Genomic DNA, 71,038 nt, shown 5'->3' with positions numbered 1-71,038 from the left:
ATGTATTTAATTATTTATTTAATAATAACTCAAGGAATTATTGCTAACTTGTCCACTAGGTACATAGGAATTTGAGAATTGAGGATTGATGAACACAAGCAAGTTTATTCCCTATGTTGCTTCAATGCTCTATTTGTTTAGGTGTGAGAAAAAAGATAGGAAAGGTTAAAAACTAGGGTTTTAGAAATTGAATGAAGGAGAGGGCAAAATGGTTACAAGGGTGTTTTGGAGATTTTGAAATGTTTAAATACGCATATGGCATCGTGTTTAAATCTTTTCATCACTTATCTGGTGGAATGCTAAGGTTGAACTTGAGTTTTGAATCTGAAAGTACAAGCAAAGGTTCAAAATTTTGGAGTGTATCGTATTGCATTTTTTAGTCTCTAATACATATTTAAAAGTATTTTTAAGAAATTATCTTCTTTTTAACGATTAAAACACAAACTGACAAATACATAAAAATAGGCTTAACCTTGATTTTTTAAATACAAAACTAAAAAGATAAAAAATGTAAAGTTCAAAGTATCAATACACCCCTTCCACCATATCATGGTGTGTTGACATTTTGAACCTTTAATACTGTATAACTCTATCACAAGTAAAGGATAGTTCCATGTAATTTTCTCTTATTCAAAAAATTAAGACAAGTATTTTAACAGGTCAGAAAATAAGGAGGTTTAATATTTAAGTAATTTCCTTCTTTAGGCTCAATTTGCATTTGTACTCTTTCCAAACTGAGTCTTATTAAATTCTCAAGGATCAATATTAAATTTATTGGGAGATGTTCCAAATGCAAAATGCATAACTGTGTGGAATTTGTTTGTTTTTTTTTTTGGGTCAGTAACAAATAGCCCCCATTACTTTTATATTGCAACAAAACCCCTAACCGTTAAATCAGTTGATGAAAGTTGTTAAATTATCAAAATGCCCTCTTCAAAATTCAAGTGTGAAATGAAATTTTCAAAGTAGCAAAAAAGAGAAAAGGTGTTCCTTCTTTTCGTTTATTTTTCATCCATTTTCTGATTTTCTCTTAAACCCTAACCTATACAAACATATATCGTGAGAGAACCATTTGACGAGAACCCTACACCATTCTTCATTAAAAGTTATTGCCACTATCTTGTTGACAAAGAGATGTTCAATTCATTGTCGCCAATACAGAAGAATCTCTGGTGATACCAAAAAAAACCATTTGCATCTTTTACACCGTTGCTAAACAAAAGGGTGGTAGAACCAATAATTTTAGGAATTTTTGAGTTATCAAAATGATGCTACCAAAGATAGAAGGGTAGCTTCGTAATTTCCATTGTGATGAGGCCGAAGCTGTCAAAAGCTGTGGTCCTAGGTGTGAAGTGTAAGGAATGCAAGAGGCCGAACAAATAATGAAATTTAGTTTTGGATTTAAAACGCTTTAAACAGCAAACTGATCATGTTTTGCGCAACGGATGGGATACTAACTTCAATGGGATAACGTGCAGGGGTTATCATGGACTGGACCGGAATGGGCTTTGCACAAGGGCTATAGCCTAGGCCCCAGCCCAGGGTTCTGAAACATAAGCCCGAGCCCAGGTCTATACATGGGCTCGAGCCTAGGTCTACACATGGGCTCGAGCCTGATTCGGGCCTATGTCTTTTATATATAAAGCATTACATATAATATAATATTTATATTAAATAACATGTAACAAGTATATAAACTTATCTTATGCATTATATAATATAAAATATTATATATAATATTATCAACACAAATTTCATGCTAAATTTGGAGTATAAAAAATAATGAAGACAAATTCAAAGAATATTTTTTTTTCTGAGAAATGTAAGTAGGATACAAATTCATTTTTGTGAAGAATACCCTTTGATTCCCATTTCACGGACACGACTGAACTTGCATTTGTAGCTTGTCATGGACACGATTTATAAAACATGACCACTCTAATTGTAGGAGGTCCCTCATAATGATTCAATGAAGATCTTCTTGATTATAATAATTTGATTGAAGATTTCTTATTTGTAGTAATTTGATGGGAGACCAATTCTTCGATTCGTGTGACATGGGACTGCAGTAGTTTTGAAACTACAATAGTTGGGAAGACGAATTTCTGGTTCTTCATTCCTGCAACAAGAAAAGTTGAAACAAAACTCAAGACTTGCTGGAGAGAACCGAAGAGGAAAGAATGATTTCAGTTGAACATATCTCAACATGCACGTGGCTAACAGCATTGAATTTGAAACTTCAACATCAACATATAAGCTAGATTTCTTCCAAAATCTTCTTTCTTCTCCCTTCATTCTCTTATTATTTTTTTCATATTCTTTTTTCTGTAGACGAACCAACTCTCTTCATCCTCGCGGTGAGAGACTCTCCTTGCTACCCTCTCCATTTTATAATGAATGGCTACGTTTGAATTCAAACCCGCCGCAAAGATTTGAATTCAAATACGATGAACCAGCCATGGTTTTCTTCTTCATTTTACAATAATTTTGATTCTAATATTCTATTATAGGTAATGATTGCCATTTAAATGAAGGGCCCCACAAGATTGATTCGAAATACATCCAACTTGATGGGATTCTCTTAATTAAAATTTGTATTAATTTGAAATTGGTTGGTTTGAGAATATTAGGCGTGTTCAAAAATCCGATTTTGAATTTGATATTCAATATAATCAAATTGAATTTGGACAATTCGAATATTTAATCAGTCAAATTCGGATATCTTATTCATATCGAATAGTTAATTGGATTTGAATTCAGATATGACTTGATTCGATTCGATAAATATTCGAATTCTATCGATTATTTAATTCTTATATATAATATATAAAATATTTTATATAATTTATATATAATAATTAATTTATATAAATATTTATATATTTATATACTTTATATCAATAAAATATTTATTAATTATCTAAAATAATTAATTAATCAAATTGAATATTTGAATATTTAATCAGATTCGAATTCGGATATTAATTTTCAATATCTGTCGAATATCAAATCGAATTCGGATATCAGATTTTTTAATCAGATTCAAATTTGGATATTATCTGATCCGATTCAAATTCGACCTATTTGCACCCCTATTTGAGATCTCCAGTCAACACATCGGTGATCTTTGTATAAATAAGGTTGATTGGAAGAGGTTTGTAAAGGTGCCACTTGACAAGAAATTAGGGCCACATAAGTAAAGAAATCCATTAATTGAATTAAGCTAATTCTAAAATCAGTTAACCAAATTTTGCTTTTAACCAAATTGTTAATTAGGCATGGTTGCCAATCAATTGAGCCGCTGAGAAAACCTCTCTAATTGATTTGAGAGAAAAAAAAAATTCTGAAAATCCTGATTGCCATGAATGGCGGCCTATTTCAATGTGGCAAATGCTCATTGCCTTTACTCAGTTTGGTTTGGATTTAATGGTACCTCCCCACGAATACATTAGAAAGCCCATTTTCTAGTTAAATTTCACATTGGGTCTCATCCAACACCTTTATCAGGCCCAATTTTTTTGTTATAATTTTAGTAAACTCAATAGTTCTTTTTTATTCAATTTTATATTGGGTTTTTGGGTCCAAAATTTATATATCAATAAATATAAATTATACATGTCATATTATAATATTTATAAGATATATAATATAATATAATAATATATATATATATATATATATATATATATATATATTTATATATATGTGGACCGAAATGAGCTTAAAATACTAGACCTAAACTCAGCCCTAAAATTTACAAACTTGATGCGAGCCTAGAGCGGAAGGGTCTAAACACAAAACCCAGGCTCAAACCCAGAATTTCTAGGCCGGGCTGAAATTATCACCCCCTAATAACGTGTCATGCGCAAGAAACATCTAAGACCCAAACATTGCCTTTTGCTGATTAAAGCCTCGAATCCCTGGCAAACCAAGACTTGATACTTGATATTAGACCCCTGAACTTTGTTGGTTCTCTGTTATTGTTATTTTTTTAGTAATACAGTTGCTTCCTTTCACTCAGAAAAAAGAAAAAAAAAAAAAAAGAAAAGGTCAATCTTTTCTCGGTCTACCCGTCTAACCGCCGTTGTATAGCTCATAGCTGCATGAAACAAGAGAAGATATTTTTGAAAAATTCTGAAACCTCCCTGGAATTGAAAACCAAAATTTCTAAAACCTCCCCCCAAATTCAATTACAGTTACAGGGGGGAAATGTTAGAAACTTGCAAGCGAGGCTGAGTATTTATCCTCCTTTAATTAATCATTCTGTTGGTCTGTAGTCTGTACTCGCTAGTCGCTACTCGGTAGTGGAGAAGTATCCTCAGCCTTCCGTTGAAGATGACGACGACCGCTTTCGATCCTTCGTTGCTATTCTCCGTCGGTTCTTTCTCTTCCTCCTACGAATTCAAGGTTCGCTCCGGCGTTCGAGGAAGAAATCTATCTCCCATTAAATCTGGCGGCAGAGCCAACAAAGCCTCCTCTCTAACCACCACCATCACCACCACCAACAACAGCAACGATGATTCCAGTAAGTTATCTTCCTTTCCTAGTCTAGGTCCTTCTCATGTCTTTTCCCTAAAGTTCAATCTTTTCCAATTCAAGAGTTTAGGATTGTTGACCAGTGGAATCTTTTCTGTTCTGGTTTGCTTGGAGTTCCTACATTGGTAAACGGTTAAACATCAAAGATGAACTACAAGGAAGCATAGAAAACCCCTTTTGCTCCTCTGTCTGTTTATTCATTGTACTAGTTCGAATTTCAGGTGAAAGTGACTTTGGTGCTTTCGGTAGAAGAGGACTTATTCTTACAGCTACGCTGCCATTTATTCTTCGACTTCATAGCTCAACAAATGGGTTTGAAGCCCATGCCGCAGAGTAAGTTTAGTTGCACCCTTAAAAGTTGCCTCAAGAAGGTGTTTGTTGAACTTAGATGGATTTTATTTTGGAATTGGATTGAATGGTTTATTTCTGCTTAATGCTGATTAGTGTATCCTTGGCTATCAAGCTGGGTCTTTCATCCAATTAATAATTATAATCTTAGATATATGTGTTGGATGCGCTGTGTAAAAATTATGATCAGTAAAATAGTATTTTCAATTCCCAAGCTGGGCCCTCTGAAAGATGCATCAAATGACTCTCCAACTAATGTTTCTGTTTTAATGAGCCAGTTTTGCATGATTTTGCATGTTGAACTCTGTGTGTCTTGGATTTTAGATGTTTCTGCACAAACTGAAATGTCCCGTTTCTTAATGGACGTTGATGAGTGGTTGCCAGTGAATTTGCACTTATACGAGAAGAGGTGAGGAAGGTAGTGTCAACAGAAAGGGCTGCTGGTGTACTTAGACTGGCTTTTCATGATGCAGGAACCTTTGATATGGAAGAGAACTCAGGTATTTCCTTAGAGAATAGTCTATCGGAGAGGCTCTCTCTCTCTTTTCCCTGTTGTGTGTTCAGCGCCTATCAGATGTGCTACTTCCTAGGAGAACTGGATGCCTTCCCCCCCCCCCCCCCCCCCAACATGTGTGTGTGCTGTAGTTCAGCAAACCAAAATGCTATATACTAGCTTGATTAGGGGTTTCAATTATTCCGCTCAGGTATTTGATAAACAAGAAGCTACAAGTATGAGTCAAAGGTAAAGGCAAAGACATTTCTTTCCTGTTCTTATCATAATACTAAGTATCCAAGGAGTTAGGCTGCTAGCGTATTAATATTGATACATAAATTTGTCAGTTATGTTTTTATTCATCCCACTGTAGTTCTCTTACCAAAGCATTCTCAAATCTCAACCATTAAATCTAAGGCTCTAGTTCGATTATGAAAGATTAACAACAGCTGAGCTTGCTGAAACTAAAATTGGCCTGGTATTATTATCTCCCCCGTTAATATATCATGTAGTAAAACTATTCTTTTATGCTGATGAGACCTGAGCTTATTAAAAATAAGTGGACCATCTGGTTAATTCGTCTGCTCCTTTTTAATATAATCACAGTTCAGAAATATTCTTCTTGCAGGTGGCATGAATGGTTCCATAATTTATGAACTTGACAGATTTGAAAATGCTGGTCTTAAAAAATCCTTGAAGGCATGCTCTCTCTCTCTCTCTCTCTAAGCCATCCAAGAGTACTTTAGGCTTGATGCTTTTCATTTCAGAAATTCCATAGATTTGGATTTGCTTAAGGCCTCGTTCATTTTCCAGAGAGTAGGGGTGGGCAAGTTGGTAGGCCCTACGGAAAAGAAATAAACCCACATCCTTTTTCTGGTATTAGTGCCTCCCACAGAAAATAACGATTACCAAATGGCTCATTTACCTGGGGAAGTAATACCTCCCTCAAACTTGGGTAAATTACTTACCCATGCATGCCAAAAATCGCTAATGTGTGATGGGACAACATTATCCCTTCAATAATGTCACTTTTTTGGATACATTGGTCATTGCACACCTTTACCTAGGGAATAAAAGAACACTGGTAAGTGCTCTTATCCAGAAAAGTGTTTCCCAAGAAACACTTGCCTGGATAAGTGCATTTACCAAGACATGAACGATGCCTAAATGGTAGTCAACAACTTACCCCACCCACCCCCGCCCCCCCCTTTCAACCACTTGTGTTTGCTTGCATCAGTCTGTGGTAAGCAGGTCACTACTTTGCTTATGGTTAACCATAAAGTTGACTAATTATAAATTTACTCCTACTTACATCCAGATTGATCAATATTTATATGATATCCAATCAGCTAACCTCTCAGTGGATGCATGTTGTTTAGATTGTAGAGAAGGCTAAGAGTGAATTGGACAAAATAAAACCAGGTTATTATGATCTAAACTGATAATTTACACGATTTATAACTTGCTAATAATTTAATTGATTTATACATGTAATGCATGCTAATATGGCTTGCTAACACAATAGTTGAATTTTCCCTTATTAGTATCTTGGGCGGACATGATTGCTGTTAGTGGTGCTGAAGCAGTTTCAGTATGTGGAGGTCCCATCATTCCAGTTCAGCTAGGAAGGATGGATTCAATGTATGGAGCAGGTTTTGTATCTTATATCACAGTATTGACTTCACTTTAGGATTTAAACTGGAGACCTGACTTCATCTACTCAATTTGTTTTAGGATGGTTAGACAAGTAGCTCGTATGTATCCCAAAAGTTTATACAAATCAAATTGAGTAGCAAGAGAAACTTGACCTAAACTTTCAAGTTAAAGTTTCCCAGCACAGTTATTGTTTATTCAATCTTTTAGGCATTTGAAAAGAATTGTTTGAATTGATAGGGTGCCTGATCCAGAAGGGAAGCTTCCTCTTGAAACTCTAGATGCTCCTGGTCTGAAACAATGTTTTCTAAGAAAAGGCTTCTGGTGAGTTCATTATTTTGGTGGTATCTGTCATATTTTCTCTTTTGCATAAATACTTTATGAGATTCAATTACCAGTCTTTACAGTTGTCTTTTTCATTATTGTGGCACAAAACAAGTTTGGCAAGTTATTTTGCTTTATCCTTCTAATATAACCTTGACTGGACTTCACCTTTTAATTTCTCAGAGTAGACTTCTATGGCATAATATCTGAAGTATAAAAATGATGAGATGATCCTATAGTATTGGAGGATCATGCATATTTCACCAAATGGGATTGCTCGGCTCCTCTTAGCAAAGACAAAACTAGTAGAAAAACCCTATTCGTTCTTTAGATATTGAAAAAATTTCACCTCTCCTGTGAGAAAACATAATACTCATATTATGAGTTGATCCACTGTGTAACATTAACACAATAGTTAGAAGTGGAAATTTGGCAACAACGGGATGGTTACAGAAAATATCTGTTACACTACATAGTCCGGGAAAAGATAATATAAACCTGGAAACCGAAATGGATGAATCAAGTATGTCATACTAAGTAATTAGTTGTTGACCAGGCAAAGATCAACTCATCTTCCTGATTTGTAAGCTGTATTTGGATGCACATAAAACAAGAAAAAAATGAATGTTTTCCTTTGAAAATGATATTCAATAGGAAAATGAATCATTTTCCTGGTACTTAGTTTAAATTAATAAACAAGCTGAGAAATGTATCAACGTGACTTTTGAATCAACTTTCCTGAGGACCAACATTTTGTTTGGAAAATGTCTTATTGGAAAACTAAAAGGAATGCGATTTTCCTATATCTGCTTTTCACATTTTGGAGAATGCTTATTTTCCATGGACAATTTACATGCAACCAGACACTGAAATGGCAAGTTTTAGGAAAGCATCCATCCATACATGCAACCAAATGGAGCTGCGATAAGCAATGCTTATTATCTCTTGCCTAGATAGTTATCAAAACATGTTTACTGCAACCCAAGTTTACAGTTTACACTGTCAAAAACTTGAAATTTTTTTTGGGAAACTTGAAGCAGAATGTAAGTCTATATTTAGAAACAGTTGGAAATCATTTTAGAAGCAAAATATGGACCTTTCCTAGAGGCTGGAACCAGATGATGGATAGAAGTTGTGTAAAACATATTATGGTTGCAGGAAAAATGTTTCTAGTGTAGAAGTGCATTTCTCAAGGATGCATTTTAAACAGAATAACAAGTTTGGCGAAACAGTTCAGGTAAAGACTTGGAAATGATGAAGAAATATAATTTTTCCTTGGAAGAAATTCCAAAAACCTTCTGGAAATGATGTCAAAGGGTCAAGTAAAACAGAACTGGAGCATGTTTGTGTAGATACATGCTTCCTTTCTTGAGATTCTCATATGTATTCTTTCATATAAGTGTGTACCATCATCTGATTCTTTCTTGGTAGCAACAAGAACTTGTTGCACTGTTTTTGTGTATATATTTATTTCCTCTCTCGAGTTCTCATGAATGTTTTCTTTAATAGTGTATGTAATCTTCTTATTCTTTCTTGGCAGCACACAAGAACTTGTTGCCTTGTCTGGGGCACATACTCTTGGAGGTAAAGGTTTTGGAAGTCCATCTGTTTTTGACAATTCATACTACAAAATACTTCTGGAGAAGCCATGGCTGTCTTCAGGTGAGAATGCGATATTTTTTTATCCAAACACTTGTCCTTGGTACTTGAAAAGTTTTCAGATTCAAATAAACTATATAATTATCTAAATCATAAAGTTTCTTATTGTTCATTGATATTCCAACTAAATTTTGAAGCTAAACAAATAAGGCATTTCATGCATGCTAGGTCTCTGTTGTGCTTTATTTGATTGGTGAGGTGTTGCAAAGAGACCAAGATGATTGGGTGATCTTGATTACACTATCTTACTGTCTATCACATTATTTTTTTATCACTAGAAAACCATTAGTACGACCATGAAAACGTGGTTCATTGATCCAATGAGTAGAACATCTCAAGGAAATTTCAGGTTTTTACCTTTAGAAAGGTAGGTTCTTAAATCTCTTTTGCTTTTGTGTACAACAAAGTCATGGATGAGAAAATCTCTTCACTAGTCCCTTGCTAATGCATAAGATTTTAAGAAATTCAGTTGTGGAGACTAGGTCCTGTTCTTGAAATTTAAAATCTTTCTTTTCTTGTATTTCTTTCCTTTTTCATTTTTTGGTTACCAACATAATTTTTTGTACTCAAGCAATTTTTACAACTTGTGGTTTATTTGTTTAACCGTTTATATCTCATATTTATCCATTCTCCATGTGCAGCTGGCATGTCAAGTATGATTGGGCTACCATCAGATCATGCACTAGCTGAGGATGATGAATGCTTAAGGTTTATATCTCGTATTTAAGTCATGCCTTACCATGTGGATTATGAGTTACTATTATGGACAACCCCTCCTGTGTGCTGGAAATAACCTCAATGCCAACTTGAAAAGGATGGCAGATGACCCAGACTAACCAGGGAAAATATGTTTGGTGCTAAAAAGGGGCAGCTCAGTGCATGAGGCTCCCACCAATGCAGGGTCTGGGGAGGGACAGATGTATGTAGCCTTACCCCTGCACATACAGAGAAAAATTCACTATGACTTTCTCCTTTTTCATCAGCTTAACTTGGGACATGTTACGTTCTCTCCTTTCATGTAGATAACACACGTGCACTCCTTGCATGCACAGGTGGATCACCATATATGCAAATGATCAGAAAAGGTTCTTTGAGGATTTCAAGAATGCCTATGTTAAACTAGTGAATTCTGGAGCAAGATGGAAAAGTGTTTAAGAATTTGTTACAAGTAGTAAAGGTAATCATTATTTTTTCTTGGTCAGATTTCCTAGCTGTAAAATTAATGCACTTGGTCATGGTTTCAATTGACCATTGGTATGAGGGCCAAAAAGGTGGTCCATTTTATTACATGGGTAAGAACATTACCATGAGTTTTATGTTTGTATAATGGTACGTTCTTACAAGCCCTTGCAATTTTGTGTCTGGCAAAAGGCAGGGAGAATAGTTTCTTCATTAATTCCTCATTTATGCACATTATTTTTGTGTGACACCAACTCAAAGACTCGTTGAGATTAGTCATATTTTGATTCTGGTCGATGCATTCCTTTTTAGTTTGCAACATAGTCTTTAGTTCCTCAGCAATTTATCGAAGTCAAAGTTTCTTTGTTTCTTTTGTTTTGTCTATTATGTCCTCATGATCATCTGCAATTCACAGCAGCTGGAATGTCAAGATTGAGCAACCAATAGATCATGCACTGGCTGAGGCTGTTGAAGTTAAGGTTCTTTGTTCTCTCTTTCCTGTATTCTAACCAGATATGATGTCTCAATATGTGGATTACGAATTATGACCATGGTCTATCACGCCTGGGTACTGCCAGTAAGCTTTATGGAAAACCTGAAAATGGATGGCACATGACCTACACTTAATAGGCAGATAATCTTCATAGGCAGTTAGGCTGATTTTATAGTTTCCCATGAATATTCTCCTATTCATCAGCAGAACTTTGGGCCTGATAAATCTCTCCTTTGGTGTGTGCTTAAGATGGATATACTCCTTGTGTGCAGGTGGTTTGCAACATATGCAAAGGATTGAAAAAAAGAAGGATCCTTTGAAGATTTCAAGAACCACTATACTAAACTGGTGATCTTTGGTGCAAGATGGAAAAAATGTTTAAGAATTTGCTACAAGTGCAGTATAGAAGTAAGCGTTCTTTCTTCTTGATCAGATTTACCATTTGAATGTAAAGAATAGGAAAATCTAGAAATGCTTTTATTGGCATACTTTTTATTTACTACACTAGTCGGTATCCTAACTGTCAAACCAATGGAATTGATTGTGGTTTTACTGAACCACTGCCACTGAATTATGAGTATTCCTGTGAATTATTGATGGAGATCATTCACTTGATGCAAGTTTCTGGCCAGGACTGATCAAGTTAATGGCCCATAATTTGGACCATTTGATATGATAGGTATGGTTAGATTGGACAAGTTGAGTTGATGGGTGTGGTCCGTGTGGACTGCAATATTTTAGCAATTATCTGCCTAATCTTATTCTCATATTAGGAGAAAAAATGCATAAAATCAGTATGTCCAGTTTGGACTGTAGCTTTGCAAATCTGGATTAATCGATTTGCATCTTGACTCTGTCATAATCCTTGTGGTCCGGAGATGGGCAAGGTTGGGAGCTTTCCCACGTGAGAATCTGTCTGACACATGCAAGGAAGAGCAGAGAGTATGTATTACTGCCAATAGATAATTTTGTTTCTTTCCAGCATCACTAGACAGTCAAAGAGGGTCCTTGTCGGTATCTTCTTCTGTGAAACAAGGAGTCGAGGACTGGGAAGGTTTGTGTCGTTCATCTATCCCTTGCACACAGAATGAAGAACGTGCAATCTCTTTTCACCGTGTTTGGTAAGGCCCATTTAGAATGTGTTGCCAAGCGATTCTCTCTTCTTTGTTTTGTTCTGAAGGTCTGTCCCTTGACTCAAACCAGTGTCGCTAGCATTTCTGAGAGAGAGAGAGAGAGAGAGAGAGAGAGAGAGAGAGAGCTTGAAGATTGACAAAGGAACAGGGTTCCATTATTCAATGGATTCCACCTTGAAGATTATCCGGGCCAAAAAGCAGCTTGAATTTATATACAAATTGTTTATTTTTAACTGAAATAGGTGGATGGTGGTGAAAAATTCTGATTGTACTCTCTGAAAGATATGAAAATGAAGCGTGAATCAGACAATCTAAAGACATTTGATTATGCTTTTTTTTTTTAATGTAATTCCCCTATTGGAAGGGACCCATCAATTATGAGTCCTCTTCTCGGTACCTACCAAATGGTAAGTTAAGATACTTTTCGGAAAAAAAGAGTTACGAGGACTCCAGATTGCATCTAGCAGCGATCGCTCTATGTCTACAGCCTGGAACCAATCCCAAGGCTGGGCTTTTGAATTTTTATAAATAAACACGCAGAAGGTGGAAAGAGTTGGGAACAAGCAAGCATTTTTAAAGTAATTTACGTGAGGAAGAACAACCTTTAGCTCATCCGTCAACAGAATAAATAAATAGAGAGAGATGAGAATGATCCTTAAAATCTCTATATATATAATGAGAATTTTTCAAATTAAAGGGCCACAGGTTGCTGGTTCGACCATCTGGGTTGGATGGATCAAACTGTGGCACATCAACAATTCAGCATGTAATTATATGTATGTACGATAGATATTTTTATTTCTTTTTAATTTTTATTTATAAAAATGCTAAAAATTGAGATTTAAGACAAGTTTTTTTTTTTTTTTGGCAAAAATAGCATGTTAAGACATCTTGGGAATGCATGGGTCTCCAAAAGTTATCCACAATCAATATAAAGATAATCCAATCTGACTTTCAAAGTTATGATATCCAAAAGTTTATATATACTTGATAATCAGGTGAAACATGTCAACGATTCAACTGCTCAAGTCAGATGTATTTTGACCAAGGTCAATAATTTTTGGTCAAATCCTAGATTTAAAAGAGAAAAAAAAAAAAAAAACAGATATCGAATTATGATCGGGTGACGTTTTGATCGATTTGACCAACCGGATCAACCACAGGTTAGAAAACACCGGTTAAGGCTAACAAGTAATAAAGCTGTTTATGCAGAAAGAATGCTGACTTGGGCGCTCCCAGGAAAGAAACAAAAGTTTTTGGAACCCTGTTTAAAGTTTGCTAGGCTACTGGCCGAGGAGGCCCAGGCGAGAAGACTGTCAATTGGTATATTATCTATGTTTAACTAATCAAATTGTTATATATTTTTATGAAGTATAAAAATATGCATTTATTAAAAAAAAATCTATATATTTTTTATTGAAAAGATCATTTGATTGGAACGATTGACCAAGAGGAAACCCCCTCTGCCAAGATCACTTCACACTTCTGAGTTCTGGTCCAGGACTGTGTGTTGATCGGGTGGAACCGAATATCATTGAAATCCAAAGTTGATCCATTAAAACATTCCGATCACAATCATATAATATAATGTATCAACTCAATCACATTTCTCTGAGGCCAAACATAAACAATAAAATAATAAACATCCTTTTGATTCATTCAATATAAGAGTTGATTGCTGTATAAACTCTCCCTCTATTATGTACACCAAGCATTTTCACTCAGACGAACCGCAATCAGGTACAACCATTTTTCAAATAACAGTAAGAAATCAAGAAGCAAATTAACACCGTAACATGGGACATTGGGATGTGAACCACAGCCAATCCAAAGCACCTGCCAGACGGATATCCTCACCATTAGCTAACTCTCAATCTATTAAGGCTGAAGTCAAGAAAAATCTAGATGATGGCTGAGGAATATTGTCTGGTAACTTACCAAATAGGTGCCCGTGGGATCGACAGTTCAAGAAAAGGATTACGACTTACCAACAGCCTTGTATGTAATGCATGGACCCCATTAACTGTGAAAAAGTCACCAACATTAGGTAAAGCATAGTACAAGAAAGAAAGATGAGATAGCTAAAAACTGTCAAATTCAGAAAAAGAAAATAAAGCAAGAACCACCAATGCAGATATAATTTCCACAAGCAGGGCAAAGAAAAGACGGGAGGAAAGAGGATCTTTCCAAGCTTGTGTTTCATGAGAGTCATGGTACAAAATTGGGATTTTCTAAAATAAAGCCCATATTCATATATACTGTAAGGTGTTACCAATCCAACCATTGTACCTGGGAGTCCAAGATTATGTAGCAGTTTGTTTAGATCCCAAGTTCTCTTATTGACTTGAAAGAAATACAAATTGAGAAGGATGCCTTTGTTTAACCAAAACACAACCAAACTCGATTGAAAAGAGAAAAATAAAAGCAAGAGGAGAGAGAAAAATCATATGGTTGAAGCTAGTTAGTTGACTAGTTTACCCCAATGAGCAATCAATTTCCTTTATAAAAAATGATCCTTCATTAAGAATTGTTTATTTATGAATGTTCAATAATAAATAATATAGTAAATTAAATGTAGAATATGTTGTAAATGCTTAAGACCTCTTTTAATTTCTGCCGAAATGGCATACATATTTGTATTCGAAAGGGTGGAAAAACAGATGATCAATCTATATTGGTTTATATATGCTATAATGTACAACAGAAAAAAATAGAAAAGAAAAAACACATAGTTCAGTGTAAATACTAACAGTGTTTCTTAAAATAGTTGAAAGGAGAAGAATCTCACCAGGTTTAGGCCAAAATGCTGGATTGACAAGAATGGGAGTATGACAAACCAAAATACAATATCTGTAAGAATCACAGGACCTGCGCAGGTCTGTTCAAAAAGATGATTTTATTGGTCAAGTAGGGAGCTTCCCCATGTTCTGTGACATGGAGGGGATCCTACAACTGATCAAGATCATCCATTGGATAAGAGAACTTCATGATTAGCTCTGTTTTAATCCCCTTGTCCATGCATATCCAACATGTTGAATTGATAATAGCCCTTAAATTTAATCTTTTAAGCTAAAAGTTTGCAATAAAAAATGACTTATTCTGGGAAAAAAAAAACAGCTAGATCTTTTGGGTTACCTAGACCACCACCAATGTTCAAGAATTGAATATCAAAGACTTCAGCTTGGATTTGGTAAATGAAGTTCACTTCACTGTGAGGACGGTAAAATACTTTAATATGTTAACCTGAAAACAAAATGAAATAGCAGAGAGGTTACTATTGCAATGAGCAAAAGAAATTAAAAAAAAAAAAAAAAGGTCTACACATGTAGCATTCATAGGAGTGCAACTTGGGTTGGCCTGGATTTAGCATAGGATCCAGTTAAAACTCTTTAGATATGTATGGTACTTAAATCTGCATCAAAACTAGATTTGTCATATTAAAGCAAATGCATTCACCAATTAAGCAACTGTACCTCTTTTTGCATTGTTCATTTGTTCGTAACTGTCACTGAGCAGTTTTCCCTATCAAATTTGTTGTTTAAGATAGGGGAAGTGTTTCAACATCTTTTATACATCCATGGTTTAGAAATAAACAGTTAATTAAGAATTTTTTTTTTATTAATGGTTTCTAGTTGAATTAGGCTCGTTGAAGATCTCAATAGTTCAACCTAATTCAGGTTGGATGAGGAACTTATGTGCTGAATGCCAATCCTAAGTAATAGAACTTGGGGGCCCAAATCCAATTTTCCTACCCTAACCCCAAACCTGAATTTAAAACATTAAAAAAAAAACTAAACTAAATACTTAGAAAGATTTAAAAAAAAAAAGAACCTAAACTAATGATTGTAGCAACAGGATTCTTAAAGTCAAAATTCAAAAAAAAAAACATTTTTTAAACCGGACCAGAATAGAATGTAGCTGGATTCAATCCAAATCCAACCCAATTACAGCCCTAAGAGTAAGATGCAACCCAATTACAGCCCTAGGAGTAAGATGCAATCCAATTACAGCCCTAGGGAGAAGTACAAGAACATGAACTCGCATGCAACACAAAGCATAAAAAGGTAAAAGCATCAACCTAAGAGTAAGATGGAACCCAAGAACCAGAAAAGGAACAACCAAGTCAAACAGGTTCAGAGCTTATACTTGCTGCAATGCTTAAGCTTCTTCCGCTTGCTGCTGCTTTCATCTACCCGGGTCTCCGAAACTGTATAATCTCGTAAAGGGTGATACTTCAATAATTGCAGCTGTTCCTTTGCTGCATCAAGTCTCTGATTCTCAACTCTATAAGCCTTATCATACACCTTGATCTGTTGCCTACATAGTTTTACTTCCATTTCTAGAGCAGTGATACGAGAATCAACAGGCACAGAAGTTTGCCCAACTATCTGTTTTTGCCAACCACGGATGATATGTGGCTGCCACACATTCAAGGCTACTGCAGCTTGCCTTGCCTTCTCCAGATTTTTCAATTCTTCCAGTGTTGCTTTCATCTTTTCATTCTCTTGTAAAGATCGATTCCGGATATCTCGAAGATTTGCGGAACAAACAGCAATTTGGCTTTCTACTCTAAGAACCGCACGGCGATGGGCTGCCAGCATACGTGCTTTGTCTCTCTCAAACCTGGTCCTGTAAAGCTCTTTAAGAGAAGATGTGGGAGGTTCAAGTGATGAAGGATCATTATAATTTCTGGAGCGAAAATCTAGGGTTAGCAAAGTGGACCATAAGGAGTCTTCATTGGCTAATCTGTTGAGGCGTCTGCAAGTGATTGAGATGCAGCAGAGGTCCCTGTAACCGAAATACGACTTAGTCATGCCCATCTCCAAGATTCTTCTCCACATCTCGTCTGGCAAAACCGACATGGTTTCTCGCCAAAAAAATGGGATGTCAACCGAATTGTGAAAGGAAGAAATATTATAAAACCCTAAAATCGAATACCAGTATTAGAATTTGAGACCCAGATCTGGGTGAAACTTCGAGACGGAGTGGATGTCGGTTTCTTCGATTATCCAACGCTAAAGCCAAACTTCAGCCAACCGTTTGGGAGAGCTGAAGCTCAGCGGCATCTCGCTTTACGACACGTTATGTTTGGTGAAAATACGAGAGTTCATTTCATATATGAGACCATATCTGCTCCTCGCACACCAAGATACGAGAGTTCATTTCATATATGAAACCAGATCTGCTCCTCACACCTGGCGCTTCATAGGCTCTCCACATCTGGCGCTTTAGGCGCCTAAGACGCACATCCTATCATGCATCGGATACATTTCCCATATTTATTTGTTATCATTGTTCCCAATGCACGGTGTGTGAGGCGTCCAATTGTTAGGAACAGATCCAGTCACTTCGGGATTATGTGCTTTAGGGTTTTAAAAGCAAAACCTAAACATTTGTTCAAATGCAAGATTTTATGATGCCAAGAAAGATATGGTATAACTTTGTTGAATTAAAATTCATTCATAAATTTTGATAAATAATACGTTGTTTTTTGGCTTTCTATCATATAGGGGCAACCTTTGTGGTTTAATATCAATAAAAACAATATAATTAAAAAAGATTCAAAAATAGATTAATTTTTAAAAAATAATATTAATAAAGGGCAAAAATATTGTTCATCTTCTTTTTCTTGTCCTTTGTTCATCAGAGTCACCGCCCGTCGCTTCTACCTTTGCTTCTGATAACATTGTCGGAGGTGGCAGTGACGGCGACAACAACGATGCTAATGGTTTGTTTGTCCAACGCCGCTACTTCTGGCCACCTCTGACAATGTTGTTGGAGGCCGAGGTGGTGATGTTGGACAAAGAAACCACCAACGTCGCCATTGCCACCTCTGCCTCTGGCCACCTCCGACAATATTGTTGGAGGCCGAGGTGGTGACGTTGGATAGAGAAACCATCAGTGCCGCCGCTGCCACCTCTGCCTCCGGCCACCTACGACAACGTTGCTAGAGGTGGAGGCGGCGATGGGCGACAGCGGATGGCGGTGGTGGGTGGTGGCGAACGGCGGCTCTGATGAACAAATGGCAAGAAGAAGAAGATGAACATTGTTTTTGCCCTTTATTGATATTATTTTTAAAAAGTTAACCTATTTTTGAATTTTTTTAAATACATTACTTTTATTAATTTTATTGATATTAAACCCCAAAAATTACTTTAAATTCGTCCATTCTTCTGAAAGACTGTCAAGTTTTTGTCGGGAACTGTTCCAATTCGGCACATTCTCTATATTTATTGGAAATAATGCATAAGGATAAGTTGGAGAGAGACAGAGAAATAAAGTTTAGGAAGAGCCTAAGCAATCAGATCGAGGAGACGTAGCTTGAGTGAAGAGATTAGTTTATTTGGTACAACGAATTGAAGAAGCATTTGAATATAATTGGTCCAAAATGATTTCACCCCTCTAAATCAATAATGCTAATGACATCTTCAAATCAATCAAAAACATATTAACAGGGCGTTTTATATTTTGAGGGAGGGAGCCGAATTGCAGTGGAGTACTACAAAATCACATGGTGGTGATACTGATTGCAGCAACAGCCGTATCGTGCCTTCCTATCTCACCATTGCTCCTTTCTTCTCTGCCAATGCCCTTATCACGATCTTCTCGTACCCGCCATTGCCACCGCCACCACCTCTAGCTGCCACATACACCACCAGCGCCGCCTGAACTGGCCCCAGGCTTGGGTCATACGCTATCGATTCCACATACAACCCTTTGTAAACCTTCCATTTGGTGTCCATTAGAGCATACTTCAGTTTCTTGTTATAATCCAATACAACTCTGTCTTTGCTATAGCATCGATTGGCCTCACCATTAATCTTAATGACACCGTTGTTGTGGTCGTCATCGCTGAAGGTCAGGCCGTTGTGATGGGGCTCCAGAAGTAATGGCACATCTTTGTCAAGTAGATCGTCGGGACCGAATTGCTAGGGCAGGAAATGTAACCGAATCTCTGGGGCAACGTCTCTTATCAAACGGGATAATGGGGGGGAGGGAGAGCGGGGGGACAATGGATTTTTTCTGTTGCCGGTGGCTTATGCGTTTACGATGCCAGTGTGCAGTGAGTCTACGGTGGATGCTTGGGTTTAGTGGAGGAGAGTCAAAAATGGGAAGGAGAGTAAAAAATGGCCAGTTCAACCAGCTGAATGACTAGTAATGGAGAAAGTTTCTGTTAATTTGCATTTAAGATGGATGAGATAACCTGTTCATCTCTCATTCGAGGATGCACCCGTTCAGTGCACCCATGGGTGCACAGAACCCGGACTCCTTTTCCCCGTAAAACATTATATCTTAATAAGTTCTCTGGTATTCTAAGATTATTATTTATTCTCCAACATCTAGTTAATAAAAGGGCTTAACTACCGTTTTGGTTTAGCAAATAGACAAAAATTTATCCTATAATCACTTACTTATTTGGTTTGAAGGAAAAGGTAGGGAAACCTATACAAAATTTGCTCTGACTTTTAATTTCTAACAATTCTGCTCCGTCTCTATGTTAAATCTTCTCCCAACTACAATTCTAACGTTGGTTTCTGGTCTCACTCGAGGAAACCACCCACCACTCTTCAATGATAAAAAGAAAAGAGAAACCCAGTACTATCCACCATAACTCTCCATTGTTCAATTAAATACAGTTTAATTGCTGTAACAGTTAATAGTTCAGGTAGGATTCATTGCCTAACAGTTTTATCATTTAAGTTATTCTCCATTCTATCATATTTCCCTAGAAAATGGCATAATCTCCTCTGGTTGTGCTTGTTAGCTTTGAAACAAAACAAATAAAATAAGAAAAACACTTTGTTAGTGCTGTGAATGGTGGACCAAAGGGTCCACCGAATGAAGTGCGAAGATCTCGAAAGGATGAATCAGCCTCAAGGGAATAGGGCGGGAGGAGGAATGTTTACAGCAGCTGGCTTCTTGTCTGAAGAGTAATTACTCGACCAATTCCCAAAATGAAACATATTAGATCATCGAACCAGCAATTAGGAATTGGAAAATAATTTCTTTTTTTTTTCCTGAAAATCAACTCTCAATCATAAAATCAACCCATTGTTTCAACAACCCAAGCTGGTGGTTCCAATTCTATTCTTGCAACCCTAGCAGCTCAAGAGGCTGATGATTCAAACCCGATTTTTTAGATCGAGACCCTGAAATCTTCTCAGTCCTTTCTGTTCTCCAGTCTAATTGGCTTCCTTCAACTGCTCGTTAATTCTCCAAACAAGGTACTTGTGGGAAGTTGCTAAAATGAGTTGAGGTCGAGCCATAGATTTGTCGGCAGGAGCAAAAGCCTATTATCGTAATCTGTAATACTGCACTTCGACAAATTTAAATGGCACAATGTCAGTTTTCTTCACAATGTTACATTTTAAAAATTTGAAGAAAAATTAAGGGTAAAGTAGTTTTTAACTATTATCCATTATCAGAAATTATAGGGATACTTTAAGTGATTATAAAAACAGTAGTTTAAGTTATTGTCTTTTTGTTAAATCGCAGGGATAGTTCAAGTATTTAACCCTTAATAAAATAGAACCATCCATTTGCCTATGGTGGAAAGAGAAGATAAAAAGGATATTGGGGAGACTCAAACAAGAGCAACCAGCATGCCAACAAGTCTCTAATCAAACCAGTATGTCAAGACCAAGAAGTTCTGTATTTTATTAGTAAAGCTTGGAACATGCAATGCCCAGAAAAATTTGAAGTATTTTTGTGGCTTCTAATGTTAGATAAACTTCCAAACAAAATGAACCTCACCAAAAGAGGTATGCAAACCCCCATCAGATTGCCCTTTCTATGGAGAACCTGAGGATGAGATCACCACTATGGTAAAACAAGTGTGGAATTTGAGTGAACCCAACTTAGCTCTCACCACCATGGATCTGAAATGGGATTTCAAAAACTGGTGGAAAGCATAATGGAGTTTAAAAAGGATTCTATGGATTCTTTGGGTTTGGAGAGGATTAGTTTCACTCTATGGCTAGAAATTTTCAAAATAAGAGCTCACCAAGAGCAAAAGAAAGTTTGAAGGAATTTATTGAAGCCAGTAGCCATCTGATCTTCCAAAAGCTCAGAAAGCTTTAGCCTGGATAAAATGGGATCCTCCTCCAAATAGATGCTATCAAAATGAATTTTGACACTCCTCGTGTGGAGGAGGGTACCTCTGCTTTTGGTTGTATGGTAAGAGACATTACAGGTAAAATTCTATTAGCAAAAATGGGGCACATTGGACAGATTTCAATCATAGTAGTTGAAGTATTGGCTGCGTTGGAAGTCCATAAACTCGCACAACGATTCTATCATGCCCACATTATCATCAAAGGTGACTCTCTGGTTGTAGTTAAAGCTCTTCAACAAAAGTTCAGTTCGTCATGGAGGTGCATACTTCTAGCTTGAGGACTGCCGAGCCATTGCTGAAAGCATCCCCCTTGGAGTCAAGTATGTTCACTCTTACAGAAAAGGAAATGGTGTAGCTGACTGAAATTTGGATTAGCTGAACGCAATGGCTGTTCAGGAGGCTGTGGAACCAATAATGAGGTTCCATGCTTTGTGGGCCTCACTATAAAAAGTGCAGTCCCCATGTATTTAAATACTGGCGTGGAACCTTATCATTGGTTTCACAGCCTGCTGAACAGCCATGTTCAGCCAAACCTTGCACATCTGACTGGTTAGTTAGGCAAGGGCAGCAAAAACATGAAGTTCTCATGCCCCCTAGGAGCTACGCTATATATATCTCTCTTCTCGATTTGGCTGGTAGATCTCTCCCGTGTCTTGTTTGGCTGCCCGGGTTTAGCCAAACACTTTAGCTATTCAGCGGACTGTGAAACCAATGATGAAGTTCCATATCAGTATTTAAATACATGGGACCTGCATCTTTACAGTAGGGCCTATGAATTTATCACTAGCGTGGAACCTCGTCATTGGTTCCACAGCAGCTAATGCATTCAACTAATCCAAATTTGGCCTGCCCCCGTGTAAATGGAGTGGGTTTTCCTGATATTAAATGGGTAAAAGGAGGGGATGGAGAATCGGGGATAGATTGGCATATAAACTTGCCTTGAACTTGATAAATCATTAAAATATTCTTAAGTATATTATTAATTTTAAAATACCCTTGAATTTCCCCCAAATTCTAAAAAAAAAACCTAGGGTCCCATAATCAAATTTTTAAAATGCCCCCAAATTCTCATAATCTTATATCTAAAATATATACCTTTGATATATTTTAGGTAATTTATTTGGGGTGGGAAAAATCGGAGATTCCTCATCCCCAAATAGGAAAAGGTGCCCCATTCCGAACTGGCAATTTCCATTTGTCAACAAATTTCAATTTTAATATGAGAATTAAACAAGGATAAGCTACTTTTTTCTTGAAAAGATAAATGCATAATGTTGATAACCCATTAGTTGAGTTGGTTAATCACATCATATCCCTAAAATATGGAGGCATGGGATCAAACCTGCTTAACTGCAAATTCTTAATGATAAATTCAGTGGACCTCACATACACCTTGCTGTCCACCCGTTAAGCCCCCTTAAATGTTTAATTTGTAATACCAAAAAGTAAATAAATGCATAATAAATCATTATCATCATAGCCTCATAGCAATTATATCAGTTGGCTGCTTGATTCCTATTTGTCATTTTGTTCTGTTTAATGCATACCTATTGTTAAATTATGAGCATTTGAGTCAAAATGAATGACTAATAAATATTCACATTAATATTTTGTTACATACAAAAAATCAAGCCAGCTACGAGGGATTCTTAGCCAATTATGCAAAAAAATCTAAGTTTGGGTTAACCTTCGCAGGTAAAAGTTATGCTAGACCTAGTATATCCTTTAAGCTGTGTTTGGTTGTAAAGAAAACATAGGAAAAGGTAGAGAAACCTTTCAAACCAAACATAGCCTTAGTGCAAAGGGTTTCCACCCTGTTGAAGGTATGGCAGCAGGGCCAATCAAAAACATCCATCCAACAGGAGACCCATGGTTCTCTGCTATAGTCACAATTCAGGTCTAAAGATGTTTTAGACATTTCCATGTGATTGTTAGCTTAGCCTTATTAATTTCCATTTTTCTTTTCTGAAATTTATTGATAGAATTCATGCAAGTTAAGCTGATAAGCTTCTCTTTTTGCCTAATAATAGAGATCCCTTCAGCTGAAAGTTGGCATGTGGGGAGGAGTGAGGTGGTGGGATATGTGGACCCTTTTGAGACCCGGCCCATTAGTCATTATCTTATGGGATCTGGCTTTTGTCCTTACAAATTTGATTCTCACACCATCCTCACAACCCTTTCAGCTGTGCATAGGGAACATCTTTCCTGAACAAAAATATACAGAGTACAAAGATGTTTTCAATGCATGGTTGCAAGTATAGGAGAATGGTGTGAGGACCAATTTTGTGAGAACAAAATCCAAACTCTACCTTATGATGTCTCATATGAAAACCATGTAGGACATGATTAGTACCATTCTGTCTAGATGTGTGACCCGGCTTTAATTTTTGAGCCTGGATCCTCTATGACAATTTGACAGAGTAAATACGAAGATTTAGTTGCAGAACGAGACCACATATCCAACAACTTGGGCACAGTAGCATTACATATGGTTTCTCAAAATTGCTAAGCTGCCTTTCTACAAAGGCAAATAGATCATTGTATTCAGAGTTCTGATCTCTACGATTAGGGACACAAATTGGATTGCGTTGGTTTGACAGTTTGTCAAATCTTCAACGGGCCCTAACCATAACCTAAGCTCGATGTAGTTGAAGTTCTTCAAATCGGGCAGTCCGACTTGAGGCCCTGTCAACAATCAGCACACTGGTATTGGGTAGGGTACTTGTAACTTACAACCTCTCTATTCAAGTGTACATGAGTTATCCCACATTGAAACACTGAGGATTGCAGTCGTGGTTAGGGGTGTCAATGGACCAGTTTTGGGTTGGACCTAATCCAAATCAAAATCAATTTAAAGAGTTTGAACAAACCAATAAGATATTGAATTGGACCAATCCAGATTTAATTAATGGTCCAAAGTTTTTATAGTATCGAATTGAACCCGGTCCATCTATAATAGATTTATATTGGATTGGGTCAAATTGAACCAATATCTGATCCATTGATAGAAGATAAGAATATAAGTGTCAATGAACCAGGTTTAGATTGGAACAAATTTAAATTAAAACCAAATTGGATAGATTGGACGGTCCAGACATGAGCTTGGACTGGTCCAAAATATTCATCGAAATGGATTGCACCTGATTCATTTATAATAAACTTATATTAGGCCAGATCAAATTGGATCAAATCGGGCGGTCCAATTGACACCCCTAGGACTCGTGGTCGTGGTTTGAAGAGTTCACTTGATATGAGAGACTAAATCAGGTTTGATTTGTGATTAGACTTGTTCATGAGCCGGGCTTTCACTTGTCACTAATGAAAATATACTAGGCCTGAGCCCGAGCACAGCCCGACCAATGGGCCTATAATTTGGGCCCGAACCCAGCCTTAGTAAAAAGCTTGAAACTCGAGCCCGAGCCCGAAGCCCGACCTAATTGAAAAAAAAAAACAATTTTCCCTATTCAAATTAGAATTAAAAATTCATATAGTATTTTTTTTTCTATTATATTTTAAAACACAATTTTACATTCTTAAACCAAAAAGTTTATTCAAATGGACATAACCACATAAATAATTTTAAGTTTAATATTAGGTCGGGCCAGGCTATTTTGACAAAACCCAAGCCCGACTCAAATTTATTGTGGGTCAGGTTTTTTGGCCCAACTTTTAGCCCGTAAACCTATAAACATATTCAAGCCCATCCAGGGATCAGGCCGGCCCGGCCCATGAATAGGTCTATTTGTGATTAAACCCCCCATTTTGTTTGGAAGAATGAGATCAATGGCAATATGTGATAAAACTTTGAAAGCATTTGAATTAAAAAGTTTAGTTAAATTTTTATTTGATAGCAAAGGATATGATATGAGTTGGCGTTTTAATTTGGGTAAATTATAAAGACCCCGTGTATTTTGTTTTGTGACAAAGACCTCTGTAGGTAGACAAAATCCCCTTTCCGTTAGCTTTTCGTTAAAATCTGCCCGTGTAATATTTTTTAATTCCCATACTATACAAGACAATTGGAACAAAAGACACTGTTCATCTTCCCCGACCTCACGATACGCGAACAGCAGTGCTTAATCCACATTTTTCTCTCTCTCTCTCCCCCGATCTCTCTTCTTCCTCTGTAGGGAGTGCTCCAAAACCCAAATGCAGCAGATTCTACAGAGTCCTGTTCTCTCTCTTTCCCCAAGTTTTAACAGTTATTCCTTCAAATCCCTCCCCGGAGGCTTCTTATTGTGCAAATCGAGATCCTTCGTTTTTTTTGTCGGGCTCAATTCTCCAGAAATTTTGATCCATTCGTAACATACCTCGTTATCAATTATCTCGATCGATTCATCTCCAGACAAAGAATGCCGGTAAGTAAAAGATAAGTTCGCCAAGTTTCTAGTGTATCTTATCTTTCTCCTTGTTCTGTTATTTATGTTGTGGTCACTCCTAAAGCATTTTCACTCGTCATCGGTTTGATTCTCTGAAGACCTAAGCGATCTTGTTGTTGCAGCAAAAATGAAGAAAAGAGAGTTCTCTGTGACTGATTTCCAGGTAAAAGAATACACTTTTTTTTTCCTTATTTCTTTCTATCTTTGTCATTATTCGTCGCTCTATTCCGTTCGTTAATCGAACCAAACTCTATACATTTACTAAATGCTACCACTATTAAAAGAAGTCACCAATTTGTTGAAACAGAGGGAAGAAGGAATCATTTTCAATACGCAAACAATACAGCGAATGGATCTCCTGATACTCGGACCTCTCAAGTGGAGAATGCGCTCGATAACGCCCTTCTCCTTCATTTGTTACTTCCTTTCTCTATTCAAAATCAAAGAACCGCCTCTGATACATGATCTAAAAACTAGAGCAACAGAGATTATCTTTAAAGCTCAAAACGGTAAATCGAAATAACGTTATTGCATGTAGAAATATTTCTTTTGTAATTGTACGTCAGAGTAATTCTCGATTGGATCATTACAATCTCTCCTGTTGCTTATACAGAGATCAAACTGTTAGACTTCAAGCCATCGATAGTTGCACCAGCGGCAATTAGTTCTTTCACTTGCAATTCCCTTGCTTTAAAAAAGAGATTTCCTCTTGTGTATATGTAAATAAAGTAAGCGCTTTCCCTATTCTTTATAACCCCTCTTAAAATCCATTTTGTTATTTTCTCTTGGTTATAGGAGAACCTGTTCGATGCAAGATATAGTGATTGATGGCTACGAGTCGGTATTTGATATGGTTTCGAGCTCGGACACACCAGTCAACGTACTTGACCAGTACGAATCGAGCTCGGAAAGCGAGAAGACCAGTTCCTCCATCTCCATCGCCACTCCAACTATAAAAACAGCGAAGAGAGACATCAAGGGGCGAAAGTTGAGCGATTTCTGCAACGATAATGTGTTCCAGCTTTCACTGATACAGCAGTGCTGAATTCCTGATAAGTAATCTGATACAACAGCATAACTCATCCAGGGAACGACATCAGCAGCACCATGGATTGAAAAGAAAAGAAAACAGTCTATGAGAGTGTGTGATAAAAGAAAACAGTCTATGAGAGTGTGTGATACTCTCCCCAAAACCAAATCACTGCTGCCCCATCACGTACACGACAGTCTACCTCCCAAATCCACGAAAAGTAAAAGAAAAACAAAATGAAGTAAGGGAAAAAAAAAAGAACAAATGAAAGGAAGAACAGGACTCTATAAAATCTGATATATTTGGGTTTTGAAACATTCCTTATAAAGAAAGAAGAGAGATCGGGAGAGAGAGAAATGTGGATTACCGCGTTACCGTTCGTGTATCCTGAGGTGAGGTCGGAGAAAGATGAACAGTGTTTTCTTCCAATTATCTACGATGGTAGTATAGAGATTAAAAAATATTGCAATTATAGATTTCAACAAAAAACTAACAGAGGGGGGGGGTTGTTTACCCCATAATACAAGGAGTGTCTCTATAATTTACCCTTTTAATTTGAATAAAGAATAAAACAACATTAAAATTAAAAGTTAGTGTGGAATCCATGCCACAGTAGATGTATTTTTATATTTAGTCTCTTTCTTAATGGGAGGCATAGCCACGTGTTTGAAGGAGAATTCCTTCTGTCTGAGGGCTGTGCTTCTAGCAGATTGTTTGGATAAGTTTTTGCTTTTGGTTTTGGGCTGTGAGAAATAAAATTGAGTTAAAAAAAGTACTTTCACCGTTTGATAAAACGTTGTTTTTATAAAGAGAACAATCTAAAACCAAAACACTTTTAAGTTGCCAAGCACAAAGCCTAAAGTTGGGGGTTTAAAAGTATAAATACTGAAACTTATCCAAACATCCAGTTCAATTCATGGCCTAAGGCCTCTACCTAATTTGATGGGAGCAAACAAACATGTTATATACCCAAGAGCCAAGAGTTGCATTAGATTATTAATGAGCTAAGGACACGCCTCGTGTTGGGGGATATTGTTGACCCAGCGTCGTGAGTGTGTCGCCCAAATGAATCCATGGCAGACACGTGCTATGTTGAAAGACTGTCCAATAGATTGCACCCGCACACAACAATACCGACATCCACTGATCAACTAATTCAACATAAGCTCTGAGTTCTGAACTTGCTACTGTTCTGTTGTACTGAGAAAACTGACCCACATAAAATGGACCCAGAGGGAGGCACTATTTGCCTGCTCGTCGGATTGTGTTAGGACCCGTTTGGTTCATGGAAATAAAGGTTTAGAATTAGAAGTCATTATCTTATTTTTACTTCTGGTGGATTGAGGGAATAGTCATTGCCTCTCCGACTCTTCCTCTTTTGATAATAAAATCTCATTCCAACTGATTCTAATTCTTATTTGAATCAAACAGGCTATCATTCTAATTCTAACTCTATCTAGGCATTGATGGATAATTACAACCCATCCATATCATGTGAGATTATTGCCCGTTTACCACTTGCTGGCGCTGCATGGATCAACTCACCCATCATATTACGCCACCCTAAGATGACACGTGCTGCTTAAAATTTCAAACCATCCTAACATGCCACTTGGCAATTTTAATCACCCGTGGTTAAATGCCAGGCTGGCTTTTGGATAAATTGGACCGGACCTCACAGTTTAATTTCTTACCAGTTGAGACCAAACAGAGCGAAACAATGATAGTTATAGAGCTTCAAGCCTTCAATCAGCATGGTGCGACCACACGGCTTTGCAGTTTGCACTCTTCAGTCTTTCTCTTCTCCACAACGATCTCGGGGGGCCCACTCTTTGTGTGGGCCTGATTGGGCGATCCAAGCGAAGCCACTGGTCAGGCCATGCCTCTCTACCAATCTGGTGAGTGGTGATAGCCGGGGCAGCCGCAGGCCACCACACGTACACCACAAGGGCCTGCCCAGAGCAGGATTGTTTTGGAAACTGCTATCAGCGGGTCCCCAGTCGCCCAGACCCAACCTTCTGTGTTACCGACCGGACCGCGTAAGACTCGGGTTCCTGGCTCCCATTCGTCTCATCAACTCAGTTTTCCCGTCCCACGTCGTTAAACTATACCTTTCAATAGTCATTTTAGTTGTTTTAGTGGTGGTAGTTGGGCGGTTAAGGTAGTTCACTAGTTTGTTTAGTTATTAATTTTAAGATAATTAGTGAAAATAACGTATTTTATTTCCATATACGCCTAACTATAATATGTAATAGGGCTATATCCCTTCCCTTCCATGGTCCGATTCCATCAACATTGATGAACAATAGATAGACAGATAGAAAGGGTCCACTTGATGAATTGGGTCATTTATAGTTTCGGTCACGTCTATGATCTAAATAGAACGGATCGAATTTAAATTAGGGTATATCCGATTCAACATTGTTAATTGTAGATCCAATCCGATCGGATTTGATAAATATAAATCTGAATTCGAATCTGATGAGGAGGTTGGATTTTTGGATCTGATCCGATCCGAAATGTTTTTTTAATTAATAAATTATTAAAAAAATAAATATAATAATTTAAATAAATAAAAACTACAAGTATTTTTTCAATTATTTTCATTATATATACATGTTTTTTTTTTATAAAAAATAATTAATATAACAAATTTATAAAAATACAATATAAACAATATATTTATAAATAAATAAATAAATAATATATATATATCGGTCGGAAAGATCTTTTCGAATTAGATAGGGAATGATCTGAATTCAATCCAATTTCTGATCAGATCCTATTATCCAATATGATCTGATCCAAAAATCTAAAATGGAGTTATCCGAATCCAAGAATATCTAATCAGATTTCAAATTGGATCAGATCTGATCCATTTGCACATCTCACATGGCAAACCCGGTTGCCATTGCCTCTATGCCTTGCACAGTTGAACTCATGAGTAGAAGCTATGCTTGCTTGAGTTGCTTCTCCATCGAGAGATAAGTGGTATTGATGTATACTCATGTTAAGTAATATTTAAAATGAAGACTTGTGTTAAGTACAAATAAAAGCCATGTCCCGTGTGTGGTTTGCCTGTATAAATAAACAAAAAACACAGCACGATGATCAAAAAAATGAAAATTCCAACAAAAAAAAAGTCTCTACTTCCTAGAAAGGATCAATATATAGATATGATACATATGATATATCAATATAGAATTTGGGGGTTTTAAAACTTCTGGGGCTTTAACATCATCCCTTTAATACCTACAAAATAAAAAAAGAAAAAGAAATATCACCATATTAATACATATTATACCCACTTCAGGTTATTGGATATATTGATATTTTGATCCTTACTCTCTACTGGGTGTCAATCAGTGTGAGTTGAGTCCATTACAATTGGACCATATCCAATCTGATGTAATCGTTTTCGGCCACGTACCAATGTTTTGTGATGTAAATTTTTTTGGCAAAGTACCTCGTTATTCGACCCGGTGGCGGCGTACCTTAGTGACAAGCTACTTGGTGGTGAACTGCCTGGTGGCGAACTCCCTGGTGGCGAACTACCTGGGGGCGAACTGCCTTGGTGGCGAACTGCCTGGAGGTGAACTGCCTTGGTGGCGAACTGCCTGGGGGCGAACTGCCCGATGGCGAACTCCCTGGTGGCGAACTGCCTGTGGGCGAACTCCCTGGTGGCGAACTGCCTGGGGGCGAACTCCTGGTGGCGAACTGCCTGGGGGCGAACTACTTGGGGGCGAACTCCCTGGTGGAAAATTGCCTTGGGGGCGAACTCCCTGGTGGCGAACTGCCTGGGGGCGAACTCCCTGGTGGCGAACTGCCTGGGGGCGAACTCCCTGGTGGCGAACTGCCTGGGGGCGAACTGCCTCGGGGCGAACTGCCCGGTGGCGAACTCCCTGGTGGCGAACTCCCTGGGGGCGAAATGCCTTGATGGCGAACTGCCTGGGGGTGAACTGCCTGGTGGCGAACTCCCTGGTGGCGAACTGCCTGGGGGCGAACTCCTTGGTGGAAAACTGCCTGGGGGCGAACTGCCTGGGGGCGAACTCCCTAAGGGCGAACTCCCTGGTGGAAAACTGCCTGGGGGCGAACTGCCTACTAGGCGGTCGATGCCTTAGAGAATGTTGGAGCTCCCTGGTGCGGCGCAATCCGACTGCCCTCAGCATGAGGCGGTCTTCTTTCCTTTGTAGGCTGCGGGAGATGAGGGACCTGCGAGAACTTCATCTTTTCCTCCTCTTTGTAGGTGGCGGGAGCTGAGAGACCTACGAGAACTCCATCTTTTCCTCCTCTTTGTAGGTGGCGGGAGCTAAGGGACCTCCGAGAACTCCATCTCTTCCTCCTTGTAGGTGGGGGGAGCTGAGGGACTTCCGAGAACTGCATCTTTTCCACCTCTTCGTAGGCGGTGGGAGCTGAAAGACCTGCGAGAACTGAATCAGAGGTCCCAGGGGTACTTTCCCGGTGGGGGCTCTCCGATGCTTAAGTTAGCACTCTTATTGTAGAGAGCTTTGAAGATAATATGAGAGAGCTAGAGAGTAGGGTTACTTCCCTTTCCTTTCCCCCCCTTCCCCTTTGGGGGGTGAAGTCTTTATATACCGGAGTCTTCGCGGGTTAGGTGGGTGAAAAGCCTCCAAACGGTAAGACTCGTCGCATCCGGTCAGAACTGGGGTACGGTGGTGAACTCCTCGAGGTCGTCAGGCTGGCGCTTGTGTCAGGCGGCCAAGTCGGCGTCTGGGCCGGGTTGTCAGAGGGGTGCTTGCGTCAGTCGGCGGGTCAGTGTTTAGGCCAGGTCGTCAGGTCGGCACCTGTGTCAGTCGGCGGGACAGTGCCTAGATCAGGTCGTCAAGCTGGCGCCTGTGTCAGTCGGCGGGACAGTGCCTAGATCAAGTCGTCAAGCTGGCGCCTGTGTCAGTCGGCGGGTCAGTGTCTAGATCATGTCGTCAAGCTAGAGCCTTGGCCGGATCATGCGCTAGGCTGGTCCAGGTCGGCCAGGTTGCGCAGGCCGTGCACAGTTCGCGCAGGCCGCGCGCAGTTTGCGCAGGCACGTGTTAGGCCGCGCAGGCACGTATCAGGCCGCGTGCAGGTCGCGCCAGGCCGGCTAGACAGGTGCCCAGGTGGGTCACCAACTTCGTAAGTTTGTTGGCTGGGTGTTTTCCTAGTTGTCACGAGGTGCCACGTCACAATTTTACTGGAGGGCCAAATCTGCCCTCATCACAATCCAATCCGATGATATTTTGGACCAATCCAATTTAATATTTGGACTATCTAATCTGTTCAAATTTGTTTTAATTTAGATTGGTCCTAATTCAAATCTTATTCATTAACACCTATATTCTTATCTTCTATCAATAGACCAGATATTGGCTCAATCCAACCCAATCCAATATAAATTTATTATGAATGAACAAGATCAAATCTAATCCAATAAACACTTTGGACCATTCAATCTGGACTAATCCAATTCAATATTCTTTGTTGTCCATCTAATCTATCGAAATTGATTTTGATTTGGATGGGTCCAATCCAAACCCGGTCAATTAACACCCTTCCTCTCTAGCATTGATTTCAATCATTTTGACATTGCAGTTGGTTACCCCTCCCACCTGAGCTTGGCCGCCTGGTCTATAGCCCTTTTCCACCTCAACTCCAACCATTTCTGTGGCTCCTTAACTTGCTCTACGAGAAGAGATTTGATGCCCTCCAGTCTCCGCTGGTTTTCATATGAAGGAACCTGAAAACACACTATGGAGGCTATAGCAGAACACAATGGATCCAGATCGAGCATATCCTTGGTGAAAAAGACAAAGAAATAAGGGTTTATTATGACAAAAAATGTTAGAATTGTTTGTAATGTAATAAAAGATTAGACTCCTTCCTTTATTTATTTGGGTAGGTCATTAAAAGGGCTCAAATCGACAAATCCTGTGTTACTTAATTAGTAGGAACGATTCATTCCAACCACGGAAACTCTGACAAGTGACCTAGAACACGTGAGTCCCATGTGACTCAGTAAATATTAATAGTATGATAAACCTCTTTGTTTTTTTTTTTATCTTTTTAAGCCGAAAAATCTCTTTGTTTGAACTAGAAAGAAGGGAGATAAAAAAAATCATCTAAACCCATGGTTTTTAAAACCGACCCGGTCAGGGGTCTGGTTATCGGGTCGAATAATTTGACCGTTTGATTGAAAGGTCGGCAAAAATTAAAAAAAATTAAAAATTTTGAAAAACGGTCAAAACCGTTCGAACGATTAACCGGCCGGTCAGCAGTTTGTTAATCAAAATCAACGATTTAAAAAAAAAAAACAGAATCAATTAAATGATCGATTCTCGATTTTTCCGGTCTAACCTTCCAATCCGGTCCAATTTTGAAAATCATGTCTAAACCAGAATAGTCCAAAAATATCTCCATCTCTTTCTCAATCCTGTAGAAGGAGAAGGAAGCTAAGATATACTTTTCTTTGCTTCTGACCATCTTCTACTTGTATCTTTCTCTTTGTCGCAGATTTAGAATTCAGGTTTCGCTTTTTGCAGGACAACTATGAAGCATGTTCATGGTTTCTTGGAAAGAACACCCCCTCCCTCTCCACAACTCTTGCAGGTAGCCTGTAATGAAGAAGAAAATGTAGTAAGAAGTCTATTTATTTATTTTTGAATATGTTCTTGAAGAGAGAGGTGGGGTGGGATACATGATACCTGAAAAGGCTGTAACCAATCAAATCTGGTCCAGTATGAGTTAGGGCCTTTTTAGTAGGTTTAATCACTAATACCGTAAGGGTGTCAATTGGACTGGATTTGGTCCAATCCAATCTGGTTCAGAATGAGTCCATTACAAATGGACTAGATCCAATCCAATCAGATGAATGTTCTAAATCATTTTGGACTGGTTCAATTCAATTTCTGGACTGTCTAATATGTTCAAATTGTCTTTAATTTAGATCGGTTCCAATTCAAACCTGTTCCATTGATACCTGTGTTCTATCTTATGTTCTGTCAATAGAGTGGATATTGGTTCAATCCTACCCAATCCAATATGTGAATTGACTAGGTCCAATCCAATTCAATAAATACCTTGGACCAGTAAATCTGGACTAATCCAAATCAAAGTGTTTTATTGGTCCCTTAATCCATCCAGATTGATTTTGATTTAGATGGGTTGAATCCAAAATTGGTCAATTCACACCCTTATTAAAGAGTAAAGATCCATCCAAATATATCCATTTATGAATTAAGAGTGCAATTTAGGTTGGCCCGAGTTAATATTTTACATGCTTCTAGTTTGGACTTTGAGTCAGGTCTGGTAAAAATTTGACAAAAACCCAACCCAAGGCCATCCAAGTTATTATCAAACTGTAAAAATTAAATAAAAAGGAGTATTAATTATCAAAAACTCTGAATATACGAATTCTGCATTTATATATATTGATTTTTTTGTATAAATTTCCAAACTTTACTCTAAATGGAAGGATGACCACCTTCAAATCTGTTTACATTAGGTTGAGTACTTGAGTTAAACTTAAATATTGATCTGTTAGAGTTGATTGGGATTGGGTAGGTGGCCAACTAGACCCAACAAACATGAGTTGCACCACTAGCCATTCGATACGTGGCAATTTCAAGTCATGAAGGGATCCGTGTATTTCCTGTTTTATGGACTGACGTGAGACAATATTTTTAGCTCAATAGCTCCCCAGTGTGGGTCAGTAACACCCTCTTGGGCAAATTTCTGTAGCCATGACAAAGATGGTTCAGCCAAGTATTTCAAATAAGACAATGTAGATGGTTGAAATGTTGAATCCTAATCCTCTGTAGCAATGACAAGAGAAGCAAATCTTTCCTAGTTAGTTATTTATAAATTAATATATAAAGAGGATAGTGGTCATTGAACATGAAGCCAGCTTAGAAGTTGTCCATCTTTGGGTTGACACTTAACAGCCTAATATCGACGGAGTTTACGTTGGCGTTCCACAGAGCGCGACCCATATGTATATCTCAGCTATCTGAGAAACATTAATTTTGTGTATTAATTGGCTCCAAATATATATATATATATATGTTTAAAACGTTTCAAGTAAAACACAAATTTGTATCGATCAATTCAAAATACGACGACAATGCAAGACAATTGTATTGTACCAAACAAAAGGCATTTGGCGTGAATAGGTGTTGCAATTCTGTATGGGGCACATGCCGCACATCAGCTCCATATCTGCCTTTCAGGTAAAACATTTGATTGAACCATTTGAGATTACAATGGTCATGCCTCGCGACGAACCAACTGCTCAAATCTATTACATTTCAAATGCTGTAGCGTTTACTTGGCTTACCATGTGGCAGGCCTAGAAGGTGTTTGACAGCATGAATGATTTTTCTTTTTGAAAACAAAAAACTGCCACGTCAACAAAAAATATATATAATTCTATTGAGGTGGCAGTTATTTTTTATTTCAAAGTGAAAATCAACCAAGTTGTCAAACACCTCTAACAGCGTTCAAATCGGGATTTGCTTTTCATATAGGGCACCTCATACATGGGGATCGTGGTCGGATTATAGTTGATAAAGATAACTTTTGGGCCTTAATATTAATAAAAATAAAATTTTTAATAGAATTTTTAAAATAAGATAATTTTTTAAAAAATATGTAAAAGAGAGAAAAAGAAGATGAACACCTCCGGCAACGCCAATCCGCCACCCACTTCCGCCCATCTCCGACAACGCCAATCCGCCGCTCACCCTCTCCCCTGCCTCCGCCCATAAACACTATTTTGTTTTACAAATATCAATGAGAGCACTGAGAAGAAGATCGGAGACCATACAAGTAAATATCGACGGCGAAGGAGATCAGAGATCGGGAGAGGGAAACAACTAGAGATGCCAAAACTCTAGAGCGAAAACATGGAGAGAGCATGGAGGCTTTCTTCATCAGGTTGGACGGTGCGTGTTGCAGTCGCCCTCCGATAGAACAGTCGAAGCGCTCGCTCCCATCTCCGACCAGTGCCTGTACATGATCTTCTCCGAAAACTATGAGCCACAATCGGAAGAAGAAGAAGGTGTAAGTGGTGACTAGATCGGTATAGCCTCTGCCCATTGTATCTACTGAAAGGCAGCTTGAGAATGAAGGGCCAAAGCAGCTGAGCAGTGACCATAGTAGTGCCAGTGCCATGGGCTCCGACGAGAAGGTTGAGCTTGGCTAGAGCCACCATGTGCATCATCTGCTTCTTTGATGAATTCAAGAGAATTTAACGGTGGTTATGAGGAGGGAGAAAATGAACAATGTTTTTGCGATTTCTTGATATATTTTTTAAAATATTATTCTATTTTAAAAATTATATTAAAAATTTTATTTTTATTGATATAAGGATCCAAAAATTACACTTATCGGCTATAATACCTTGTTATATTTCATCCTCAATCTTATCACCATTCACCACCAACACTTCCTAAGTGAATCCAGGGGTTAACATATGCTATTGGATTCATCTTATCATTTGCCCTCGTGGAAGGGTGTCAGGAAATTATAAAAGAAAAAAAAAAATTACTTATTAGAACCCGCACGTATTTTTTACCTATTTAACTGTCCAACCGTATTTCTCTCACTGTCGTCTGGATCGAATGAAACGCGTTGGCAAAGGAACTTTGAGCTTCTGAGAGAGGTCCCTCTTGTTCAAAAGTAGAAGAAGAAGGAGAGAGAGAGAGAGAGAGAGAGAGAAGAAAAGGAATTTATATTTATAAAAAACAAATCTGCTTTTCGGTTCGAATCTGTACATTCATGGCGCTGCTGATCGGACTTAAAGCATCGTCTCCTTCTTTCCGCTAGTACTCACTTTAGCAGAGTAGCGAATTTCTCAGATCTTTCCGTTCCATCCCTAGCCTCTCTGATTCGACTTTTGGAGATTTCCTTCTTCCCAATCCAAGCGAGCCTTAATGGCGTTTCGTTGTTGGAATGTTGTACGTAGGTGAGGAAAATGAGATCGAAATCTCTGTGTTTTTCTTATAATCTGCTACATTTCCTTTCCTGAAATGGATGATATCTCGGAGATCGACACTCTCGTTTTGATCTTGGTTGATGTTTTGTTTCTCAATTTGGTTTGGAGATTTTCTTGTATTTGCTCATTTCCTTTGTCTTCTAAGAAGCAAGAAAAGGAACTTTTTTTTTCTGAGGCGAGGATCAAGTTCAGTAGATTTCTCTTAATTTCTTTAATTGCACGCACACCAACACATTTTGCTGACTGGATTCTTTTCTTCAACATGGGAGATCTTAACGCTTCAGATGTGCCTGATACCTTGAAGGGCATTTTTTGCTCGTTACTGTTTAACCAGATTACAAATGGTTTAAGTGTTCCCATCTAATCATTTTAAATCTCTCTTTTTTCCTTTTTTAAATTATCCCGTAAATTTCATACTGAAAATGATCTCTCTCTTAAGATTCTAGAAATGATGGTGGAACGATCTATGCACATATTGGGTGGTCTGTAAAGCGTAAGCAAATGAGAAATGCATTTTCGAGTTTACGATTCTAAATGGAGACTTTTATTTCGTCCTTTTAGGCTGATTTTGTGGTGTTGGATAGACTAGTACTTTAAAAAGCTAATAGGTGACCTTTAAAACTGATCAGTACGGCGAGAAGCTCTTCTAATAGTGATAGACAGAAAAAAATCCTTTTTCTTTTTCTGTCTGGCACCGAAATAATGAGTCAGTTAGCAGTTTAAGCTTATGCTTCTATGTGCCATCTGCAATATTATTCTCTAATGCAAACGCACTCCCCACCTTTTGAAAGATGAATGATATCTAGATTTATAGGTTGACTAGGGCTCGTATCCTTGGTTTCTGCTTGTGGTTCTTCCACTTTGTTGTAGCTATCAGAAATTTTCATATGCGCATGCAGGCATGCTAACTAATGCACAGGTAGGAGAAACAATTCCTAAAAGGACACTTTTCCACACAAGCGTTGGTAATTTAGGTCTACTTTCCAAACTGCATAGGTTCTAATTTCCAGAAATGCCCTATCTGGACATGTTTAGAACAGGGAAGGCATGCAGGTTTATTTCTTACTTGTTCAGGTAGACTAGCTGCTACATTTCTTTTTCATATAGGCAGATACATGGGGTGGGGGGTGATAGCCTTTTTCTGATAATTATTATCTACGTTACATGCATATGTTCTCTAGACATATGATTGGGAGACCAGAACTAAATAAATTAACATAGTTTCACTTCTGATTTTTTTTTCTGCATTTTCAGTGAGAAATAGATGCTGATAATATTATAATCAGTGGTGGGAGCAATATGAGCCATGAAAATGGTGTTCTTGAGCAGCTTCCTTGCCAAGTTAACGGGACAATCAATTGTGATGTAAAGACTGCATCTCCAGGTGAAAGTTCAGAAATTGTGCCCCAGTTAGAAGAGAGCTTGGCTTTAAGTTCTGCTACAGAGGATGTTCAAGACAGATCAATAGATACTGCATCTTCAGATGAAAGTTCAGAAATTGTGCCCCAGTTAGAAGAGAGCTTGGCTTTAGGTTCTGCTACAGAGGATGTTCAAGACAGATCAATAGATACTGCATCTCCAGATGAAAGTTCAGAAATTGCGCCCCAGTTAGAAGAAAGCTTGTCATTAAGTTCCACTACAGAGGATGTTCAAGACAGATCAGTAATCCATGTGGACAGCAACGGTTTGGTCATAGATAAGGTCTGCTGCATTAGTATCTATTTGATTGGGTAAATATGCCTTTATTTGTTTGATTTTAGATCAACATCAGTCCCTGTTGCTTTCTAGGAATTGAGTGGAGAAGACAAAGAGCAGACAGACCATCACAAACCACAGAAAGGTCAAAGGAAGAGCAAGAATGAGAAGCCCTCTAGCACTAAAGTTGGTGTGGCAACCTCGGTGCAAAAGACCAAAGATGGAAAACATGTGGAGGCAACATCTTCTGCTCTAAATGGTTCAGTTACCTCAACTGTGAGATCAAAGCAATCTGTTGCACCTGCAACCAACTGGAAGTCAATTAATGATAGGCAATCTGTTGAAGGCAATGCAAGTTCCGAATCAAGCAGGCCAACAAAATCTTCTGCAACAAGTACTGCCCAGAAATCCCAGGTAAATTCTTATAGTCTTTATCCCTATATCTATAGCCCAAGTACATACTCTCTTCAAAGTTAGATTCATTTGTTCTTGTCCAGTAAGTGCCATTGTTGCCATTAATGATCATGATCATCACTTTTCTTTTGCTTTCAACAGCAACATGGAAAATCTGTTTCAGCTCCCAACATGAATGTTTCACAGTCTGAAGGCCCGAAGTAAGATTTTAGCTTTGACTTGCTGCCTGGAATAGCAGGCCTTGTTTTCCTATTTTTATCTAACTTGGTTCAACATTAATCCTTTTTGAGAGAGGATGTTGGATGACCCAGTGAAACTCCACATAGTCTCTCTTCAATGTATGCAAAATGCTAAGATATGCTCTCTTGTTACAGGGAGCATGGAAAGCATCTGAAAACACTGAAGGAAGGAGTATCCACTAAAGTTGAAGAGAACGCAATTTCCACTTCTCTGTATCCTTTTTAATTGTATTCTTCTTCACTTTTCAAGATCCAAGTATTCCCTGGCATTGTTTCTATTTAATGCTGTTTTTTTTTTCTTAATTAAATTACTAAATTGTAGAAGCCCCAAAGCAGGAGGTCCAAAAACCCGAAGAATGGGAAGTTTACCTTCCTATGGTTTTAGTTTTAGGTGTGATGAACGAGCTGAGAAAAGAAAAAAGGTTAGTTTTTTTTTTTTTTTTTTTTTTTTTTTTTACCTTAAAGCTTTGGTGAAAAAATGTGCTCATTCCAGCAGAAGCTGTACTTCATTAACTAATATTGATTTTAATTTTCTATCATTTCTTGGGTAGTTCTTCTCAAAGCTTGAGGAAAAGATCCATGCAAAGGAAGTAGAGAGATCAACATTACAGGCCAAATCCAAGGTGACATGAGCCTATGAATTGAGTCTGTTACTGACTTACAGTTAAAATCTTTTCTTTTTAATGAAATTACAGCCACATCTTCTATAGGAAACTCAAGAAGCAGAGATTAAGTTGCTCAGGAAGAGCTTGACCTTTAAAGCAACACCAATGCCAAGTTTCTACGAGGAACCTGCACCTCCCAAGGTGGAGTTGAAGAAGGTAGCCTTTTCTCCCCATTACCAAGAATACTGTCAAGTAGAACCAGATTGGAATCTAATAACAATATCTGTTTGCCTACAATTTAAAAAAAAAATGTTAATGTGTTGGTAAAAGGGCCATTACCCTTTTTTAATTAATGGGCAATTACTCAATGTTGGTCCCAGCTATCTGGTTCTTGGGAGGGGTGGACTGGACATGGACCTAATCCTCAGTATTTACTGGTTTAAAATTTTATTCTCTTGATTGTTTTAGACTTTCAATGGTCCAAAATTCTTGAATGTTTTATTAAGTTTCAATTAAATTGATCAATGACTTTTTTCAACCACTTTATGAAAAAATTGTTAGTGCCGTTACTGTAACCAGTTTGATCCTAATCTTCATTCTGCTAACCCATTCTTCTCTTGTTTACCTTTCGTGTACTATCCGTTTGTCAATACATGGAAAGCAAGCTTTTCTGAGATGCTTTTCACACAAGAAGTAAGTTGTCATTGAGAGGGATTTGCTACATATTTTCTTATCTTTGATAAGAAAAGTACTGTATATTGTATTAATATTCTAAAGGGAAAATTCTCTAATAAAAGTTTATAAGTATAGCTGTTCAACAATGAGAACCAGTTTTGTAAAGAAATCTACGCATCAAAAGTCCCATCATTATCCAACTCCTATAAAACAAAGCTTTAGTACTATAATCCTCAGAAATCATTTAAGTTTAGGTGACCAAAAGTAATGTTCTGAAAATATGAAAATATGTCCCCTCCTCCATCAGTTTCTTCTTTCCGTACTGTCCAACATATTGTAGAAGATAATAACTTTCATGAAACATGTTCTTTATAAGTAAGACCATAAGATGACCAGGCATGGACCTCATTGGTTATGTTGCCTGGAAACACCCAAAGCATGCTAAATTTTATGTTCTTTATAAGTTAGACCATGAGATAGCCAGGCATTACCTTTTTGTTTCTGTTCCCTGGACACCCACAGCATGCCAAATTACCTCATGAAGTGGCACCATACTATAAGAGAAGAGGCACTGGAAGAGAAAATGGGTATTAATTCTTTAGTTTCCCTTGCATGGTTAGCACTCAGTTGGATGTTTTATTGCGAGGCATGAGATTTCCCTTTTTTTGATGAATAACAGATTTTATTTAGAAGAAACAATGAACTATGTACAAGAGGAATGTGAGGTTGCCTATTTGTGAGGACTTTATACCCCCATTTGTATTTTGCAACTGGACACCATGGAATGTAATCCTTATCCTGGATTTTCTGCATTGATCATAATACTAAATAGAAAGAAGTTGAGGAAGTTTTGAAATTTAAATGATATAGTTTCTCCTGGGGGAGGGTTGATCCACCATTTAAACTTCCTTGACAAGAGTTGATTTGCAAAAAACAGAACAAACTTTTGGAGACTTCACTTAAGGTTTGGTGGTAAAACCATCCCAGATTCAGTGGGTAAAAATATAACATGAGCATAGGTATTGGTAATAACATATAAAGTTCAAGATGTTCATGACTTGATGTGGAATATCCCTGCCTGGAAATGTTGAAGAGGATGGCAGAAATAGAGGAAAACCAACTTACCAAGTTTATCTCTTTAGAAAGTTCTATGTCATGCTATAATAAATTAATAATTTAAGCTCAGACAAGTACTTCTTCGAATTGTCCAAAATTTAGTTGCATATGTAGAAGTGATTATGTTTCAATCTGAAAGTCCAATACAGCTAAATTGTTGGCAAAACATGGTTTTAGGATCCTTGGTTGAACAAACACCACGAGTATGTCAAATATGCAAAATTCAATGGAGAAAGAAGTTCAAAAACTATTGAGAAAACAAGTTTATTGTTTTTGGTCCAACAACACCATGCTGAATATTATGTAAAATATAATTTAGCATGCAAAATTACTGGACAAAGGTAAAAAACTGAGGCAAATGTGAGTTGGGCTTACTTTTTCTAGATCTGAGAGCTCAATTGCGGGCCTGTCAATGCTGTGGGTTCACCAATGAGTAACGACATACACAGCTCTATGAACTTATGATGAGTCACTGGAGTTTTGGCTGTTAATATGCACCTAATATCGTGTTGGGTACTTCACTTTTGAGTTTAAATTCTGTATCTGATACCATGTCCAACTATGACTTGCCATACAACAGAAGTCCACCACTGGCTACCATTTGTTATGAATGATATCACTGTTAAGTGTTAACTCCATCATATGACAAGAATAACTTCATTTTTTGGATAATATATGTTCTAATGTGCAGAAGAAAGTGTCATTTTTTATGAGTTTGAGTGCGGTTTGGAATTTATCCTGTTAATATACCAAGTCATATGTTATGATTCCTGCATGCAGGTAGTATTTGTATTGCTGATATGTAGGATGCAAACTTGATGCTAGAATTCTCTTGAATAAATGCTCACATGGAAATGGGCCACTTTCTCAAGATGATTCATGGATGGAAATAAATAAGAGTCAAATTTGTAATCGAGTTCTATTTTGGAGGCCAGTTTTAGAACTCTTCTCCAGCTGTGTTTGAAAATCTAACTTACCTGATTGTGCAGATACCACCAACAAGACCCAAATCGCCAAAGCTAGGTAGGCATAAGAGCTTACCTGTGGAAAAAAATAAGAGCTTACCTGTGGAAGGTTCTGAAGGAAATAGCAGTCGCAGCAGTAGAACTGGCAGGCTGAGTCTTGATTCGGAAAGCTCCCAAAATGTCTTTGCGAAGGGAAGATCTCCTGTACAAACCAAGAAGCCTCTGAGAAAGTCTCTTCCTAAACTGCCCTCGCAAGAGTCTACGTTAACCAGTGTAACAGATAATGCCACAGAAAAGGAGTCTGTTGCAGTTGCTGTCCCAAATGAAAGTGTGTCCAGTCCAAATAATGAGCCTATTGCTGAAGAACATACATGACCCTCAAAGCAGGAGCCCATTGGTGAACCAATTGCTTCAGAGCAGCAGTAAAAATCGATATGCACCTGCATACTCTGGAACATCAATACTATCTTTGCCTAAATTAAGGAAGGTATGAATAAGACTGGAAATCTGGAATTCATTATCAATAGAGTGAAGGATTTCGTAGTATGGTTGTATTGTGCTCTTGTTCATAGTCCGCTTTAAGGTTGCTTGGTTCTTTACATGGTTGCTTTTGTGATTGCTGGTCCAGTTGAATAGGACTTGCACTCTACTTGCAGCATTGTATTATTATTTATAGGGGTTTTCTTCTTACCATTTTCAATTTTAATTTGAATATATTTTTGGTTGCTGAGTATTAAATGCCAAATTACACTTGGTCTTCGCCTGAATTGGTAACGAGTATATTCCATTGCACAAGTGAAAAAGAATAAAGAATACTACTTCTTGCCTTGGTGCTACCTCTTACACAATTATAACCAGCCATACAGTGGTGAGCTGATGACATATTTCTTTTCTTGGTAATAAACTCACCTTCAGGAAGAAAATCGAGGAAAAGAGCAGATCAAGAGGATCACTTGTATCTGAGCTAATCCTTGTGATTGTAGCGGGTTTAGTTAAGAACAGTAAATTCATTTCTCAAAAAGCCCATAAAGAGTTTGGCAAGATATTTTGTCTCCCTCTTTTATTTGGGTAGTTTACAGCCATCCTGAGGTTTGCTGTTTTGTTGGTTTTCCAACCCAAAAAGCACTTAAAGCAGTTACCATCAGAGGAACCTATCTGCCCAATCACTAAGCATTGTTTATAGTCTGTGAATTTATTGGTTACCCTGCCGGAGTCTTGGTTGTGTATTCAGTTTTTACATTGTATACTAATGTGATGACTGATGATCAGATTAAAAAGCTTTTTTTTTTTTTTTCCGAAAGATAATGAACTATATTAAGGATCATCAAATTATGTAACCCTAGAGGATACTCATGCAGCAACCTAAGAACCAAAGTTTTTAGTACACTGAGCAGTTTCACTCTCTAATCTACTTGTACGAACAAAACTAACTTGGTTCATAATATTAAAAACATCCTTAATATCATCAATAATTTCATGGCATAACCAAGGAACCGAAAAGAAAGAAAATTAAAAATCCTTGTGTAGCCTCAAATTTAAGCCAGTGAATGATACGCAAAATACCACGATTTACTCAGGGAGCGTTTTATGAGGCCTTAGCTGTATTCTTTCCTTTGTCCTTTTGGCCCAACCCATTTATGCCTTGTTTGAATGCTGCATGGAATGGGACTATTTCATCTCAGCTTTGGACATCATTTTAGGCTACATTTGGCATTCCTTATTTTAAGAAGTTATCTCCTTTTTATAATTAAAAATTCAGTGTTCATAGACTCATTTTAAGAAGGCTGCATTTGGCATTCCTTACTTTAAGGACTTGTATCCTTTTGCAGTTAACACTGAATTTTTAACTACAAAAAGGAGATAAGTGTCCATTTGGGAGGGCTTTCGGGAGCTGGGACCTGGGATGCTTCTAGTATTCTAAACTGGGTCACACACACAAAAACCTCAAAAACCGTCTTTGTTGAAAACATGGAAGGCCAACAAGGATGTTCCAAAGACCAGAATTGTGGCTGCAACATGAAGAAGCTACTCTGAGGTAGATTATCCAAAAAACACGGGTGCAGGGTGCTTAACCAAAGCGGCTCAGTTAATGTACTTTGCCCCCAATGCAGAATCCATCCCAAAATGGGGCCTAAATTTTATCAAATGGGAACCAAAATTCCATTGATAAAAAAATCTATGTTCTCTTTTTTTAGATTTATGTGAAAAGTTATCAACACTTGGATGGGACAAAAATATCCCTTTTAATAATGGATTTTTAAAATTAAAATGAACATTATCTTATTTACTTGAAAAATAAAAGAACATGGATAAATGTAATATACAAGTGTTTAACAGGACCAAAAGGTAAACAAATTATTCCACCAAAGTGGCATCCTTCTAGGAAAATAATCAAGATAAAGAACTGGCAGGGAGCAATAGGCGCTGCCTCTCTTCAGATCCACTTCAATTCACGGAGAAGTCTGTCTTAGCAAGTTGGGCTACTCCTTTTCCTTTTTAATTCTAGGGTCAAGTTGGGCTACTGGTACAAAAGCCCTTCTCATATCATTTTTAAAAAGAGATACAAGATCTTTAAAAGGTCAATTAGGGAACAAACCAGCTAACACACCAACAAGCCAGCCCTTGGTTGGTAATTAGGGAAGATTGATAGATCTTAATATCCTTACCTAGGGGCCCTTTGACAGTCTTTTTGGGAAGATCTTCTGGTAGCTCTGACAGTCAAAAGATGCATTGAGTTTTTGCATTAAGATCTTAGCAGCCTGAAGTCTGTTTGGCTAAGGCATGTCTTTTCATGTGTCTTTCCACACGAAGACGAATGGGAAAAAACGCAAAAGCTCCATTTGGAGCTTCCCAAAAATCGCCCGTTTTAGACTTTTCGCATCTTTTTGGTGTGTCATCCTTTAGCGGCTAGATCTACCGTGAACTAAACAAGAAAAGACCGAATCACGGTCTACCAAACTTGTAAATAGCCAACAAATCGCACGGAAAGATGTGCCAAATGGGCCCCTTTTTATCCCATTGAATTAGCGCTCCCTCCTTTACAACATGAAAGGTTCCTGGGTCAAGTTGGAATATCATGCCAACAACATAAGTTCCAACACCCTACCAACTTGATCTGACACCACACGTCTCACCATGAAACTAGGACCCATCATAAAAGTGGGATCCATCATGCATGAAATGTACAGTGTCAGATGTTAGTTTGTTGGCAGGTCATCTAAAGTCTGAACTTTCCTGGGCCGCTTAGACTTCTCTAATTAGGCTGGAAGGAAATCTAGATCTGTTGTTGACTAACAGCAGATCACTGTAGACCCAATCAAATGCCACCAGTTGTGGTCTATTCAAGTGGGTCTCTGCTCTCATGTGATGCCACAAATTTTCATTTAGCTTGTAGCTTATGCAAAGGAGTTTCTTTTTTCTTTTTCTTTTTTTTATATATTTTCTTAAAAGAAAAATTGCACTCTAGTACCCTGGACTTTGGGGGTAGTTCAAGTTAGTATCTAAACTTTTAAATGTGTTACAGCAGTGCCTAACTTTCAAAAAAGTGTTAAGTTGGTCCCTGCCATTAATCGACCGTCAGTTATCTGTTGAAAATGTCAAAATTACCCTTCAAAGGAAGATGTTGTTCATTATCTTCTACCTTGAGACTAAACCGGTTGAAGTGTTTGAGATTCTAGACTAATGAAGTCATTGTCTTCTACCTTTAGGATATGTTTGGTTTGAAGGAAAATATAGGGAAAGGAAGGGAAAGACGGGGAAACCAATACAAGGTTTGTAAAGGTTTCCGTACATTTTCCTCAAACCAAGCATAGCCTTAGATCTTAAACACATTCTTGTCTAGTGATTTATTTGCTTTCAATTATTGTTTCTCTCCATTATATTTCATGTTTTCTCTCTTTTTTCTTTGAAGTTAACAGATTCAGTCTCAAGGTAGAAGACAACGAACAATATCTTCTTTTGAATGATAGTTTTGGCATTTTCAACAAATAACTGACAGTTGGTTAACGGTAGGGACTAAATTGACACTTTTTTGAAAGTTTAGGTACTACAGTGACACGTTTGAAAGTACGGGTACTAACTTGACACTACCCCCAAACTTCAAGGTACTAAAGTGGAATTTTCCCTTTTAAAACAACAAAACACATGAATAAAAGAAACATGAGCTTATTCAAAATCTACTCATTGTTGTACACTTACACCTAAGAATAAAGACAAGCTTTAAGTACATGAATTGGCATTGGGTCATCTTGTAAATATGCACAAAATTTGCTTGTTTTATTGTATAAAATCCTCGAAGCAGAAAGCAATAACATAAAGAGGAAAAGGATTTACTCGAAAGTCTCTGCAATTTGGTTAATTGGAAGCACTAATGGGCCATTTGGTTTATGAGGTAGGAGCCTAGAATCAGAATTGAAATGGGTCATTTAGATTCCAACTGTTTGGTTGGGCAAAATCAAATTCCATTTCCATTCATGGTGGAATGACATTTCTCCATTTGAGGGAATGACCATTCCATCCCCCTCCCTTGGGAATGAAGTTCCATTCTAGCTGATTCCAACTTTCATTCTATTTCATGTCCAAATCAAACAACTATGGAAATAAATCAAACAAATTACGATTCCAAATCCAACTATGAACCAAACATACTCTAATTTTCAAAGGAAGATTGAAGAAGGCATACTTTGAGAACTTAACTTACAAGATGGGCAATAAAAATAGCATCGAGAACTGCAACATTAAAGTTCACATGCATTTGCTGTGCAGTGAATTATACGGGAGAGTACAGATTATCCTTCCAAAAAAAAAAAAAACAACGTTCTCCTAGAAGAAGTATAAATAGAAAATACCATATGCATGCATGGTCTAAGAGCTCAACTGGTTAGATGGAATAGAGTGAATGTAGGGAATCAGATAGGTTTTCATTTCGCTTTCTTTGTAGGAGTCGAAGTAAGCAGAGAGTTAAAACAGTTTTTGGATGGATTTTTTTTCTAGTTCTTGGGTTTGTATTTGTAGTGCTAGAAAGCTTGAAAGTTTGATTGATTTTGCTAATAGAGGATTTTTATTTATTGTATTTAGTCCTCGAATCTCACTTCGAAAACTACCTGAGTTCTATATCTGAGAATGTTATGATATTTATGTTGGAGGGAGATTCAAAATTTCAAGAATCTCCTCTCTCCCTCCTTTGCTTGGTTTTGTATTCTCTCTCTTCCCTTCCACTGCATGTAAGAGATTCTTGTCCCACATTACTTGAGAGAAGAGTTGACTTTGAGTGTATTACTAGGATTGCTCTCCCTATGGTTAGGTGAGGGGGGTTGGGGTGTTTTCCACACACGCACATGTCAAGCCAAGCTGGATTGGGTCGAGGCGTGGGTGTGAGTGCGTGTATTCGCGCGTTACACTTAATCATTTTGCCTTTGACCAGTTTAACCATTTTTTTTTACTTTTGAATTTCAAAGTTTGTTTGAAACGTTTTTTGTTTTCTTCTACTTATTCATTGTTATGGAGATATGCTTCTCTCTGAATCCATTAGATACTTCTCTCTAAAATGACACATCTTTGTCCATTTTGGTGACTAAGAACACATTATAAGTAGAGTGGTGGATGACCAAGTATTAAATAACAAGTTCATAGTTCTCTGTTATGCTTCTTTTTCTTTCCTGAACATCATTTCTAAGTGGTTCATGGAGGTCTAGCAAGTGAGTGCATGTTTACCAGTGTCCTGTGGGTTGTTTTATCTTGACGATCGATTTACAATTACCTAACTAACTGCACCATCGAATGCAAATTTAAGGAAAATGACCAAGTGCACGACTCAGCCCTTGTCAATCAAAAGCATAGTAAGGGCTAATGCTTTCAAACTTTTTAAAATGTTCAGAGAAAAATGCAAATCACAGTCAAGGGAGCTGGACCGCCTGCGGACCAGTCATTATAGCAAGCGGGCTGAAATAAAATTCCGTGCCATGCCGAGATGGGGGTTATGAAAATGGCACTGAATCCGATCTCGTACAAACAGCACGTTTTACACATGTTTTAATACTAATAATGCTCAGACAAGCTAATTAAAATGGTGATTTGGGCCGCGCAAGTCACAACTCACAACCCATTTTATCTATTTAAACTTTAAAGTGGTGTTAAAAATAGATAAGGGAAAATTCCCGATCTAAGATGCCATAATTCAGTAGTCCAATTTTCAAAACGTGTTAATGCAGTACATGTTTTTGAAAAAGATACAAATATTTTTCGAATATCATTTAATTTTCTTTTATCAATCATCTAATCACAAAAAAAAAAATTAATAGTGTGTCATTTAATAATTTTTTTGTCAATCATCTACAAAAAAAATTAGCAGTCACTTTAGCTATCCTTGCCTCTTATTCAAAAAAGTTAGAGATCGAAAATGTCCATGAGAAAATTAGAATGCCAGTCAAACAATATTTTTATGCCTTTTTTCAAATGCCACTTCTAGTTAAGTGTTGATTAACAATAAACACTGAATTTACACATTTTTAAAGTTCAGGGAAGTGACACATTTTTAAAGTTGGGGAAAATACTAATCGGGAATTTCCCAATAGATAAAGATGTCCTTCCTGCTCAGCTGTGGGTTCTTTTTGTTTTTCTTCACATGGGATGTGCCCCCAAATCACACAAACCCAAACCCAAACCCAAAGGAGGTGGTAAACCAAGGATCAGTTTGGAAGGAGTACAGATACAAATATGTACATGCAAGAATAACCTGTACTGTACATATTTGTCTTTGTACTTGAGCCTAAGGTTTCTTTCTCAGAGACCTTCACAAGGGAACCTCTTGGTTTCATGAAGAAGACGACAGGGCAAAGGGAAGATCGGGCTATAACTTGTTTGTATGCATCGTATTACCTACCATACAAGCTCTTGCCATGTCCTAAGTTACTACTGATGAGTGTCATCAGCAATAGAGGAAGGATATTACCTTACCTCCTCAATATATAGGATCATCTTCAATATTTCACCTTCACCAGTTTGTTCTCTCAACACTTCAATCGGGCAAACGAGATTAAAGGATAATTCCCAGGGGTTTGTTTTGATTAATAAACAATCTTACCCCATGATTTAACCACTTTATGCTCGACAGATGAAATTAAGCCATGAAAGATTAACCACTTTAACTTATTCATTTCTTTATATTCACATCCTCACATACAAAAATGAATGATGAACCCACCAATAATCAATAACTCCTCAACTATGTCGTCTCCTCTCTAGAAACAAAGAAAAAGAAAGACGGATCAAATCATCAAATGAAAACAAAGAAAAAGTATAGTCATATCATTTTTGGCGGCCTAACCTAACATCTCTCACCTACTGCTCCAGATTCTTTTTTATACAAGGTGTAGAGACACAGAGAGAAAGAGAGCAAATACTAATATAACGAGTTCTCTTTAAGTCTTAATTAGAATCAACAGTCAAGGGTGGACGAGGAGGAACTCCAGAGAAGTTTGGTGTTACTGTACTTCTGTTGTTCCCTACTGCATGTCCTTCACTTTCTTCCTCTTCCTCTACTTCGTCGGCGTCCCATAGAAACCGAGCATAAGAAGCTAGAACATAACTGCACACAGAAACCGAGTTCGAGATGAATGAAAACCCAATTCAATCAATATCAGAAAAAAAAAAAAAAAAAAAAAAACCTTGATTTTGGACGAATTCAACTGGGTAAGCTTGAAATAGGTTGGCTATTCTTACCAGTCGTCAGGGGCTGCTTTAACAGCTTGATCGAAGTATCTCTCAGCGCGATTAGCGTCTCTGTTGGCCTCCCACATCAATTCTGCATAGAGCGACAGAACATTTTGGTCTGATGGGTTTGCCAGAATTGCTCTCCCGCAGTACTCTTCGGCTTTGGCGAGATCACCTCGAACCTGTGTCCAATTAAAAGAAAAAACGTCAAGATAATTTTTCTTTACAAAAGAGAGAAAAATTGGCAACTATATAGAAATTGCAGATGCCATTAATTACCTCTTTCAAGAACTTTGCATAATTCCCAAGAAGAAGAGAGTTCCCGGGATTGGCTTCGATCATCTTCTGATAGTAAGCATCAATGTGATCATTCCCATGATTCGAATCCGAAAACCCAGAACCCCCATCACCGTGTCCGCCATTCCACCCTCCACCACCACATTTCAGGCCACCATCACTTCCAACTCCACCACCCACAAGAGTTGCCAAACCATAACCGCTCGCCTCAACGGTGCACTCCAAATCCATCGCTTCCCCCAACCCAGAGGTGGAAAGCATCCGCTCCAAAGACGAAGCACTCGGGTTGAATCCCATCTCCTGTTCATCCTCTTCTTCCACCGAAATCGAAGTTAGCCCATTAAGGTTCCCTCCGAATGGCTTCTTTTTCAACACTGCAAGCTCCCGGAGATCGGTCTCCGACAGAGTTCTCGGCATCTTGTTCATTGATTCATCGCCAGGAGACACCGAAGCCGACGAAGCCGTTACCGAAATAGATCGAGTCCTCGGGATATGAAGACAAAAATCGGGTTCCGGTGACGAATCCTTGGAATGTGGTCGTCCTTTCAGGTGAATCCACGTGGAGATCTGTATCATGTGACGTGGGCCCATATCGGCCACATTGTTTGTCTGGTAGTGAAGCATCTACGGTCAGTACTCAGTGTATTCGTTCCGGCCACGTGGAGATGAAATCGCTGCTGTATCTGATTAATTATAAATAATGACGGTTCTGAGAGGAATTAGGAAACGACAAATTAGATTTTTTTCCGCGGTTTTTGTGCTAAATTTCACAACTACCTTCATGTTTTGTGAATTTTACTATACGACTGCTACGCATTCTCTGTCTCTGTCTCTGTCTTAAGTCTATATCTCCTTCAAGGGGCCTCAACCCCTCAAAAGACGGCTTCGGTCAGGGCAACCCCAATTCAAAGGAGGTTGTCTTGAAGACCACTGTCTCGATAAGCGTGTTTTTTCGTATGATTTTTTTACTTTTTATGAATTGGATAGATCCATTTTCACTTTATTTTTATTGAAAATACATGAAAAACTCAAATTTTCATGCAAAAGGTTAACAAGTCTTTGACTGCTCAAAAATTATTAAAAAATATTTACCAAACAGGCCCTATAAAAACTGAGCTGAATCCAGCCCAATTTTTTATGTGGAGAAAATCTTTTCTAAGGCCCACTTATGATTTAATCACGTTTTTTTTTTTTTTGTTTTAATAGAAACTGAGCACGTGGCAGCTTAGTTGGGACTTGGGAGACGTTAATGCCATTATGATGAATGTCTGTGTGTGATGAAGGCGCGTCGTTATAACATAGCCAACCACGTGAGTACGTGTCCAATTGCGTTACGGGGCTCTCCACAATTTATTAGATCTGCACGTGAACGTGAGCAGGCGACAAAACTGTTTATACAAATCTGCATTGGGAATGTCCGTATTTCTCCCTAAAATATAAGATTTTATACTCTACAAATTTACATTTACATTCTTCTAAACTTAGGCTTATAAACAAAGTTCAGATACGCTCTCAGGCCGACCTCACATATTTCAGGGTCACTCACACAAAGACACATTAAAAAAGCATAATTGAGTTGTTATTTTCCCTTAAAATGGACAAAAGCTTAAATTTGATGGGTCTCTCAATTCATCAATCATTTCACAAAGAGACAATGCAGAGTTAAAATGCAATTTGCCCCGGTTCACATGCCACATATTGAGAAATTGGATATTAGATCATATCTTTTGTTCAGGGTGGGTGTTAATTAGTTAACAATAAGTAGTGGATTGTCACGTTTTAAAAGTTTGAATACTGAATCATTGTATTTTAAAATTTAGAAACCAAAATAACATTAAATTCAAAATACAGTGTATTAATCAGAAATTTTCCGTAAAATAACATTGGTGAAGTTTATGATTGATGTGGGCTTGAAGACAGCATTCATTCAGTGGGGCCCCGGCCCGGTTATGCTCTGTCCACAAAATAATCAGATACTCTCTCCCTCTCTCTCTCTCTCTAATTTAATCAATTATGGGTTAATGGCTAATTGTTTTTCTGTAATATGTGATCTTGCAACTCAAATATGCCCAAGTCTTGACCCGCTAATCCCTAATTAAGCCAATGGAAGAGGATAGATCTGTAGAAAGAGTGGTGGATAAGAGTCACCAAAATGACAAGGATCATCTAATGGAAAATTTGACAATGATCTTATGGAAAATGGAAAATGATCATAGCCACCCCTATTTATAGGATTTAACCAACTGATTTAACCACAAAACCAGCACCTTGCCATTGAACTGAATTGAAAAATCAGTTGTAAAATCAGTTGGGCACCAACTAACCGATTTGGTCGGGTTGTAAAATCAGTTGGGCAGAATTTCACAAGGCACCAACTAGTAGCATGCATGTAACTAGCTACTATACATGCATAATATGGTTATTAATTAAGGCTTAGTGTAAATAAGATATATTTGTATTTGTACTCTTTCCAAACTGAGCCTAATAAATACATATTAGTTATTAATTAACAAACAATTTATGACTATTTTTCGTAATCCAAGACCTTGATTCTTTTTTTTTTTTTTTTTTGTGGACAAAAAAAAGCCAATTCGTTAAACGAAAAAAGTGATTACAACACAAGGAAATTGGGATCAATGAAAGCAAAAGTCTCCAGAGGTTTTGGCCCATGAGCTAAAAAATGACTAGTCTTGACGAAGGCACGAGGTTTATAAACAAATTCAACAATAAGAAAGGAATTTAAAGAGTGAAATAAAATCACCAAGGGATTGCACAACTTTCCCTGTTCAGCAAGTCCAAAACGAATTCACATCTGCGCCCTACAGCATATGATAGAAGGGGTGACCATGGGCCGGGCTTTGCACTTATGATAAGGGTTACAGTTTAGGCCCGGGCCCAGGCCGGTTTGGGGTTCTGGGCCTGAAACATAAGCCTTAGCCCAGGTCTACACGGGCCGGGGCCATGTCGGGTCAGGCCTAATTCTGGGCCAATGTCTTTCATATATATAAAACATTATATATCTATAATATTGTATATTAAATGACATAACGTGTATATAAACTTATTTTATACATTATATAATATAAAATATTACATATAATATAAATTATAACGCTATAATATTTATATATATAATATATAATATAATGTAAAATAATTTATTTTACATATTTTATATATATGTATACATTATACACAAAATGTGTAAGTTTAAATATATGCGGGTTAGGCCGAGCCCGAACTGGGCTTGAAGTATTAAGCCCAGCCCAGCCCAGCCCTAAAATTTGCGGGCTTGATTGAGTATGGGCCTGAGCCGGGCCTAAACACAAAACCTAGACCCAAGCCCAAAACTTCTAGGCCGGGCCAGGCTGAAATGATTACCCCAACCATGTATTGGGAACAACAAAACATCTCCCACTAACAATTTCGGAAGATGTTTCCGGTGGATGCTGAGATGTGTACATGTGAGGCGCAAATGTGATCTCATCCAACCTTGCTCTTTTGCCGATAAGCAGGCTTTCCAGCTCTTGCAAAGAAACAGAATTATCTAGAAACAGAAAAAGCAAATATACCATAAGAGCCACAACCATCCTAATTAGTAACATCCCATCACAAAGAAGCACCATACACTTTACTGATAATTGTTGAAAACATGATTATTTCTTGCTTTCCAGATAAAAAAAAAAAAAGCAACCAATCAAGAAAAAATTTTCAAGATTTTAGATTTATCTACACCAGAATTTAAAACAAAAATAAGGAAATTCAAAATTAATTGAAAAATTAGAGAATGAAATATTTACATTCCAAAGACGAGCAAATAAAATATCTCTTGCAAAAGGACAATAACAGAACAAATGAATAATGGACACCTCACCTTCTTGACAGAAAACACAAAGATTATCCTGAATCAAATTTCAAACAGATGTTGTTTAAGACACACAAAACTATGACATATTCTCCATAAAAATACTTTAAATCTTGGAGGTATTTTTAGATTTCAATTTTTACTGATAATACTTAATGTCATCGAATTCAATTGAGAATGGTTTTCATCCCATAATACTTTATACATACTCTTTACTGAAAATTTACCATTACCAACTCCTGTCCAAATATATTTATTCATGTTTGAATTTGACCGATTGTATATGGTCAAATGTTTTTGGAAGAGCATTTAACAAGAAATCTAGTTTATTTTGTCCACTGAATCTCATACCTGAAGGATACGATTTCTACAATTCAACTTGAAAAAGACTTCCCATGGATTATTTCAAAGAAACTAATACTCTAACTCCATACTTGAGGCCCGTTTTGGAGGGTTTTGGACATTTGGTTCAGCTGTTTTGAAGAAGCTCCTAGGAAGAGACTTGCATGGAAAGCCATTTAGCTTGTTTGGTACCACTGCTATGTGAAATGTTTTGGGATACAAACCGGCTAGGGATATATGGTTGCATCACATACGAGAATCACTTCAGTTAGAATGATTAGAGTATTAGACTTCACCCCTCAATAAAAAAAATAATCATCAATTATATTTGATATTTCTACCAACATTCTCCTATATGCGCATTTTGATAAGCTTATCAGTTCCTAGCCCTGTCACTAACTTCCCTAGCTTTTCCTTATAAATCCATCAATTAGGCTGACGGTACCTCATCATATGAGTAATGCCCCTAATATACGTAATTAAATTTGTGTATAACCAGTTATCCCTGAGAGAAAACTTTATAGAGATTTATGGTTTTTTAATCAATCATTCCTCTCCCCCTAGTGAAGCGTGGCAGTGTTATGATCTTGCTCTTTTTTTTTTTTTTTTTTGTAATGCTAAATGAATAGTTGTTTTCAGTATTTTCATTTTTCCTTTCGTATTCATAGAGAACTAATATTGCAGGTGTGTTGCCCCTGTTTGTTGTAGTGCTTCTTTCTTTCTTGATTTTTTTTATTTATTTTTTTTTTTGTCACCTAAGTTTTATTGATTCAATTTAAAAAGAGCTGTTTTGGTAGTGTAATTTTTGGCCTATTGGGCTTTACTACGTGCATTTTGAAATTTTGGTATTAAACATTTAAACCATCAACACAGTTTGCCCCTTATCGAAGAATTATTAGTTCGTACCTGGTCGGAGAATTGTATCCAACCAAATGCATTTTTCAGTTGAAATTTAAGGTTTAAGATTAGGATTAAAAAAATAAGGGTTTAGATTTTAGGGCTTAGGATTTAAAATTTTGGAAGTTTATATAAAAATCAAGAGGTGGAGGCCTGGAGATAATATGTGCTCCCCCTTTTCTAATGGTTTAATCAATAGAAGAGAAGAGAAGACCTATTTAAATCATCACACCGACTATCGAGACTTGATTATTCTTTGAAATGCAAGTGCATTTTGAAATTTTTATGGCAAACTACATCAAAGTTTTAATTGATCATGTTAAAGATGTCATATGTAGGGTGGCCATGAGCCAAGCTCGGCTTGAAGCTCAGTCTCAAGCCCAATTTACAGGTTCGTTTAGTAATTGAGTTGAGTCCAAGCCTAATAAAACTTGGGTCGTGAGGCTCACAATTTAAACTCGAATAGCTATGTACATACATGCATTAATATAATAATAATAATAATAATAATAATAATAATAACAACAACAACAATAATAATAATAATAAATTGTTATTATTATTATATTATTATAAAAATTTAATGTATATAATATTTTTATTTTTATATATAATAAGAACTAATTATTATAATATTTTTATTTTTTAAATATCAAATAAAAATATTTTTTATATACAATTCTTTTTATTTTTATAAGCCATCTTTCTCAAGTTGAGCTCGAGCCTTGTACTACCTTGGCAAGTCGAGCTCGAATAACTAGTTCTTCGGCTTGACTAGAATCCACCCCTAGTCATATGGTCTATTTATTTTTTATTGGTCTACATTTTTCAATGTATACTTGTTATTAAAAACTTGAATAATATTAAAGGTGTTTGAATTTTGTTGTAGTAATTTCCATAGAATGCACATTTAAATTAATTTAACTGCAACCACACACTGCAAGTTTAACTTTGAAATTTGAAGTAATGAAATACAAATCGATATCAAATTAAGAAAATATCCAACTTGTTGAATGTCCCGACCGACATGAAAAGGGAAGTAGGAAACAACCAGCACATTTCTTTCTCATAACAAAGTCTCTCTGTGGCTGGCCTTATAGAGAGGTGAGAGAAAGGCCCCCACTGACTGAAGCTTTTAAAGAAGATCTGTGTATGAAAGGGATTCCTTCTGGGTACAAACTAGTATCAGCCTCACAAGCTTTCTTCAATATGCAACTATCACCAACTGCACTTTGAAAATCAAATCCAACCCACCCTCTTCTCCATCATTCACTTATATTATTTCTTGTTCTCTTCCTTTCAAATTGTTTTGATAGGTTGGATCAATTTCTCTCACCTCATCAGCATACCTCCAATAAGCTGGGTTCCTTTACAATGGGGACTGACACCAGTGTAATGTCATGCATGACTTCAGTGTATTTTATTGAGTTTCTGCACTTTGTTTTGATATTTGAATCTATAATTGATATAAGTATCCTATTCAGGTCAATTACATATGCAAAATTCCCTTCACATCCTCTCCATTTCAGCTATTGATGGAACGAGTCGCAATAGGCCCTCAAGAATCAAGATTTTTTTTTGGGGTCAAGAAGAATCAAGATCCACGGTTGAGAGTGCAAGTTATTTAGCCAATGTACAGCCTCCACCATTGATTGGGTTTCTCTATATATACACGTACAGCAGAAAATGTTTTATACTATTATTTCTTATTTCAAATAAAATTATTTTTTATTCATATGGTAATCATGTGTTTTTGACTCAAATCACATGGACCATGGAGAAACATGATCATTAGAGTGAAGGGTTGGTGGAAAGCTCTTAGGAGGAATCACAACCCCTAGAGACACTTGTCTCAATTAAGAGGGAGTGGATTCAGCCAAGACTCAAGAGACATAGGGCCCAATAGCCCATAGCTCTTGTGCAAGTCTGACGGTCATATCGTTCGAATCCTGGTTGTATCTATGTTCACAACGGGGCAAGCCATCATCTTTATTAGATTGGCATCTACTAATTTCTCATGCAGATCAAGACATCCTGAAGCTTCATCTGCGTATGATAGGGTGGGGGGTTAAAGGGGATGGGGATGGGCTTTGTGCGTATCTCAGAAGCCAGACTCCATTTATCGGGACCCACTTAGGATATATCAGATTCCTTAAAAAGAGATTAAAATAAAGAGAGAGGGAGAGAGAAAGAGAAATTAAAAGAGTTTCTCTTCCATACCAGATCTTAGGTCATTTAATCATTATTTCAATTTAGGGAGCATTTAGTTTGCAGTCAGAATCGGAATTAAAATCCCTTGTTATCAGAATTGGTAGCCTGTTCGATTTAAACGAGAATCAGAATTAAAATTGAAGTAACCTGAAATGGGATCTCATTTTTAGGGGAGGGGAGGGAATGGCCATTTATTCAGATGGGGAAGGACATTCCAACAGAAATGAGAATGAGATTCCAATTCTACCCAACCAAATAATTGGAATTGAAATAGGTCATTCTAGTTCTAATTCCAAATCTCTATTCCCGCAAAACAGACCTTTAGAGGAATGGATGAATGTATCAGAAATGTGTGCTATCATGGTCAGTTCAGTAGGTATTCAGAGTGACACTGCACAGCCTAGTTCCAGGATGCAGCACCAGTAAACCTGTTCATGGGCCGGGTAGCCCGACGGGCCAGCCCAGCCCGGCCCGACCCCCAGACGGGCTTGAACAGGCTTTTTGGCCTGCATGCTTAACCTCGGGCCAAAAAGCCCAGCCCGCATAAAATTCGAACCGGGCTCGGGCTTTGCCAAAATAACTCGGCCCGAACCCGACTCGGCCCGGCCCGACCTATAGTTATACTTAAGTAAACCCGGCCCATCCTATAGTTAAACCTAAGTAAAAACCCTATGTGATGTCCATTTGAATAAATTTTTTTATTTGAGAATGTTGTTGATTCACTTGTAGGCCCATTGTTTATTTTAATAGGGGAAAAATATCTAAATTAAAATAGAAAATGTCCAATAGGGGAAAATTCGAATTTCTTTTATTAGGTCGGGTTTCAGGCTTTTTATCAGGGCTGGGCTCGGGCCCAAGTTATAGACCCGTTGGTCGGGCCGGTTTCGAGCTCGGGCCTAACATTTTTCTGTTAATAAAGAGTCAAATCCTGGCACAAGCCTGGCCCGGCCCAGCCCATGAATAGGTCTAAGCACCAGGTGTCTCATCACTCGCAAGAAGTAACACAGTGGAAAGCTATTGGCCCGTTAAAACCTGAGTTCTCAAGATAAAAATATTACCTCAAAGGGAAAAAGGAACCACGACGGAGACTGTTGAAAGCAAAGTTGCGTATTCAACTCAAGAACTGAAGCTCATGCTTTTCTTCTTGAAGATCTTCGTTTGATAGAAGATTTTTCTTTTTTTTTTTTTTTTTTTGTTCCGGCTCACCACTTGGTAAGCCATACGATCACTATCTATTGACTTTACTTGGAAATGTACCAATAATCAATCTCTGACGCCATTGCAAGTGAATTCAACAATTTTTTTTCTATGTTGCTAGCAAGGTTGGTGGCATTCTATACTAGAATCGTGGAGCCAGGGGTAGTAGACTCCTAATATCAATTGTCTTGTGCATCACCAATATCAATAATAATTCCAGTTTCAATTGAAAATCTTTGGAAAATGCTAGAATCGAGCTCTAGAGGAATCAGTTGGATGTAATTTTAATCTTCTTTTAGTAGTTAGTTTAACTTCTACGCTTACCCACCAATAATAAATAAATGAATAAGATGCCACTCCACAACACTTTTTTCTCATTGAAAACGTGAATATATAATACTATAAAATCAAGATTGTAACAATGAAATACAAAGGGTTTCCATCTTAATTGGTTTGTGGGGGTTATTTAAGGGTAAGTCATTGATTCAGTTTTTCAAACAATTTCAAAGTTTTTAACCAATGTATCACTCTAATGTGAATAATCTTCAATATTACTTCTAAGCTTCTCTTCATATCTGAAAAAATCCGTGAATTTTCTCCTTCCAAACAGTCCAATAAACTACAGCCCTAACACATCTCCATGTGATCTTGGCCCTTTTTGTTGGCCAATTAGGCATAAAAGTGAATAAGCTTTGCACATTCAAAGGGGGAGTCCACCTGCACCCAAATAGAGACGTAAACCATTCTCAAATGGTTTTAGCAAACTGACAAGAAATTAGTAAATGGTATCCAGACTCGCCATCAAATTTACAGAGAACACACCAGTGAGGAGATAAATAGTTATTGGGCCTTTTTTCTTTGAAGTAATCTCCTATATTAACTCTTTCCAGAAAGGCTTTCCAACAAAAACTCCCAACCTTTGGAGTTATAGGTTGGCACCACACCTCTTTAATAGGGAAGGACAGTCTAACAGAAGAAGGTTGCAATAGGCCCTTAAAGAAAGAGGCATAGGTGTAGGTTGTAATAGGCCCTTAAAGAAAGAGGTATAGGTTGACACCACACCTCTTTGTTGGTTCTAGGAAGATTCCTTCAAGGATGGATAACAAGGTTGAAGTACAGTCTAACTCTGTGTCCCTGATATCTCTTCTCAAACCCAAGTTCCAACCAAATCCAGAAGGTGAGTTAGAAAGTACAAGGAAGGAGGAAACTAGTTCATTTTTAAGGGTAGAGATCACGAAAAGAGTTGGAAATTGATCTTTCAAAGAGGAATCCCCAACCCAAACATGTTCCCAAAACTTAATGAGGTTGCCTGAGTGCAAGTCATACCTGATCCAGGGTGAGAACATGGGCAAAATAGCTTGAATAGCTTTCTAGGGAGATGCTCTTGTAATCCTTTCTAGAATCCCAGAGTCACATCCATTGTCTGCCACCCCATGAATACTTCCCACTATCTTAACCCAAAGTTTTTCTTTCTCTAATGAAAATCTCCAAAGCCATTTCCTTTGTAATGCTAAGTTCCTATTCCTTATGTTCTCAGTTCCCAAACCTCCCTCATTCTTACTCCTACACACCACCTCCCACCTAACCCTATGGTCCTTCTTCTCCTCCCTCGACTCCTAAAGAAAATCTCTCATTAATTTTTCCAACCTGCTAGCCACCCTAACCGGAATTTTAAAGACTGACAACAAATTGACAAAATGTTAGCTAGTGTAGACCTAATTAGAGTGATTCTCCCTTCAAGTGACAAAAAGTTTTTCTTCCAATTGGCAAGTCTCTTTTCAATCTTCTTCACAATCGACACCCAAAAATCACCTTTCTGAAGATTATCTCCCAGTGGCAACCCAATGTAGTTTAAGGGCCAACTAGATACTACACACCCCAAACACATACCTCCCCTTCCCCCATATTGACTCCAACTATACAACTTTTCAGAAAATTCACTTTAAGGTTTGACATTTACTCAAAAAGTTGTATAGCGAGCTTCAGGTTTTTAATCCTATTGAGATCCCCTCCTTCACAAAAAAGAATTGTGTCATCTACAAATTGCAAGTGTGTGATTGGTATGTTCTCTTTTCCAACTCTTTATCATCTTATTAAATCCTTAGAATCTGCTTTGGAGATTAATCTTATGGAATTCATCAAATACCAGCCTTAGGTCCTCTTTTAGTATCTCCAACAATCTTGATAAGAAGCCATCGTAAAACCATCTAGGCCCAATGCCTTTGATCTATCCATAGAAAATACTGCCTCCTTTACCTCTTCCAATTCAAATTTCTTTTCCAACCACTCCCTATCTTCTAGCTTCAGCGTTGGCCATTCCAATCCCTCGAGCCACACCCTATTATTTAGGGGCCTTCTAAATATAGACATAAAATGATCCACAAATGCCCCTGCAATCTCTCTTTGATTGGAAACTGTTGCCCCTTCAATCTCTAAACTTGAAATAATGTTTCTTCTCATTCATCCACTTGCCACAACATGAAAAAACTTGGTATTCTTATCCCCCTCTTTAAGCCATTTGCATCTTGACTTTTGCCTCCAATTTATTTCCTCCTAAAGAAGATAGTCCTCTAACTGTTTGCACAATTTCCATCTTTGTTCTTTATTCTCTTTAACTTTCATAATGAATCCCGGGTGTCATAACCACATGTTTTCAAATTTGAATGGAATAGGACCCGCATTTCTCACCTCCTCCTTAAAAACTACAATAGGCCAATGGTCAGAGGTCACCCTTGGAAGTGCTCTAGTGTTCGAATTCCCCCAATGTTCTTCCCAATCATTTGAAAATAAGAATTTGTCCAACTTAGAGAAAATTGGATTAATTTGGAGATTGGACCAAGTAAAACACCTATGTGACAATGGGATCTCTTTATAGGCATTAACAAATTGATTAAATCTCCTCATACTCGTGGTTGACCTCTACCTAGGACTGTTTGTTTCTTCTAAGAATCTGACTACATTAAAATCACCTCCTAAGCACCATGGTCCATGCTACAATCCCCTTATGTCAGCTAGATCATCCCAAAACTTCCTTTCTTACCCACCAAAGGAGAAAAATTAAAAACAAAGAACCGCCATTTTCATAAAAAAATCCAATCAATTAACTATGAGAAAATAAACTTTTTTTCTTTTATTCTATTTTCTTTTAGTTTCATTTGCACTAGTGTAAACATTTTCTTCACCCAAATCCCTGCTTTAATCCTTATTTAGGACTCAACCCACCTAACTTTCAAAATTTTTAAAATCTAATTGCATAAAGATTATAGAAAACTAGATAGTTTTGACTGGATTCCAAAAACAAAATAACTTTAGCAATAAAAAGTAATAATAATTCAAGCAATACTAATAATGATAACAATGATGATGCCTGATGTTGATGGTGATGGTGATGATTAAAATAATATAACTATATAATACTAGCAATGAAAATAAACATGAGAAGAAAAATCCTGAGACCATCTTTCTATCTCTTTAAGAATTGACTATTAAGAACATCTTTCATATGTTCAAGACTAAAGTGCATCAATGTCAATATAGTTCTATATGTACCCTCTATTCAAAAACTTAAAATTTATGCAAATAAATGCTTGGGGTACTCTGGATCTGAAGGAGCTGAAATGCATGAGGAGGGAACCTCGCTGCACCAGTTGGTTTTGTTTTGTAGGTACAGCTTTCCAATATGAGGGGTGCATTTTACTCTATCTTTGTTAGGCATACTTCACCTATCTACATTGCCCCTTTGTGGTTTCTTGTCATGATGTGACTTCTAGGCATACTCAGGTGACATTCTTTTTTCTAAATTGTCTATAGTATATAATCATGAAGTTGGAATGCATGAATGGCTAAAAAAAGCACGACTGCTTCAGCTAAGTAAAGGGATAATGAATTTTCTATGAAGATGTCAAGACTTCTAGCTTTTGTTCTAAGACCTGAAATCATGCTCTACACTTTCCAAGTATCTGATGATTCAGTCCATGTTGATTGGCACCAGTCCTTTGCAGAAAATGTTGGAACATACCATCACTTTGAATGGGCTCTTGGAACAGGAGAAGGAAATTCTGACATTCTAGAGTTTGAAGATGTTGGTATGAGTGGATTATGGAAGTGTTCAAGTAAATGGCCTTGACCTAGGTGGTTTGAGTGCATGCTTTATTATATTAAGGGCTTGGAAGCTAGATTGACATTGCACTGAACTTTCTGTTAAAGACCATGCGTTGAAGGGTAAGTCATGTGTCCATCAGAAGTTTGTTGTTGGAGATGGACTTGTTACAATAACGAAAGAGAAATGTATCAGAAGGAAGAAGAGGCGGTAAAGAACTTTAAACCTGAAATACTTAGAAAATCTGGCCCATCTATCATAAAATCAAGCAGGACATGAATATCAATCAGAAAATATCTCTACAACTTGTATTACAAGTTCATGGCACAATGCATTCAGTTGGTGATGGGTTCTGGTTTTTGTTTTCTAGAGATATCATAAATACAAATCTGAAACAAAGATCAGGCCATGAACTTAAACTAAATCTGAATCGAATTTTTACATCCCAAGAGAAAAAACATAAAGCATAAACCCAAATGGAAGCAGAGACACTGTCCGCACAGATGCTGCTTTGAAGACCTCAACTCAAGAGTATATTGATATAAACCATAAAGTCAAAGAATATAAAAATAATAAATAAATAAAGTAAAACGTAAGCCCCTGAACAGAAGTTTTGGAGAAGAAAAATGGAAGCAGCGACACTGTCCCGTCCGCACCTGAAAGGGGAAATTTACCGCAAGAATGGAGCCTCTTCTCTCTAACAATTTCCGTTGCCTCTTCCCTGTGAAATAATGATGGAGACAGTAACAGTTCGGGACGGAACAAATTCACAGGGCTGATAAAAAATAAAAGAATACAAAGAGCAACAATAGCAGTTTGGGACGACAATGGCGGAGGATGCACTGGTAGACGCTTTAAACCCTTGCGAGAAGAAGCCTAAAAAGATGGAAGATAGAAATGCTTGGAATCAAAGAAATCAATAGAACAAACCTAAAAGCATGTTAAAAATAGAAGAAAAAAAACAATCACATAGTCGATGCTCTTTGGAGGAAGAAGTCGAGCAGACGTTAACGGCGGAAGCTTCAAATGTTCGAGCAGAAAGAAGCCGATCCTAGGGTTCAAATAGGTTTAATAAGGGGCAATACGAGTCAAAACCAAATTTTGCAAGTTTTTCAGACGTCTAAAGTGTTATCAAACACGATAGACGTCTGAAAAGTGTTATCAAACGCGCCCAGCGCGAAAAATGCCACAATTGAATGACGACATATAAATGCATGGCTGAACTTCTAGACTCCCCTGCATCAAAATGCACCCATAACAAGTTCATGTTGAATTCATCGTAAAGATCCCACAGTGACTTACTGTCCCGCCAGTCATTGGTTTGAATCCATCGTAGTTGGAACTTAATTTTCTTTCAACTAGTTTTCTCTTGTTGTTACAACTCCTCCAACTTAAACCCGCTAATCAGAAAACAATGGAGTTTACAAATCCTTACTTCAAATTCTCCAAGCATTGCCTTTTTATCGAACAATTCCAACTTATGCATACTGCGAGACGTGTAATCAAACAGTTAAAAGTCGAAAGCAACGAAGAACTGAAATGACTGATGATTTTTCATAACAACCAAATGTTGGAATGAAATCCTGACCTGTGGTGGGAATCGGGTCTTCGAAAGGTGGGTTAGATTCCGACGACGGAGTGCCGTGGTTAGAAGCGTAACGACTGCAGGACCACGTGCTGATTGAGAGATGGAATAGAGAATAACGTCGGAACTGGGGAGTTTGACGAGAGTGGAAAGGATGGCGGGAGAGAGTCCCGTCTGCTGCTGAGAGTTCGGATTCACACCAACCTTTAGAGCCATGCATCAGCATCTCCTTACTTGTTCACTATCATTCACGGGGAGATGTTCCCAATGCAGAGCTGCATCCTGTGAGGTGATGTAAGGCGCGCTCTATGAGTTGCAAATCCCTCGTCGTCTGGTTTTCACGTACTTGGCCACGTTCATCCAACGACGCATCTGAAATATTGGCGACATAAAGTTTAACAGATGTTCCCAATATGCTATGATCAGAGATCCGAACTCGGCTGGAGAAGGCAGAAACACGGGAATCCGGATTTGCTCCGCATACATCGTAGTCGACTAATTGTGCATTTGTGAGGTTGGCTGGAGGAACATATTTATTTATATGTTCTTGAAACATATAATTAGGGCTGACCTCGGGCCCAAAACACTTAATTTATATAATATAAAATTAAGTCCGATTGTGTTGTGGGCCGGGTTTAGGATTTGTCAAAAAAAGCCCAATTCGATTAATTTATATAATATAAAATATCTATTTAATACTTAAAGCATTTGAAGCATTTGAAGGATATACGGATACTTCACACGTTTACAATTTTGAGGATTTTGCGATCGAAACATGTACTCGAGCCGAACCTCTCTCCCAATGTGAAGTTAAACTGGCGGCTTAGTCCCCTGTGCTCCGTCTCCACCTCGGAATGGTCTTCTTTTCCACCAACTCCCCTGCCATCATACCCGCCGATCGCCACGTACGCCACCAACGCCGCCTAGCGAATCAGAGAGAAGAGTTTACTGGAGAAACTTCAGATCTGCTACGGTCGCAGACTAGTGTCTTCAGACGGCAACGATGACTCGAGTAACGACTGCCTGTCGTCAACGATTCTGCTTTACTTTGAACCAAACTCGCTGTTCTTTCTGCTTCACTCTTATTCGAAGGCAAGAGGTTGGAGATGCGTGCTTTACTCTGTGCTTCAGCACTGGATCGTATTTTGGCCTGAGGTCTACTGTTGTTCGAATGTTAGCTTGGAATCACACAATGCTGAATCGAGATTTCAGCCTGAGAAACGATGCTGCAGGGGGTTTAATCCGCTTTGATCTTGAATTGTTAGCACTCGAATGGTGAGGATTTTCCCGGTTCGAACAATAGAGCTCACAGGTGGTAGGAGTTCTACCGATGATTAGGACGGCAGAGGAAGGTACTAAGGCAAGAAAAAAATAATAATAAGGGGAGTAAATGGGACCAGAAGAGGTTGGGTTTCTGCGAATCGAGTGGGGAATGGAAGGGAAGTTGCGCTGCTTTATCTATTCTCGCTGATAGGGACGATGAACAGTGGAGAAATGCCACTGAGTCTCGATGGAGGAGGAAAAAAAGAAGTGAAAGTAAAGAGGGAGGGAAGAATATAGAAAGAATGGGAGAAGAGAGATTGCCGGTGAGAGAAACTAAAACGGTCGCCGCTAGTTCACCTTCGGATGGAGAAGATGATGAACAGTAAACTCCTTTGAAAAATCCCTTAACAGTGGTCTCTCGGGATTCGAAGAAAGAGGAAGAAGAAGAGGAAGAAAATGATGAATAGAAAGAAAGAGATCGAAATCAAGAGAGGGAGAGAGGGCGACCTACTGCTGCTGCAACTCGCTGCAACGGCGCCAGTGAGGGAACGAGAGAGATGGCGAAGGGGAGAGAAGAACGTCACGCACCTCGTCCCGTTGTCGGGCACTTAGGCGTACCTGACCACGAGCTATAGTGCAGATGCACCGCTGGCAGAGGATCAAGGTCTGCGAAGAAGGAGAAAGAAACTCAGAGAAAGGTGACCTGGGGATGCTTCCACGGGACTCCCTTCACATGCCTTTCCTTCGCTTTTCGCGAAGCCGCATCGACCCTCTTCCTCTCCCTCCCTCCCTCTATCGATTTTTTGGCTAACTACCTTGTCATTTCCAAGTGCCGAGCTCCTATGCGGTGCCTGATCAGGTGGCGAGTTGCCTGTGAGGTGCCGGGCTAACCAGGTGCCGAGCTGCCTGTGAGGTACTGGGTTGATGACCAGGTGGTGAGCTGCCTAGTGGCGAGCTGAATTGATGAGTTTCGTTCCTCTTTAAAGACATGCAAGGAACCAAATGTCAGAGGACCCAGGGTGGCTAATCCGGTGAGGTTGCTCCGATGCTTAAATCAGTACTCTTATAGTAGACTGCGAGCTAAAAATCACAAAGTATGAGAGCTAGAACTTGCTTGCTTGTCTCCCTCTTTGCTTTTGGGTTGGTGCCTTTATATAGGCATTGTTTGGCGTGGGCTTCACGCACCATATCCGAGATTTCTGCAAGGTCATCTAAGTGGGTTGAGATTCCTAGAGGTAACCGCCATGCACATTGACCACCCTCCATATCGTTCGGCACGTGAGCCAACTTCCAAGGATCGTAGGAGTGTTTGGATATGCATGCCGAATTCGTTGGCGAGCACGTCTTGCAAGTCGCCAGGTAGGCGCATGTGCTAGGTCGCCAGGTCGCGCCTGTGCCAGGCTGCCAGGTTGCACCTGGGCCAGGCCGCCAGGTGGGACACCATCAACTTGGCTAAGGAAAGTTGTTGCCAAAGTGATTCCGAGTGTCACCTATTTGTTCCGAGGTGTTATGTGTCATAATATCATTGGAGGGCCAAATCCGCCCTCATTATTTGCCCCCCATTCCCGAGCCAAAAGTAATTCGGCGAAGGGAGTAGATTTCTCCTTTTGGCCCGGAATTAATAATTCGATGAGCTCGTAAGCGTCAATTCAATTCCTTAGGCTCTGGGAGCGACTTGTAGTCCGCTCCTTGATTTTGCCCATGCCAAAGAGGCGACTGGGTCTTATATGGTGAGGAGGTCTTCGTTAGTTCGATATTTTGGCCCTTAGGCTCTGGGAAAGACTCATAGTCCACTCTCCTTGATGTTGCCCATGCTGAAGAGGCGACTAGGTCTTATGTGGTATTTTAGCCCTTAGGCTCTAGGAGCGACTCGTAGTCCACTCTCCTTGATCTTTGATTTTGCCCATGCCGAAGAGGCGACTAGGACTTGTAGTGCCGAGGTCTTTTATCAGTTCGCCAGTTCGCACCTATGCTAGGCCACACCTGTGCCAGGCCGCCAGGTCGCACCAGGGCCAGGCCGTCGAGCCGCACCTGTGCCAGGCTGCCATCTCGTGCCTAGACCGTCAGGTGGGTGCCTTAGTGCTATGACTGCGTTGCATCAGCCTCGTGATGCCGGTCACCCACTCCTACAAGAAGCTACTAGGAGCTCAACCTACGGGGGCAGCACTACTAACTTTAGGTCGCCAGCTCGCATGGGAGCCTTGGAAGGCTCGACCAGCAATGGTGCTCATGCAATCCGTTGGCCGCCAATTCCCGCGGAAGCCACGGTGAGCTCATCTTTGTAGGGGGGACCTCGCGAAGAGGACTGATGAGGCTTTATCTGAATTGAAAGTAAAGTTGATAGAGCTACTTAGTCTGTTAGCACTTCATGCATAGTCTTTGAGTAAAAAATGGAAACTATAAAGCGAGAGCTCTAGTTTCTAAAAAATGAGGACTTAGCTTTCTAGAAGAAGAGGGCTTAGCCTTTCAAAGGATGAGAACCTGACATTTTATAGTGTTTCCCACAAACGACGCCAATTGATGGATCAATTTTTGGTTAAGTATCGATTTTTTATGCTAAGTACCTCATCATTTGGTTTGTTTCCAAGTGGCTGATGACTCGGGCCGAAGTGAACTTTGGCTGTCGAGCTGAGTCGAGTTGGCCAGGCTAGGTGGCGAGCTAACTATAGTGTCGAGCTGCCTATGAGGTGTCGAGCTGACCAGGGTGAGCTACTTGTGAGGTGTTGGGTTGACCAGGTGTCGAGCTACATGTGAGGTGCTGGGATGACCAGGTGCTGAGCTGCCTGTGAGGTGCTGGGCTGACCAGGTGGCGAGCTGAATTGATGAGCTTCTTTGCTCTTTAGAGACCTGCAAGGAACCAAATGTCAGAGGACGCAGAGTGGCTAACCCGGCGAGGTCGCTCAGATGCTTAAGTCAGTACTCTCATAATAGACTACGAGCTAAAAATCACAAAGTATGAGAGCTAGCTTACTTGCTTGCTTGCCTCCCTCTTTGCTTTTGGGTTGGTGCCTTTATATAGGCATTGTTTGGCGTGGGCTTCACGCACCATATCTGAGATTTCTGCGAGGTTGTCTAAGTGGGTCGAGATTCCTGGAGGTAATCGCCATGCACGCTGACCACCCTCCAAATCGTTCGACATATCGGCCAACTTCCAAGGATCGTAAGAGTGTTTGGATATGCATGTTGAATTCGTCGGCGAGCACGTCTTGCAAGTCACCAGGTCGGCGCATGTGCCAGGTCGCCAGGTCGCACCTGTGCCAGGCCGCCAAGTTGCACCTGGGCTAGGCTGCCAGGTCGCACCAGGGCCAGGCAGCCAGGTTGCGCTTGGGCCGCTAGGTGGGACACCATCAAGTTGGCTAAGGCAAGTTGTTTCCAAAGAGGTTCCAGGTGTCACCTATTTGTTATGAGGTTCCATGTGTCACAATATCATTAGTGGGCCAAATCCGCCCTCATTATTTTCCCTCCACTCCCGAGTCGAAAGTAACTCGGTGAAGGGAGTAGATTTCTCATTTTGGCCCGGAATGAATAATTCAATGAGTCCGTAAGTGTCGATTCAATTCCTTAGGCTCTGAGAGTGACTCGTAGTCCGCTCCTTGATTTTTCCCATGCCGAAGAGGCGACTGGGTCTTATATGGTGAGGAGGTCTTCGCTAGTTCGGTATTTTGGCCCTTAGGCTCTAGGAGCGCCTCGTAGTGCACTCTCCTTGATGTTGCCCAAGCCGAAGAAGCGACTGGGTCTTATGTGGTATTTTAGTCCTTAGGCTCTAGGAGCGACTCGTAGTCCACTCTCCTTGATCTTTGATTTTGCCCATGCCGAAGAGGCAATTGGGACTTGTAGTGCCAAGGTCTTTTATCAGTTTGCCAGTTAATGCCTAGGCCAGGCCGCTAGGTCGCGCCAGGGCCAAGCCGTGTCTGTGCCAGGCCACCAGGTCACGCCAGGGCCAGGTTGTCGGGCCACGCCTATGCCAGGCTGCCAGCTTGCGCCTGCGTTGCATCAGCCTCGTGATGCCAGTCACCCACTCCTACAAGAAGCTACTATGAGCTCGACCTACGGGGGCAACACTACTAACTTTAGGTTGCCAGCTCGCACGGGAGCCTTAGAAGGCTCGACCAGCAAGGGCGCTCATGTAGTCCGTTGGCTGCCAATTCCCGTGGAAGCCATGGTGAGCTCATCTTTGTAGGGGAGACCTCGCGAAGAGGACTAATGAGGCTTTATCTGAAATGAAAGTAAAGTTGATAGAGATGCTTAGTCTATTAGCACTTCATGCATAGTCTTTGAGTAAAAAATGGAAACTATAAAGCGAGAGCTCTAGTTTCTAAAAAATGAGGACTTAGCTTTTTGGAAGAAGATGGCTTAGCCTTTTAGATGATGAGAACTTGACTTTTTGTAGCGTTTCCCACAGATGGCGTCAATTGATGAATCAATTTTTGGTTAAGTATCGATTTTTTATGCTAAGTACCTCGTCATTTGGTTTGTTTCCAAGTGGTCGATGACTCAGGCCGAAGTGAACTTTGGCTACCGAGTTGAGTCGAGCTAGGCAGGGTAGGTGGTGAGCTGACTATAATGTCGAGCGGCCTATGAGGTGTTGAGCTGACCAGGTGGCGAGCTGCCTGTGAGGTGTCGGGCTATCCAGGTGCCAAGCTGCATGTGAGGTGCTGGGATGACCAGGTGCTGAGCTGCCTGTGAGGTGTTGGGCTGACAAGTGCCGAGCTAAATTGATGAGCTTCGTTGCTCTTTAGAGACCTGCAAGGAACCAAATGTCAGAGGACCCGGGGTGGCTAACTCGGCGAGGTTGCTCCGATGCTTAAGTCAGTACTCTTATAGTAGACTGCGAGCTAAAAATCACAAAGTATGAGAGCTAGAACTTGCTTGCTTGTCTCCCTCTTTGCTTTTGGGTTGGTGCCTTTATATAGGCATTGTTTGGCGTGGGCTTCACACACCATATCCGAGATTTCTGCGAGGTCGTCTAAGTGGGTTGAGATTCCTGGAGGTAACCGCCATGCACGTTGACCACCCTCCAAATCGTTCGGCATGTGGGCCAACTTCCAAGGATCGTAGGAGTGTTTGGATATGCATGCTGAATTCGTTGGCGAGCACGTCTTGCAAGTCGCCAGGTCGGCGCATGCGCCAGGTCGCTAGGTCACACCTGTGCTAGGCCGCCAGGTCGCGCCAAGGCCAGGCCGCTAGGCTGTGCCTGGGCGAGAAATGTGTCACAATATCATTGGAGGGCCAAATCCCCCCTCATCACCATCCACCCTAAATTATAAATTTCCATTTTTCTCTGATTTACCGACAAGATCTGCTCTCTCCGACGGATTTTTTCCTGTCGGCGATTGGAGATGGATGGGATAAGGATCGAATATTGCTCTTCGATAAGGGACATCATCGAAACTGAGTTTGTTTGCAAGAAATGTTCGATCCATTTGTTGTAAGCCACATCCAATCCATGGAAAAATTTTATATTTGTAATATCAATTTTATGTATTATAACAAGTGTTTTAATTTCCCTGAATCTATAACTCTGTATTATACTATG

General features: G+C 38.7%; 4 protein-coding genes and 1 pseudogene across 13 annotated transcripts; 3 read left to right on the top strand and 2 right to left on the bottom strand.

Moving 5' to 3' along the window:
• Positions 1-4,202: 4,202 nt before the first annotated feature.
• Positions 4,203-11,256, top strand: APX6 (ascorbate peroxidase 6). Of its 7 annotated transcripts, none has more exons than XR_016102949.1 (12): positions 4,203-4,525; positions 4,758-4,869; positions 5,269-5,384; positions 6,006-6,076; positions 6,757-6,799; positions 6,922-7,018; positions 7,271-7,354; positions 8,895-9,016; positions 9,655-9,721; positions 10,066-10,190; positions 10,611-10,665; positions 10,958-11,256. XR_016102949.1 is itself a non-coding variant. In XM_088956856.1 (11 exons), exons 1-10 carry the CDS (start codon positions 4,336-4,338, stop codon positions 10,166-10,168), a joined length of 1,005 nt encoding a protein of 334 aa, XP_088812982.1. In that variant the 5' UTR covers positions 4,203-4,335; the 3' UTR covers positions 10,169-10,190; positions 10,611-11,256. The 7 variants fall into 7 exon arrangements, 2 of the variants coding, with proteins under 2 accessions (XP_088812982.1, XP_088812981.1); XR_016102948.1 differs by having other exon boundaries at positions 10,611-10,671; XR_016102947.1 differs by having other exon boundaries at positions 10,608-10,665.
• A 2,186-nt stretch (positions 11,257-13,442) lies between these two features.
• LOC148842951 (F-box family protein) lies at positions 13,443-17,159 on the bottom strand. Of its 3 annotated transcripts, XM_088960060.1 has the most exons (5): positions 16,757-17,070; positions 15,965-16,606; positions 14,954-15,061; positions 13,757-13,841; positions 13,443-13,654 (listed from the first exon to the last, which is right to left on the bottom strand). In XM_088960060.1, the coding sequence occupies exons 2-3, from the start codon at positions 16,417-16,419 to the stop codon at positions 15,049-15,051; spliced, it is 468 nt and encodes a 155-aa protein (XP_088816186.1). In that variant the 5' UTR covers positions 16,420-16,606; positions 16,757-17,070; the 3' UTR covers positions 13,443-13,654; positions 13,757-13,841; positions 14,954-15,048. The 3 variants fall into 3 exon arrangements, with proteins under 3 accessions (XP_088816186.1, XP_088816184.1, XP_088816185.1); XM_088960058.1 differs by having other exon boundaries at positions 15,965-17,159; XM_088960059.1 differs by having other exon boundaries at positions 15,897-17,070.
• Positions 17,160-21,031: 3,872 nt separating this feature from the next.
• On the top strand, positions 21,032-26,457 carry LOC148842950 (putative cyclin-D6-1; annotated as a pseudogene).
• A 9,480-nt stretch (positions 26,458-35,937) lies between these two features.
• LOC148842949 (protein WVD2-like 5) lies at positions 35,938-42,803 on the top strand. Of its 2 annotated transcripts, none has more exons than XM_088958094.1 (9): positions 35,938-36,297; positions 37,582-38,028; positions 38,116-38,436; positions 38,578-38,636; positions 38,811-38,888; positions 38,998-39,097; positions 39,227-39,298; positions 39,386-39,496; positions 42,061-42,803. In XM_088958094.1, exons 2-9 carry the CDS (start codon positions 37,627-37,629, stop codon positions 42,409-42,411), a joined length of 1,494 nt encoding a protein of 497 aa, XP_088814220.1. In that variant the 5' UTR covers positions 35,938-36,297; positions 37,582-37,626; the 3' UTR covers positions 42,412-42,803. The 2 variants fall into 2 exon arrangements, with proteins under 2 accessions (XP_088814220.1, XP_088814221.1); XM_088958095.1 differs by having other exon boundaries at positions 35,940-36,297; positions 41,852-42,803.
• A 6,350-nt stretch (positions 42,804-49,153) lies between these two features.
• On the bottom strand, positions 49,154-50,576 carry LOC148842948 (uncharacterized). The gene is made up of 3 exons (XM_088958093.1): positions 50,026-50,576; positions 49,756-49,928; positions 49,154-49,621 (listed from the first exon to the last, which is right to left on the bottom strand). The coding sequence occupies exons 1-3, from the start codon at positions 50,467-50,469 to the stop codon at positions 49,462-49,464; spliced, it is 777 nt and encodes a 258-aa protein (XP_088814219.1). The 5' UTR covers positions 50,470-50,576; the 3' UTR covers positions 49,154-49,461.
• Between the last annotated feature and the right edge of the window lie 20,462 nt (positions 50,577-71,038).

The sequence above is a fragment of the Nelumbo lutea genome, chromosome 8, assembly GCF_056320005.1.
Source record: "Nelumbo lutea isolate HS-2025 chromosome 8, American lotus-T2T, whole genome shotgun sequence".
In the NCBI taxonomy this organism is placed as follows: Eukaryota; Viridiplantae; Streptophyta; class Magnoliopsida; order Proteales; family Nelumbonaceae; genus Nelumbo; species Nelumbo lutea.
Note: the sequence above shows the minus strand (reverse complement) of the source record. Positions and strands in the feature narration are given on the sequence as shown.

What these genes read in the sequence shown, in the direction of transcription:
- LOC148842948 (XM_088958093.1), bottom strand. Translation starts at nt 50,469, where the DNA reads ATGAACAAGATGCCGAGAACTCTGTCGGAGACCGATCTCCGGGAGCTT. An exon ending in ATGCAAAGTTCTTGAAAGAG is followed by an intron (nt 49,929 to 50,025) that starts GTAATTAATGGC and finishes AATTGGACACAG; the next exon opens with GTTCGAGGTGATCTCGCCAA. An exon ending in AAAGCAGCCCCTGACGACTG is followed by an intron (nt 49,622 to 49,755) that starts GTAAGAATAGCC and finishes TTCTGTGTGCAG; the next exon opens with TTATGTTCTAGCTTCTTATG.
- APX6 (XM_088956856.1), top strand. Translation starts at nt 4,336, where the DNA reads ATGACGACGACCGCTTTCGATCCTTCGTTGCTATTCTCCGTCGGTTCT. An exon ending in TTTGAAGCCCATGCCGCAGA is followed by an intron (nt 4,870 to 5,268) that starts GTAAGTTTAGTT and finishes AGTGGTTGCCAG; the next exon opens with TGAATTTGCACTTATACGAG. An exon ending in GTCTTAAAAAATCCTTGAAG is followed by an intron (nt 6,077 to 6,756) that starts GCATGCTCTCTC and finishes CATGTTGTTTAG; the next exon opens with ATTGTAGAGAAGGCTAAGAG.
- LOC148842951 (XM_088960058.1), bottom strand. Translation starts at nt 16,680, where the DNA reads ATGTCGGTTTTGCCAGACGAGATGTGGAGAAGAATCTTGGAGATGGGC.
- LOC148842949 (XM_088958094.1), top strand. Translation starts at nt 37,627, where the DNA reads ATGAGCCATGAAAATGGTGTTCTTGAGCAGCTTCCTTGCCAAGTTAAC. An exon ending in GAGCTGAGAAAAGAAAAAAG is followed by an intron (nt 39,098 to 39,226) that starts GTTAGTTTTTTT and finishes TTTCTTGGGTAG; the next exon opens with TTCTTCTCAAAGCTTGAGGA. An exon ending in CCAAGGTGGAGTTGAAGAAG is followed by an intron (nt 39,497 to 42,060) that starts GTAGCCTTTTCT and finishes CTGATTGTGCAG; the next exon opens with ATACCACCAACAAGACCCAA.